At 47.9% G+C, this 72,089-nt stretch overlaps 1 protein-coding gene across 5 annotated transcripts; it reads left to right on the top strand.

The window, feature by feature from the left end:
* The first annotated feature begins 36,120 nt into the window (after nt 1-36,120).
* Nucleotides 36,121-63,398, top strand: LOC125728537 (sprouty-related, EVH1 domain-containing protein 2-like). 5 transcript variants are annotated; one of them, XM_049005438.1, is made up of 6 exons: nt 36,121-36,553; nt 51,256-51,433; nt 52,631-52,799; nt 54,317-54,381; nt 58,460-58,576; nt 60,510-63,398. In XM_049005438.1, exons 1-6 carry the CDS (start codon nt 36,528-36,530, stop codon nt 61,146-61,148), a joined length of 1,194 nt encoding a protein of 397 aa, XP_048861395.1. In that variant the 5' UTR covers nt 36,121-36,527; the 3' UTR covers nt 61,149-63,398. The 5 variants fall into 5 exon arrangements, with proteins under 5 accessions (XP_048861395.1, XP_048861393.1, XP_048861394.1 ...); XM_049005436.1 differs by having other exon boundaries at nt 60,474-63,398; XM_049005437.1 differs by having other exon boundaries at nt 58,427-58,576.
* Nucleotides 63,399-72,089: the final 8,691 nt, after the last annotated feature.

Genomic DNA, 72,089 nt, shown 5'->3' with positions numbered 1-72,089 from the left:
ATAGTGTACATGTATAACTGCAGGGGACTGTGTACATTGTGCATGTGTACATGCAGAGGACTGTGTACAGTGTACATGTGTAACTGCAGGGGACTGTGTACAGTGTGCATGTGTACATGCAGAGGACTGTGTACAGTGTACATGTTTAACTGCAGGGGACTGTGTACAGTGTGCATGTGTACCTGCAGGGGACTGTGTACAGTGTACATGTGTAACTGCAGGAGACTGTGTACAGTGTGCATGTGTACCTGCAGGGGATTGTGTTCTGATTATTCATTAAGTTATAATAGATTTCTGGACACACCAAGAGGGCCTATACCCCACCCCTCCTTGCCCCCTTTGTGGGTTTGACCCACAGCCCCAGCTCTGGTTTTCTGTATGATCTTCTTGTGTTTGTGAGCGTGTCCACTGAGCACATTGTTTTACTCCCACAGTCCAACACAGCAGTTCAGTGAATTCTCTGAGTTGTGTGTGCTTGCATGCCCTTTGATGCATTGGCGTCCCATCTAGACTGTCCCTTACCCCATTCCCCCTCTTCTTGGCACAGGCCCCAGGGTCACTGTGACCCCTCACTGAAAAATGCTAATGGAAGATTGATAGATGGATGGACTTAACCAGGACTGTGTATTTATTACGATAGCACAAGAATAATGTTTATTCCGCTTCTGTGAACGAGTTTTGCCTGAAAGGTTTCTTTCAATCGCATGCGCTGCACAGATCAGGGCACACCTTGATCAGCCCCGCGTGATGAACGATGGCCAACTGGAAAGACAGGGAGGGGGAGTGAGAGATGTGACCTGGGGCGGCCGCGTGCGTCATCGCCCCCATCTCATCAAAGAAGCCCTGAGGTACTCAGCAAAATGAGGGACCTGTTGGCTTTAGAGCCACTGATGTCTATTGATTGGCCAGTTCATAGAGAGTGTCCCCAAATGCTTTGCTTTCATGTCCCCGCTTTGTTCCTGGGGAATATTGCAAATTGATCCGTCTTCCCCTCTGCCATTGTCGAGGATGGACTGCTATCACATTAGGTTCTCCCGAATGTCTGTCCCACCCTCACACTTAAACTCGGGCCCCAAGAGTTTATTAATCTTACCCATGCTCCGCCACCTCTATTCGATGGCTTTGCAGTTTGATGATCTATGCAATAAATGGACACATTTGATTGTTTGACCTCTGACCCCTTGCCCCTCCCCTGTAGCCCCGAGCTGCCTCTTCTGACACTTGTTTAAGCTGCTGTCACGCTCGCAAACAAAAACGTGCCGCCGTCACGGGCAAAAGTGCAGCGAAGAGCTGCACAGGCTGAAGGTCATTGGGAGCCACTGAAGATCTGTAACCCCAATTCGTCCAGTGGAAAACCTGACTGATGAGTTGTATTCATTCATTCTTGAATATTGCCCTCTTAAGGTTACAACCTGCTACTTTATCTGCGGTGCGATTCTGTTTTTTTTTTTTTTTTTTAAACCGGTCTTCTGATCCTAGACTTCAAAGCTTTCAACTTCTTAGCATGGAGCATGTTAGCCTTTTAGCACCTCGTAAAAAGCGCCAAGGCTGAACTGTAGCATTGATAATTAGGACCCCCACGAACTGATGTTACACCGAAGAATCGTAGAAAATTTGCGGCCGGACTTTGGCTCTCAGCTTGTCACTTTGTTTAATAGCTAGATTTCGAGTATTTGTATTTTTTATATTTTATTAGATTTTAGATCCTTTTATCGTCGTTGCATATTAGCGTACAACGGAATCCAGCTTGAAGCAAACCGTTGAACTTCACAGTTAAAAATTTAAAATTAGGCCATGTGAGGTAAAAACAGAGCTAATAAAATGCATATTGTAGCTAATCTTATATTAACTCCCCTTTGTGGCAGGAAGCAACATGTATAGCATTTATGAACAAGCAGAGTCATGCATCTCGTGTTGGACATTTTCATTTTTCGAGTGAGTCCACGCCAAATTTTTCAGGAGGTAATTACAACACAAGCGCCTCCCGCTTAATTACTGTAATTAAGACGGTACCTTGAAGCCTCGTCAGCCAGATTTCGCCGTGTTTGTGGGGAAAGAGGGATCGGCCTCAGGGTGGGCCGGGGGGAGGCGTGCCGTCATCTTGATTCCTGCCTGCTGAAAGATGGCACACCACACAACCGGTGGCAGAGGAATTATTAATAAATATTTAATTTTCTGCTCCTTCATTAGGGTTTAATGCTGTTATATATCATAATTGGTAATTTCCGTTGCAGAGGAAGTACTCTTTCACACAGGAATCCCACCTCAGCTAATAGGGAAGGAGAGGAGCGAGCGCTAACTTCATTAGCATAAAATCGCATTCAGATGCATTTGCCGTTGCCGCGGATACAGGCGGCGCGGGAGAAGGAGTGGTGGTGCCCGTAATCAGCTCTGTTTGCCCTTCGCTCAGATGCCCCTCCCTCCTGACAGTCAATCAGTTAAAGGACATCTTTCTAAAGTACTCCTTCCCACATCCCTGCTTTACGAGATTACCGACACTACAGCCTCTAATTACTCCCTGTAAATTTCATACAGTTTCACTTGGGAGGGGTTTAAGGCACAAAGAAAAATGACAATAATCTAATCAAAATTATTCAGGGGCCCAAGCTGAGGGCCCCAGTTACCGCTTACTCGGTGCCTGAATATCAGAGCGCCCCCCTGTGGTGCCCCCTCCTTCCTCCGCTTTTAGCTCCTTTCACTCTGATTTACCCCTGTCCATGCTGACTTTCACCGCCGTCTGGAGAGCCAGCCCCACCTTGAAACATGGCATCGGAGTCTCGCATTCTCGTAACAGGGGCGTAGCTAGAAGTTCAGAGCCCCCTGACAGGCAAAGGTACATTTTGGGGGCCCTATTAAGTGCGCCCCCCCCCCCCTCGAATCTGCTGGGGTCTATGCCCCTCCAATGCCCCTGCCCGTAAATATCCGGAATTCCTGGCCATGTGGGAGTGAACATGTTAAATGGGAGGGACATCCAAGCAGAGATGGCGGTCTCCCAAGGTTCTAGAGAGTGTGCGTGTGTGTGTGTGTGTGTGTGTGTGTGTGTGTGTGTGTGTGCGTGTGTGACCGTGTGTGGATTACGTTTATATTACAATGTGAGAACCAAATGTCACCTGCAATGTAATAAAAACCTCTTATTTTGATGTGGGGACCATTTTTCAGGTCCCCACAAAGATCTGTGAATGCAGTGAAAATGCCAGAAGTGTTAACGTCGTCATGCTGGGATTAGAGTTTTCCCCATTGAAATGAATGGAGAGTCCCCACAAAGATATAATTACAAACCTGTGTGTGTGTGTGTGGAGGGGGGGTGCTGGTGTGTTTTTCAATACAAGAGGACGGGGCACTATATTGTTTAACACACTGTGTAGACACACAAGTTTGGCTAAAGTAAAGATGCATAGTAAGAATGAGCCGGAACTGAAGGGCAGGTGGGGATGCAGGCGTGTGCAGACCAGGAGACAGTGGTATATTTCTGAGAAATTGGATTTGCGCGTCCCCCATTATCTGTCAGTGAAGACAGATTGCCTCAATAATATATTCACATTAAGGCGGTGGATCAATTTTTAATCAAGCTGAGAATTATGGAGGAAGCGGGCTGAAATGGTCCATAAGGAGCACCCGTAATTCCCCACCCTAGAACTGCCTTTGCCCCCCACACCCCCCCACCAATCAAATGATCGCCCTTCACAATAAACCGCCACCGCGCCTCCGGAAAATTCTGCTTATGCGTGCTGACTAATGGGCCGTGTACCCTATTACTGTACACATGGAGGTCAGAGGGCCACCAACCCACATCTGGACACGCATTTCGGTGACAAAGCGATTAGATATCTCACAAAGTCAAATTGGCATCCAGGAGTCACTGTCTGCAAACCTCTTGGACACTGGCTGCTTCATTTTCATTTTGTCCTTTTAATCTGCACAGAGCAGATTAAAATTCTCAATATTATACCAATATACATGGATAGACCTTAGGAGTATGACGCTAGCAGGACACAGCTCATATTTCCAGCCATTCTTATGAGAGTTCAGAGGTATTACGCTACTATATACTGTATGCAGCAAATCAGATGTTTTAAATGATATATATCCACTATTAAACTAGATCTTTACTCCTGTTCTTATTTCGCATTGTTTACTAGGTATCATTTACTATGTAATCACAAGTAAATGCTGTCTCACAAGCCTGTTAGAATTGAAAGCAAATTTTACAGTATGAAAAGATACTAGTGTTGTGATTTTTTCGGATAAATTTTACAAGACACAACCTTGTTTAAGAAGTCGATAGTCTCTAAAATGCGGAATGTATCGTGCATAATGAAGAACGGAGAGGGAGTAAATGGTTTGTTCATTGCTGACTATTGACTTTAAAAGAGAACCGTTTTGGAAAAACGGTTTAAATGAGAAATTATCAAGTGACGATTTGGTAAAGACTTCATACTTCATTCAGGAAGGTATTTAGGGTTAATAGCAACAGGACTTTAAAACCAGCTTTGCTTCCTATAATAATAACAATTAAAATAGTAATTGTTAATGGTATGATTTTATATAGGGCACAGGGCAAGGGACACGCTTGGACGGGAGGACAGTCCTTCACAGGGCAGGGGACACCCTGGACAGGATGTCAGTCCATCGCAGGGCACAGGGCAGGGGACACTCTGGATGGGAGGACAGTCCTTCACAGGGCAGGGGACACCCTGGACGGGATGCCAGTCCATCGCAGGGCATAGGGCAGGGGCACCCTGGACGGGATGCCAGTCCATCGCAGGGCACTTTCATACACTCGGGGTAGTTCACCTTATGTCACATCACGTACCTGCAGGACACCTGGGAAGAATATGTTGCTTCTTTGTTTTTTATCATAGCATCAAGCTATTCATGTTTAATCATGATTTATTAACTGACACAAAAGCAGATATTCAATTTATCTGATTTTAGATCATGGAATCTACCTGCAAGATTATTGACTATCGGCACTTGTGCATCAAGGGAGTAAATCCTATGTCTTCAGAAATCAAGTCACACTTTATGGTGGTTGGGCTCAGTCTGACTGGGCTGAGATTCTCACACCAAAGTGGATTTTCTCGCTTCCCTAAAAGACTCCACTTATTAGTCCTGGAAATGTAAAGATCAATAAACAGACACTGAAGGACGAAAACAACACCGAGCTTTTGCCAAAAATATTTAAGACGGGGTTGTATTTATTTGCATTAACCAGTTTGATCAAGGGCCAGATTCACAGATATTAATTCTAATGAAAGATTTATTCTGCATGGCGTACAAAAAGAGAATACACGGGAACTAGTTCCTCTGGAATGCAGTCATGGTTCCAAGTAAAGGTCTTTTTCTCACAATGGATTTAGCAAGTAGCTCTTACCTCAACGGGGGCATTAAGGGCAACTTTTAAGAAAAATAACAGGTTTTATGCCTGCATTCCTTTCTGGGGCAGAAAGTTGAGAGAGTGAATACCATGTGAAAGAGCTCAGACCTTCACGCCCAGCACACGAGCAAGGGACACAATCTGTAACCAAAGTGTAAGCACACGAGCTTTAAAAGGTGAAGCCTTTTCCACACTGTAGTAACCCAGTGCCAAGCTATTATCTGGAAATGAACAAATGAAATGGCATGCAAGTAAATCCTCACGGGGCGCACGTGCTGAAACACGCTCGACAAAAACATCACACGTTCATTGTTTTCATTCGTCCACACTGAGCAGAGGAGTGAAATGCAGACAGCCCCCCCCCCCCCCCCAAGTTAAGAACATCCAACATATATTGTATATTCATACTTACGAATGGACTGGCGTAAAGTCTATTGTATAAAATATTTGGATTAAATATGGAACGGGAATGGATCGCACTCAAGATGCCTTCATGAACATCTCTAGCAGCTTGATGCCTCTCTGTTTCTTCTTAGCTTCTTGCTTTGCTGGAAGCTCTTGTGTAGCTCCTGCTCCAAAACTGCTTACGCTTGTACCAGGAAGCCTAGTTATACTTCTGGCTGAATCTACTCCTCAGCAGCACTTGTGTTTACTATGAGCTATTCGCTCACATCTACGTCCCCTTGGACAAATGCGTCTGGTAGGTAAAAGTAAATGTTAATGTTAATGCAAATGTAATTGCTCGGCCAATCGCTTTCCACCACAAGGCGGTTTCTATGAACAGTGCAGATGACAGTCAATCTGCTGAATTAGCAAACCACTTTGCAACAAAAAGGTCAGCTACGAAGCGTGGACCAATGTGACATTCAATGCTGTACAGTTATTAATAATCCGTATGTTTTCATTTTGAATATATATATATCCTAGGAGTTAAGAAGGTTTCCCAAACAGCCTGGCATGTCAGCCACTACTTTCTGAAACAGGGGGAAAAGATTTCCTGGGGTCCCCAAAATTGGACAAATCTGCCTTGATTTATACCAGGGGTCTCCAACTCTGGTCCAGGAGAGCTACTATGCAGCAGGTTTTCTATCCTACCTGGTTTCTGATGAGCCACACCTGTTCCTGGTATTTACCTGAGAGCAGGTGTGGCTCATCAGAAGCCAGCCAGCCATGTTTAATGTAGGTCAGGGAACATGGAATCTGCTATAGCCAGAGAGAATAGGGGGAGGTCTTCTCACCAGGGCCTGGGTGCCTTCGGAGAGCCAAAGGCTGAGCACAAGAACCCAGGGCACATCCTCAAGACGTCCACCTCCATCCTTCAGATTCTCCATCCTTCACAATGCCAAAGAAGACTTCCATTCAATATTAGTTCAAGTGTGTTTATTGAAGCAGTTTACTTTAATCATTGGAACAGGATTGTGGCTTGTCAAATCTGTACATCAGCTCCTGTTTACAGGCACTATATAACCTTGTGGATAGTGGACAACATAAAAATTTGTTGAGCCAATCACGAATCAGAAAAGGCTGTTCTGGGGGTGTGAGCCGCGCAGACTTCCCTAACCAGCCATTTCAAGAGCCATAAGGTCAGGACCAGCTGCTTGATACAAACTCAGAGCCCATTTTACATTTACATATTTAGCAGACGCTTTTATCCAACGCATCATGCAACTGAGAGTGCAGGGTCAGACAGTCCCTGGAGCCCTTGGGGGTTAAGGCCCCGCTTAGGGGCCTAAGGGCGACATCACTCTGCCTGCTTCAGGATGAAACCTGGCTGACCTTCCAGTCACATGCACAGAAACTTAACTGACGCGTTGACTTTATCAGTAACATGGTGGATATGATGAAAGCCAGAGGTGGAAAGTTCGAGTCCAGAAAGTATAAATCTTAAGGTTTTGGTTCAGTCAACCAGTTGAGTGTAAAGAGTCACAGTCACAGAGTACTCGGAGTACTCAACTTCAGTACTCTGTGACTATGACTCTTTATACTCAACTGGTTGGTTGAAACAAAACCTTAGTCTGGATTTGTATCTTAGATGTAGGCTGGGATGTCTATAGAGTTCAGGGGACTAATTCCCTCAGCATAAGATCCCCATGACCCTGTGGATCTATGGGAAGCCTTCAATGAAATGATCTCTGTATAGAGTGGACTGTGATCATGGTTCACAGGAAACAGATAAACAAAGGAACTGGCAAAGAAAACATCACTGCTTTCACAACCTTTCCTTCACAGGCCACTGTCCATCACCAGTGAAGACTAACTTCCTTTTTAAATAAATATATATAATCCTGCCCACCCCCCTCACAGAGGAGAATTTTGTTTTTCATTTCCATTGCAAGTTCAATGCATTAGGTTAAGCCACTCTGCATCTACCCATTAACTAGTCTTCATAACTAGCACAATCCTGTCTTAGTGCCAGCAGATGCAGAACATAACCTCATTCCCACATTTTAGTTAGAATAATAGAATTACTAATATCTTGCCATTAACTATAAGCATCACAATATGCGCAATATGCATTTCTGACAGCAGCATTTTATTTATCTAGCAGATGCTTTTATTCAAACCAACATATATTTCTTCAAAAAGCAGCATCAGCCAATCTCTGGAGAAAAAGGGGGGTTAAGGGCCACTCAGGGGCCAACGGTGACATCACTCTACCAGATCTGAGATTTGAACCAACAACCTTCCCATTACAGACACAACATCAAAACCCACTAAACTACATCGCATACATTTGCATGGGATTGCAAGCTGATTCTCCTGACGTTCCAGGTATACATTTGACATTCAGTAAAACGCTTGTGAAGGATCTTCAGAACATCCTGGCTAGTACCTCTTCCACCTCTGCACTATCCTTTTAACTTTCTTGCACCGTTTCGGGATGTATCATTGCCGACAGTACGTTTGTACAACATTGCCGTTGATCTCTCCTCCTTTCTATTGAAACAAGACAGGGCTGCACAGATTCAATAAAAACTCGAAGCTGAGATCAAACAACCTGAAATTGCCAATTTATAAAGGCAGGGCATGGATGGATGGATGTCTCCTGCTTTAACACAAAGAGGGAAGCTAATTAAGGAGCCGCTCCGTCATGAGACCTGTCGCGACGGATCCGACCCGGCGAGATTTAAGGGGAGCCAGGCAGGATGGACCTGAATGAGGATTCAGACGCAAACAGCTTTGAAACATCAGTCAGCTGGGCTTCTTTCAAACGGCCACCACAGCACACGCGTCCCGAGGACGCCACATCGGATCTGACATCTCTGAATGGTCGGAAAATTGATCCTTATGCTATTGATCCCTCACGCGTTTGTCCACTGGGAGAATAAAAGGAACTGCCTGTTTACGTCTGCAGCTATAAATCAATGTCCCGAAATGAGACACGATTACCGATTTCGGTGACATGTAGCACCCACAGCGTGCAAGGGGGGGGGGGGGGGGCAGGGGAGCGGGGGTGCTACCAAGTACCCCTCTGCACACTTGTGGACACACACTCACTCTCACTTTTTCGCTCAAGCCCTTAAAATATGCATTTTGTTTAAAATCACTTTAGGGCGTGAGAATCAGAGTATCCTGCAGGTGAATGAGTGAAAGGACCAGCCCGGCTTAACTATTGATGTATCTCTCCAACGGCACACCGTATAAAAGCATCAGCCAGCATTTCTGGGCCGGTTTTATATGTGCACCTGTGTCATTAGGTGCTACTCCCAGCCCTACAGCCACTCTGAAAAATAACTTCATAGCTACAAGACGAACACAGCATACCGGTAAACTCACTGTGCGCGGTTGTGCCGCATGTGAAATCCCTGCTTCGTGAAAATGCTTCAGGCATCAGTGACATTACCATGCCAGGATGCCTTCCTGGGGCGGGCATTTGGGTATGTTGTGAGGGCAGTAGTGTTTGAATTGTGTCAAAGGTCTTGGAGAGGGTCTCCTGGTGGGTGAGAGTGAGGGGACGATCTGCTGGGTGGGCAGACAAGCTGTTTCTGTTTTCACGGCCTATCACCTGCCCACGTGTAGCCATGCCTCGGTCCAGTTTTTTTGAGAGTTTTTCCAGAGACGTACCAATATGAGAGGACTCCCAACACAGCTCTCCACCGGGCCCTGCACCCCTCAGGTGGGTGACACAGCCAGGCCACTCACCCCTTTGGCACAGCGTGGTGGCGAGAAGTATCCAAAGTAAATCATCTGAAGAAGCTCACAAGCCCCACTTCACCTACAAAGCGGAAACACGGAACAGAAACACTGAGCAGCAACATGGAGCCAAAATAGGGAACGAAAAAATGGAGCAGGAACATGGAGTGGAAACACCAAGCAGAAACATGGAGCAGAAACACGGAGCAGAAACATGGAATAAAAGCACGGAGTAGGAACATGGAGTGGAAACACCAAGCGGAAACATGGAGCAGAAACACGGAGCAGAAACATGGAGCAGAAACACGGGACAGGAACACAGAGCGGAAACATGAAATGAAAACACCGAGCAGTACCATGGAGCAGAAACACGGTATGGAAACATGGAGCAGAAACACAGAGCAGAAACATGGAATAAAAGCACAGAGTAGGAACATGGAGTGGAAACACTGAGCGGGAACATAGAGCAGAAACACAGAGCAGAAACGTGAAATGAAAACATGGAGCAGGAATATGGAGCAGAAACACAATATGGAAACATGGAGCGGAAACACGGAGCAGAAACATGGAACAGAAACACGGAGCAGAAACATGAAATAAAAGCACAGCGTAGGAACATGGAGTGGAAACACCAAGCGGAAACATGGAACAGAAACACGGAGCAGAAACATGGAGTGGAAACACTGAGCGGGAACATAGAGCAGAAACACAGAGCAGAAACATGGAATGAAAACACGGAGCAGGAATATGGAGCAGAAACACGGTATGGAAACATGGAGCAGAAACACGGGGCAGGAACACAGAGTGGAAGTGCGGAGCAGAAACATGGAACAGAAATGCGAAGCAGAAACACAGAACAGGAACACAGAGAGGAAATACAGAGCTGGAACACAAAGGTTCCACAGAGGCATGTGTGAGTCCTCCAAGCAAGTGAGATGCCTGTTTCAATGCACATCTCACAGGCTGAGAGTCGCCAGGATTCACTGGTAGTCGCTAGGAACCACAGAGCGCAAACTCGTTCTACCAGTTCAGCCAGGGGCCTCTTTTCCCCAGTCCACTCATTGTTTCCTTCAAGCAAAAGCTCGACGGTTTTCTCTGTGAATACCACTGCGTTGCTGATTCAGACAGGTGTAGTTCAGACCGAAAGATTATAAAACTTTACAGAAACAACTTCCAACGCGAAGGAGCCCGTACTTCAGTCTGCCTTGGAAGAACCCCAAGACGATCATTTATGTGCTTCGGTTCTGACCTCTAGATCCCATTCCACCCTTCACCCCCCCTCCGCCCTTGGGCCAAGCTCACGGTACAACAAGCAAAGGCCTGTGGCAAAGCCCCTGGCAGGAATTCGTGGACTGCGGCTATGTACCGGTGAAGTTGGTGCAAATTATCTAACAATACCGAATGCATCTCAGGTGCTGCTGCCCATCCTGCCCCCTGCCCCATCACCACCTCATTTGCCCTCAGGGCTTCAGATGCAGGAAAGTGACCTCTATGGTTCTACCGTGTTCAGTCACATGTCTTCCCGCTCTCCACACATCCTCGACGCAGCCAGTAAGGGCGTCGCACTGTCACACCTCCTGCTGGTGACCTCCGAGCCTTTCAGCCGGTTTGCATTTCCCTCAGCTTCCCTGAACCCCGACGAGTGTTTGGTTTAGTCGTAAGATGACACCAGTTGACACTTGCTGACCAGGTCCTTCATGAAGATTAGGGGGTATCAGTGACAGCAGCAAGAGCCTCTGTGAGAAGTGTTTAAATCAGCCAGGTGGTGGGTGATCTATAGACCTGATTACCCCCCCCCCCATTATCCTTTATGTAACATTAGTTTGGGACATGCTGTGATCAGTACAGGGACATTACATCACACACTTCATCTTATTACCAAGCAGAGCAGAACAGAGTCTTTAAAAGCTTATCCATAAGCAGAGGATGCAGCGAATCGTAATGATCGTTAATTCATTAAGGCTGCGGCAATACAGAGTGGTTGCTGGTATTGTCTGCGTAAGTTCTTCTCGACGATGGCTAAGTTTGGAATATCAATACATTTGGTTAAATAGATGTTTGTGACGAAAACTGTTTTCTTTTCAAGTGTGTAGTTATCTGATCAGCGAAACAGCAGAGAGGTACATGAGCTGCCTCGATGCATATTTTGACACGAATCGTAAGACGAAACTCAGCTAGCGTTTAAAGCAGCAGTGTTAAGTATAGATGTCGGTATCCTGGGTCACCAGACTTTACAATGCCACCCCCCCCCCTACTCAGCAGGCCTTCTTTTCTTTTCAGCATGCTGCTTAGCTACACCCACCTTCAGGGTGATACTGCCATCTAGTGGTAAGCTAAAGTAAAGCAAGTCACAGAGCACCATGGTAGTTCGTCAAACTGAAAGTCTTATATTTTACATCCAGAGGACACAAAGTGTATATGCAAATCCTTATGCTTAGACTGCAGTTATATAACAGACATTAGAATGTCTTTTGCATTCATTTGTGATGCCATAAAAGATGAGATAACTTCTAACCAATAATTTACTGCCTTTTTTAATTCCAAACAGGAAAGCAGGTCATCAGATCGGCCCCCTGGTCCCCTGTCTCCACGGCCTGACTCTGCGCCAACTTATAACTTTCCGAAAGGTGCAGATAACAGTGTTCTTTGGCACCCGCATATTTTTTTTTTCCAGCCAGCTACACAAACGCTGAGCGCACTGTGTAAATACGCGCTGTTTTCCTTCTCCACTCTCTTTACGCTCTCTGTGTCTCGACAAGCCCTCGGTTCAGCGTGAAACCCAATCCGGCTGCTCCGCAATCCCGCCACTGCCAGCGGCGCTCTCTGTCCGCCCCGCTAAAGACCCCCTGTTTTCAAAGCGGCACGAGAAGCCCAGTCTGAGGGTCATGGGTCTTGTTTGATTGTTTAGCATCTTCGTGCACTGTGCCCGGCCTCTCGCTTTCCGGGCTACTTTACGGCCGTTTACGATCGCAGGAGGTACTTTGGAGGAACACGGGGAGGAAAAGTGTGGCATGGTACCAAAGCGCTGGCACGGATCGTGCGGGGGTGGGAGTGGGGGGGGGGGGGGGGGGGGCATACCTCTGAGAAGCTCTTCCCTCCACTTCAGACTCATAGCGAGACAACAGTTTAAGCCTCAGTGACATCAAGCAATGTAGGGAATATTTCTTCACCCCTGCCATGCACCCCCCCCCCCCCCCCCCCCCCGCCAGCGCCTCCGGCAAGCACACGGAACGCGGGGACCAATGAAAAACGGCATTCTTTACCACCATTACAAGCCAGCCTGCAAGTAGGAGCGTCTCTTGGGACTAAAAGGACACAATGAGAGAGGGCTGCAGACCCCAGGGGATTATGGGAAGGCCCACATCAACACGGGGCTAAAAAGGAGGCGAGCAAACCCTGGCGGGTTGGAGGGGGGCTGCCACACGTGTGACTCTCAGGAGCAGGGGGCGTGACCACGGTGTGCTGTGTCATGTGGGGGAGATCCTACTGCTGCATTAATATGTGTTTAACGTCAGATTCAGTCACAAAATATACGGAGGTAATTTAATAAACGAACCTCCCGTTGGGATTAAGGCAGTAACGGAAACGGTGTCGATATTTTGAACCAAGTAGCTTCTAAGAGCTGTGCTTGGTAGTGAATTCAAATCTTACCCAGCAATAAATATTATGGGGTGTCCGGCCCTCCAACTACCCTACCGACAGGTAGGGATCCCGCTAAAGAGTTTGGGTCCTTTGAATGTATACTGGGCCCCCAATCCAGACCAAACCAACTGGTAGATTTTGCCGACTGGGGGGTTCAAACTAATTTCGGGGAGAGGTTAGAACCCATAATTTTACTACTTGTCAACATGCCTGCAAAATATCCCATAATGAACACTTCGTCCAGCTTGCTAATTTTCTCTGCAGACTGGCAGCTCACAAATGCAGTTGAACACAATCCTATGCAACCTTTTCCGCATCCCATGGCAATTTAGGAAACAGAAGAGAGAAATTGCTTTAGCTAAAATCTGCATAATAGTAACGTACTTTTAAATCGTTCACCAACATTTAACGAGCAGCTACATGAAAGTAAGCAGCGATGTCACGCTTAGGAATCCATACGTCACAGCCGGCTAGCTAAGCTAATTAAATAAAGCTTAACCAACAAGATTTGTCTCGTCGCCTTAATCCATCTAGCTAGATTTACAATTTAGCGACAATTTATATCGCTAATCACGTGTTAGGTAGTAGAGTGAAAAAAGCAGGCTACGATCATTAGAAACGACAGAATCCATGTCTCTGCGAATTCGCCATAAGCCCATTGGCTGTGAGCATTTATTGTATATAACATGCACAGTTATTAAGTCGTTATATGTTTTACTGACAGGCACACTTATGGAGAAGTTTACTTCATGGAGAATAATTTCGGTTATGTACGAAGGGAAGCTACCGTAAAGATGGTGATGATGGGAAATGAGAAAGGACCACGCTGACACAGGTGGACAGACCAGGGAGGATGCTCAGTTGGGGGTATTTAATTTTGCCTCTGAGAGTGACGCCCAGTGGCAGTGCCCGTGAATTTGACCCACTGTAGGACTCGGGTATGTATCAGAATGAAAAGGGCATGCTTTTTCAGGAAACCAGGAGTGCCACAATCCTGCATTTGGATACAATAAAACTTCCTCTAGATACACTTTTTGGAAATAAAGTGAATATTATTTTTGGGTGAAATTTTCCTCTAATTTTTAGTTTAGCATGTAGTGTGGAGCTGGATTAAGTCTATATTTTTGCAAACGTACTCTAAAATTGTCTCAAAGGTAGCTTGGGCTGTTCTTACGAAACAAAATGCGCGGCGTGTAATTCCCCGTCCTGTGACCCGTAATACAGACATGATAAACAAATTACACAACAAATAAATGGGAAATTTAAATGAACGCATGTTTAAAAAGAGAGAGAGAGTCAAAGACAGAGTGCGGCGGAATGAAATGCGTGAGTTATGGTGCAGGTGTGAATGCTGCACGAATCGACAATGCGGCATCGCATTCGGCTGCCTGTTCCGCTGTGTCACACAGATTGCGGGCGAGGGGAGCCTGTAGGGCGACGGGCCTTATTGCTGGGGGGGGAAATCTCATTAGCACGTGCTATGCCAGTAAACAGGATGGAGAATAAACGATTCAGAAGTGCGAATATAATGTGAGGAGCTGTCCATAAGACGAAAATCGGCGTGACACGGATCGGGGCCCCAGTAAACAGAGCCCGCGGACTGGGCCGTGAGAGGGAGAGGAGCAGAGACTAAGCCGTTTGGAGAAAGAATGAAACAAAAATAGAGGTCTGAAGAGGATGCGTTTTGGGAACGGAGATAAAGGGGGGGAGAAAAGGCGCGGTTTGGTGCATTAGGAGAAAACGAAGGGGATTTTTCTTAAAAGGAAGATAAATACACTTTAGGAAAGTTGTGTCTTTGATCTGCTTCCCTTTATCAAACAAAACAGGCCAGGCTGAGTGTAGCAGTGTGACAGTAATCAGACTGTGCTGCCAGCCAGGAAAAAACAGGGGTCAGTTCTTCCGGAGTTCTGCGGGAAAACAGCGGCCTAAGTGCCAGCTGGAGGGAGCGAATCCGGCCTGTATTCTGTGTTAATCTGGCCCCCGCCAGGTCACTACGGCCCTCAGAGACGCACATGAAGGAGGAATGGCCCTCCACCTAGACACAAGCTCTTCGTTGACACGGCGGACAAACATCGATTGGATCTAAAGCTGCCACCCATTGCATACATTACGGGATCGTCCCATATTGAACGATACGTCGTGTCCCGTTTTTGAACCATGTTTCGCTCGCCCTCTGCAAATTTTATGATGAGGGATCAGCAAACTTGATCAGCAAACTTTTCCGCGGGGTAAACTTTTCCTATTCTCTGTGAGGACGGCGAGGAGCCGGATGATGGTCCAACCCGAGATCACGCGCAACAGAATCGGCTGCGCTAATTAGACGCTTCGTCTCTCAGGCGGCACACGGCCTCGGTAATCACCGACGCAGCCAATCACAGCCCATTCCTGTTTCAGTTCATGAGCTGACTCTTTAACTAGGTAGTGAACTTTCCTATGTGTTTTATTTAGCTGTTAATTGTGCTGTCAGCAGGGCCAATCAGGCTCAGCACAGTCATCCTTTTAGTGGCTAACAAAGAAGACATCCATTCCTTCTTTAATTGTACTCTGAATTTTAATTACTACATCAGTCTTGTTTTGGCTGGGGAACGCCCGGCAGATATTTAACAAGGTAGATAGACAATCTTTGCTGCTGTTACTTCATTTCGAAGATGTAGTAATTACCTTGTTCGCAAAGGCCTCGATTTAATAGCATCATCCCCTATTTTTTGTGTTGGGGAGTAACAAAGCGTTCATTATCCCGTAGCAGAGCCCACATTAACCAAACACAGCAGCCATTCTGCCATCACCCTTTGACCCTGGCTTGTTATCAGGATCTGAGAATCATTACCTGGATGTTCTGGACCAAAGGCAGGAACCTATTGAGTCTTAACCAGAAATACCGTCGTCTAGGACACACTCTGGGCTCATCATGCTGGGTGTTTTGTTTATATTCCAGATACTGGAAGGTGGGCATGTTATTTATAATCATATTTATTTTGAGTTTCAGTTTTTACTGCAGTTCATCCAACTGCAGGGACAGGGGGATTCTGGAACGCATCCCGGAATGCGCAGGGCAGGGGGACACCCCACACAGGGGGGGCAGCTCAGCGCAAGGCACATGGTCACACCCTGCGGTCAGTTTAGTGATACTAATTAGCCTAACTGCATGTCTTTGGGCTGTAGGAGGAAACTAGAATGCCCAAAGGAAACCCAGAAGGGCATACAATCCACCCCCCGCCCCCCCCCCCCCCCCCACACACACACACACACACACACACACACATATGTATTCATATCTTTGTAGGGACTGTTCATTGATTTCTATGGGCAAAACTCTAATCCCAACAATGACGACCTTAACCCCTACCCAGTATTAACCATAAGTAACCCAACAAAATACTACCTTTTGGCATTTTTAGATTTTTGATTGCAGTCACAGATTTTTATAAAATTGAATTTCCTGAACTGAAATAATGGACTGAAATAATGGTCAAAATAACACGTTTTTATCACATTGTGGGGTAATGGTAGGCATTTGATGCCCACAATGTAATGTATACATGGACCACTTATAAAAAATGCAAGTTTTTCAAGTGTGCATTGTAGCCTTTTCAGATCCTCTTGCTATGAAGTAGGGCTGCATGTTTTACTGCATGTCTTCCGCAGTAAGAAGCACCAGCGCTTCCAAACCCGTGAGCTGGACCATCAGAAAAGATCATGCACTCCTGCAGGCACCATTGCCCTCTCTGCACCGTGTATGCGCTCCAGCCTGGGGCGGGCGTTCAGGCAGGAGTGCAGCGAGAGCGCAGGGCAGCAATGCAGCGTGGGAGGGCACAGCAAGGGGCTATCAGTAGCTGAGAGATCCAGACAACCCCCCCCCCCCCCACCCCACCCACATCCAAACTATTTCCGACCAGCACCTCAGCTCAGCAGGAGACAAACAGGCTGTGCTAGGAGACCAAATATATCAACGTGGTGGGGGGGGCATGTGTTTCCTCTTCTCAAAGACCAGCTATAATTAAACAAGACTGATTCCTGCCTCCGCCTCCCCATGCTGACCGCAGCGTGACTCTTCCCATCAAAGTACCAAAATTACCGGCTTCTGTTTTCAGACGGCTGCATCTCTAAGAACCAGGCAGCCGCTAACTCGTGAAGGAAATGGCTCTGTATTGTAAACGGAGGGCATGTTTTTCCTCAATGGCGGGTCGATTACTATGTTTAACGTGGAATCCACGCCCCTCCCCCTCCCACGGACCCCGTGTGAACGTTCTACTTACGTTTCATGTTTGAATTATATGCTACAGCGGTAAATCAGAGCTCCACTGCAGTGTCTCGCTGAATAGCGCCAGGTGATGTCACATCTTAGCATCCTCACTTACTAAACTGTGGGAAATCAGGTGCTACTAATGTATTCTCAACAATATGCTGTTACTCTGCTTCTACGCATTTCGAACCTTCCATTTCTCCCTTACATGGGTTTCATCGTCCACCTTCTAAATGGACTGAATGGTTTAATTCGTGTTTTTTGGTCGCTGCCAAGCGTTATTAGCTTTTCCAGTTTTAAAACAGGCTAACAGCATTTTTCGTAAAAAGTCACAGAGGATTCATGAAATCATAAGTGACTCGGCCTGACTTTCCTTGTGGCCTGTGAGATGTTCCAGAAACGACGGTATCGCTATTTGGTTTGGCTGACTGGCATTTTTTTTGTTTAGCGTCGGAGTGAAGCGCTAAGGATCGGCCTCTGGAGCTTGGCATCTCGGACCTGAACACACGGCTGACCTGACGGTGTTCAGGGCTCCCCATTGCAGCTTCGCCGCCTCATTCGCTGGGCTCTGTTATTCTAATGACATCTCTCCCTCTGCTCCCCACCCCCCCCTCGGATGGGCCCCTCTCCCTGTGAAATTGGGCCCTTTTGTCACCACAGGAAGGGCAACCGCATCTTTAAATCCCGCCGGCAGAACTGACGCTGCTGCTTTTGTCGCGACGAGAAAAAAAGCCAGAGCGGCTGAATCTATTAGCTACTCACTTCCCCGCATCTGAGCGTGACCAAAGAGGAGAAGGCGGCCTGCTCGCAAAGCAGAGGACGCAGGTATTGCGGTAAAATGATCGAGAAAAAGATTCTGATTCGCAGCAACGTCGGCGAACGGGCGACCTTTTAAATGAGGCTAGAGAAAACTAGTGGCTCCTACTCTCAGCTTCTGGCTAACCTTAAGGTAGCAAGGAAAAGTCCTTTGTAATCAGTCTCACGGGAGTCTTCCTTTTGTACTTTTTCATTGGTTAATACATTGCTAAGCTTGCAAGTTACATTTCAGGGTGGTTTCTTTGTCATTAGCACAAACACACCCTGCATTGTGGAGAAGTCCCCATTTAAAGGAGTTATAGCTTTTAGAAAGGCAGGGGGAAACCCACGCAACACGAGCACGGAAACTCCGTACCTGCAACTGGCAGGAACGTGATTTAAACCCTCCTGTCCTGAATACAGGAGGCAACAGCGCTGACTACTGGGCCACCATGCGGTCTGGGTCTGTAAAGAGGCCAGCGGATTAACCCCAGGCTCACACACACTGCACACACCTGAGAGCCACAGCAATGACCCACTGCTCAGGGATTTCATTAATCTGTGTCCCCAGTCGAGGACTTCTGCCGTGGTGACTGCGACAGGCACATCTGAGCGATCTCACCCTGTCAATCTGGGGTCTAACTTGCGATCCGGAGCCGCGTTCCTCACGGCGATGGAGGAAAGACAACCAAGCCACCTGGCTCAACTTCCCCAAAAACTCCATTACAAAGTCAGCCCAGAGCTGCCTTAAATTCATCCCTTTCTGTATGGTGAAGAACTGGGTGGGAACAGTGGGGGAGATTCTCACATATTTCCTCCCCCACCCCAAATTCAGGAATGCCTTCCGAAGGAGGTGGCCTGGTTGTACTGGGTGTAGGACTTCTGCATGTCCATGGCCAAGCGCCTGAACACTTTTTAACACGCTAGTTATTTCACTCTAATTATTTCACATGCTAAAGGTCACAGTCATGGGCTTGATCAAGCTTCCAACCAAAACCTTCGACAAAAAGGTCATGTGATCACTGCGAGGCACTCTTAAAGCGACACGTCCTATTATAACGTTCGTATATTAGTTTGCGTTATGCATTCTCGAAATCGCGGCTAACAGTGTAGGAGGAGTTTGTGATTGGCTTTACCTCATGGGGGGGTTGGGGGGGAGGAGTTAAGGCTGGCGTGTCACAGACTGGGGAGTCTCCGGCTACCCCAGACCACAGCGCCCCACATAAATCATAGCCTGGGCGGAAGGCTGGAGTCCATGGCTGTTCAGGGGAGCCCCGCAGACTAAACAAAGCTGACCCCCCCTCCCCCCCCCCCCGACCCAGGGGGTATGTCCCTCTACACCATGATCTGCCCCCCCAGTGCCCCAGGTTTTCCCAGCCCTGGTAGGGGGGCATTATAGGAGACCATCGCTGCCACTGGTTTGGCCATGCCGTGCTGTTTGTATACAAGACAGACTTCCTGCCGCATTAAGGGAAAATGTGATCCACCCTCTTTCATGTTTGACGGCTTGCCCCCCCCCCACCCCCTTGAATACAGAATGGGCAGATAATCTACCCCCCGCTTCGCTGACCCCGCCATTCCCTCCAAGGTGCATTACCTTTCCTAGCCCCCCCAGGACACGCCATTAGCAAGGGCACTTGGTGACCCCTCAGCCAGCAAATACATCCCTCCCAGCCCCCGGCACTTGAGAGCCCAGTGCTGCTTTGGCTTTTAAGTACTTCACCTCTCTGTGGCAGCCACTGGGGGCCTGACCCTAACTCACACCGGGGCCTGACCCTCACTTAGACCAGCAGGCCTACCCTCACTGACTCCAGGGGCCTACCCTCATTAACACTCTGGCTGATCTGACCATATCTCTCACTCACACTGGGGACTAGACCCTCACATACACCAAGGACCCTACCCTTACTGAAACTGCAGCTCTGACCCTCACTCAGACTGTGAGATCAACTCACACTCACACTAGGGACACAACTCTAACTCACGCTGGAAGCCTGACCCACACCCCCACTGCTAACCAACCCTCACTTCTATCAAGGGCCTGACCCTCAATAACAAGGGAGGCCAGACCCTTACTCACACTGGGGCCTTGACCCTCACAGAAAGCACAGCCCTGACCCTCACTCACATGGGGATCTGATCCACACCGAAAGCACAGCACTGACCATCACTCACATTGGGGGTTTGACCCTCACTCACACTGGGGTTCTGACCCTCACAGAAAGCACAGCCCTGACCCTTACTCACACTGAGGGTCTGACTCTCACTCACTGGGGCCCTGACCCTCACTCACACTGAGGGTCTGACCCTCACTCACACTGGGGTCCCGACCCTCACAGAAAGCATAGCCCTGACCCTTACTCACACTGGGGACTTGATCCTCACTCACACTGGGGCCCTGTCCCTCACTCACATGGGGGGCCTGACCCTTATTCACACAGCCAGGCAGCTGTTTATATCACACGACATCTTACTGTCACCTTCTCTTTTTTTTGTTTTACTGTCGTCTTTTTGTTTCTGACAAATATTTCTCCCTACATCCAATCGTTTACCATAATGCCATATCCTGGGGCCTGTATCATGAAGCCAGTTTTCTTGCTAAACCAGATAACTTCTAGGATAAGTAGAGGTACCTCGGGCTTTCCAATATCACAACATTGGTTTACTTCATACGGATACGGATACTTCGCCACGGTAACTCATGCTACAGGGTAACCGGCAGAAATCGGTACACTATCTGACAAAACAAACGGACCTTCCGAAACTCTCGAAACGGCTTGTCAATAAGAATCCTGTGACCGCAAAGTTAGCTGCATATTCAGTCTTCTGGCTGTAATATCTTTCAACAAGCAAGTCCTGAATCACAGACCTTTCATATCCACAGTCAGAGACGCACATCAACCATTTTTGCATTTCGAGGTCTTTTACCATGTGTGCTAAATCTTCTTAACAGCCATGAAATGTGGCGATCTCTGCTATAAGAAGGTATTGGTCCAACATTTTGAATTGATATGAAATAGTGATTTTTTCCATATCATTGTACGGGTCAATTTTAATTGATATTTTAATTGATAATTGAATGGTCACATATGCGCTCCGTGTTCAATAGCAGTTGCTTGCTAACAGTCACTGGTGGTGAATGGACACAGTGCAATTATTAACAGAGTGTATAGAAATACATAAAAAGAAAATCAAGCCGCGTACGTTGTTCCCCATCAAATACTGCTTAAACACTGTCATCTCATTTAGTTTTATAGATATTAGTCTACCTATTCTATCTTTTACACTTTGAATGGTGTAATTATAAATGAACATGGGCGTTTCGCTCCTAAAATATGTCGGCATCTTGTCACCTTTCTGGCCACCCATCCACCCTGTGTGTGCGATGGATGTAGGAATAGTGAATGTGTTCTCAAGGGTGCATGTTAATGTAATACCAAATAATAGAAAAATAAATGAATATGAATAAAAGAATAATTGGTAACGCTTTACATTAACTCCATTCATAGAACATTCATAAGCAGGAAGTATGTATACCGTAACATCCTAACATACCTTTAATATACATTAATAACAAACATTATATGATAATAACAAGTATCATAATCAAATAATGTTTGTTATCAAAGTATAAGCAGTTAAATTATATTAGGATGTTAATGTATATTTACATGCTGCTTATGAATGTATTATTAAGGTCCACTGAATGTAAAGCATTACTGAATAATTACTGAGAATACCCAAGAAAACCACACAGCACATGCTTGGCAATTAAGATACTTACTGTCATTTTCTTAACAACAATCAAACTGGGCATGTGCATAACGCTTTTCCGCATGCATTTGCAGTGGCTGCCGTTGTGTCGGTCTTCGGCGTCACTTCATCTCAGGCACATGCAGGGGAGGGCTGCGGGGGGGCATATGCAGTAAGAGTGCCCCCCCCCCCTTTGGTGCTTTTTGCTTTTGAGCGCCAATGGCCACCAGCTTAGCGAACCGCTAACACAACACCGCTAACACAACACCACTAACACAACACCCCATTAACAACTACTACCTGCCAAGCACCTGCTTGAAAAAATTTCTGCGCGGCCCTGCTTCGTATTTTACCACAATAATTCTCTGTTCCATTGCAGGGAATTACCCAGCCCTTCTGCAATCGCTGCACAGGCCTGCGTGATTGGCTGATCCTATGTAACTGTCATTTCATTAACTGCCATTTGCAGCACCGTCCACAGGAAGGTGACATAAACAGGGGTCAAAGGTTAAATGATGAAGACTCAAATTTGATATAATGTCACTTTTGATAAACACTCCATGGGGAGTGGGGGGGTGGGCACCATACAAGAAACCACCTCCCCTTCCTGTTTAAAATCAGAGCTAAATGAAAACAAACAAAATAAAGTGGGGATGTTCAGTGGATTAAACTTTAAAGTATCGCTTATTGAAGGGGGGATAGTGGCTTTAATAAAGGGGAGCGATAAGCCTTTAACAAACTGGATGCCTTCCCCCCCCCCACATCAGGCGGACAGCCTCACATATCGATTTTTGTATCACAGCACGCCTCCACGATCAAGTGCTCAAACGCTACATTAAAAACCGCCACTGGCCCTTTAAACCTCCCAAATATCAAATAAATAAGGATTCTGTGGGGGGGGGGGGGGCATGTCCTCACAGTGTGGACCCGCCCTGCCCAGGTCCGGCCCACATGTACCACGTTTTGCGGCGGTCCGCACGCTGGTGCCGCTTGCCCACCCAGCTGAGCCTCTCGCCTTTGCGAAGGGAAATTCCGGCCCATATTTCCATAAGGGGCTGAATGCCAAACTCTGCCACTTCCTGTTTCTGTGTGACTCCTAGAAATGTGAATATGCGGTATATCACATATCAAAAAGCAGTTAGGGACAAAGAAGGCCTTGGAAATAAAGATTAATTTACCTTTTTATAGTGTCGTGTACAGTAAGAGGGTGGAGCAGTGGCTCAGCAGGCAGCACTGTAGCCTGGATTTGGGAGGTGAATCCTGCCTCTGCACTGTATGCAGCTGGATTTGGGGGTGAATCCTGCCTCTGCACTGTATGCAGCTGGATTTGGGGGTGAATCCTGCCTCTGCACTGTATGCAGCTGGATTTGGGGGTGAATCCTGCCTCTGCACTGTATGAAGCTGGATTTGGGGGTGAATCCTGCCTCTGCACTGTATGCAGCTGGATTTGGGGGTGAATCCTGCCTCTGCACTGTATGCAGCTGGATTTGGGGGTGAATCCTGCTTCTGAACTGCATGCAGCTGGATTTGGGGGTGAATCCTGCTTCTGAACTGTATGCAGCTGGATTGTATCCATACTGTTGTCTGCTCTCTCCTCCAGCAGTCCAAAGACATGGGCCCTGAAGCCCTGTGCCGTATCTGACAGACTCAGGATAAGCAGCTGGAAGCTGGATGGATGGATGGATGGATGGATGGATGGATGGATGGATGGATGGCCATCCATCCATTGTCATGACCACATATCCAGCATGGAGATAGATAGATAGATAGATAGATAGATAGATAGATAGATAGATAGATAGATAGATAGATAGATAGATAGATAGATAGATAGATAGATAGATAGATTTAAAAATATGCATATAAAATGCCTAGATCTGCTTCAAACACCAGCCGCCCCCTTGTAAAATAACCAGCCAGGTCTCAGCTGTGTACATGTCCTCCATCGCCAGCTCTGTGGCCTTTTGTGGAGCTGCGCTGCCTCCTGCTGTAGATCCCCGGTAGTGGCAGCCTCAGTCAGGCCTGATTGCTCTGTAAACAGGCCGTAATTTGTTGACGCTCGCGTCAAATTAGCTTCAGAGCAGTGACGCCCCCCCACCCCCCCCGGCCCGCTTGATTGGGTCTGCACGGACTTTCACAAACACAATGCAGCTTGTGTTTAAGGCGGCCCCCATGCGTTTTAGCTTTGACCTGCCGTTTCTACCTCATTATTAGAAACAGCCGTTTTAAAAAGAAAAAAAAAAAAAAAACTGCAGGACCCACAGACAGATAGATAAGCGTCTAAGGGGAGCCACCAGGGGGCGACCTGCCTAAAGTCACCACCTGAGAACTGACCCGGGGTGAGAGGCATCGTAGGAGGGGAGGGGAAGACTCAACATATGCCCATGGCGCCCCCCGGAGAAAAACGAGAGTACTGCATGGATTTACGAAAGGAAAATCGTATCACTATCCGACACACATCGCTAGTAGTTAAGCCTCGCGCGTCTGACGGAGTCACAGTGGCATAAAGACTCAGAGAAATGGTGTGTAAACAGACGAGAATATACCTGAGTGTGCCCAAAGCCTTTTACGTAACTGCAGGGTATCAGTAAGGACATGCTATGAATTCCAGTTAATGTGGTTTGTTTAATATGTTTGTTTTGTTTTTTTTACCATGGAAAGGTCACGGTACTTCAAAACACAAAGTAATACAGTACTCAGCACATAAAAGCGTTAAATAAATGTGAATATGAATATTGAAGAGCTTCCACTTATATATGGATTCAAACTGAACATTTACTACACTTATATTTCAAAATATGCCACAACAGTACTGTGCGTACAATAAAATCATACAAAAGAAACAAAACTAAAGTTAAGGTTCGCTTTATTGACCAGTTTTGCCCCCATGCTCACTTTGCGGGCAGTGTATCGTTTAAGGTCTGGCCAATATTTGACATCCCAGAGGTCACATTTTTGCTCCATGTTAGAATCGAGGAAATGGAAGGACAATGTAGGTTAAGCCCCTAGAGATACAGGCATCATATGGGAATTTCTGAGCGTTTTTAACATGCTCCCCTCAATAACATACAAATATGTAATGAAAACTGAAATGTTTATCGAAGAAGGGCGTCATCTCAGCCCAATACTGCGTCTCTCATGGGGTCATGGATCAAATGAAGAGCAAGTTTCCAAAACTCACTCAGTCCATTCTTTGTTATTTTCAGATGAGACAATCAGTGACCCAAAGTCAGGCCGTCTCACCATATGTTACCGTATCGGGAACCAAAACTCACTGAGTCCTCTTTTCATCCAGCGAAGATCTTTCTTTAAATTCCGTTGCCTCTTATACCATCTTCCGTCTAAAAAAAAAAAGAATACCAGCATTCAAGCATGTTGCTTGAATACCAGCATTTAAGCACCGTGTTGGCTCTCTGACATGGCTGACAGAGACAGAGCGCAGTGTTAGACGCCGTTTGCTATTCGGTGGCTGGAAGGCAGGGGGTTGAGTCACCGTATGGTGCAGTAAAGTCAGCTGAAGGGGCCACTAATTCATTTCATTTGGGTCCTATTATCAGTCCTGTAAAAATGGGATTCTCCCTCAGCCCTAACGGTCCATGGCCCCAGAACCTGCCGCCCGATCCGGGACCCCTGTGGTGCCCTTTTCAGCACCCCAACACCTCCGTCTTTTTCCCCTATGATTCCCCGTGTGCTGAATAAGCCTCGCCTGGTATTCCTTGCACTCCTGTTAAACCCGAGCCCTCTCCCTTACCCTTATAAAGTTTCTGTTCCTTCCTCCCTCGTCACATGATCCTGTTCATGAACGATCTAGAACAGCACACTGTTTAAGAGCTGACTGTGGTTATAAATTACCAACTCACTGCATGGAGCAAAGCAGGACTACTGTTAAAATAAAAAGAGGTTCATAAATATGAAATAAATCACAGTACACACCATATGTGGGCCAGTGGGATATGGAGTGAGACACAGAGTGTACATAGCTGAGAAATGGGTTTGCTGATCTCGGCTTATACCCCCATATCCACCGCAATCTAACCAATAGCCGAGCCACAAGATTTCAATCTTAAAATCTGCAGGTGCTATGCCGCAAAGTGAAAGAAGAATGGATGGATGGATGGATGGATGGATGATAGCACCAGGCACACTGTAATGGGTAAAGTATTGTTATTTATTTACACAGCCCAGTGGTGTGTGGTATCATTCTTTATTCACCATGTATATAGCCCTTGTATATAGCCCATGTATATAGCCCTTGTATATAGCCCTTGTATATAGCCCTTGTATATAGCCCATGTATATAGCCCTTGTATATAGCCCATGTATATAGCCCTTGTATATAGCCCATGTATATAGCCCTTGTATATAGCCCTTGTATATAGCCCATGTATATAGCCCTTGTATATAGCCCATGTATATAGCCCTTGTATATAGCCCTTGTATATAGCCCTTGGATATAGCCCTTGTATATAGCCCTTGTATATAGCCCATGTATATAGCCCTTGTATATAGCCCATGTATATAGCCCTTGTATATAGCCCTTGGATATAGCCCTTGTATATAGCCCTTGTATATAGCCCATGTATATAGCCCTTGTATATAGCCCATGTATATAGCCCTTGTATATAGCTCTTGCTGTAAGTAGTTGCATGTATTGCTTAGTGTGAATATTTCTTCTCCTGAGTATCGCGTGCACCCATATCTGTGTTGTATGCGCAATCCTGACATGCTCTACAGTTACATAATGACCTACCGTGTGTGAGCCTGTGGTCTGACGAATCAGTATTTCAAGTTCTATTTGGAAATCATGGACGCCCCCATGCTCTGGAGTAAAGAGGAGAGGGACTATCCAGCTTTGTATCAGTGGACAGTTCAAAAGCCAGCATCCGTGATGGTTTTGGGGTGCATTAGTACCCATGGCTTGGGTAGCTTGCACATCTGGGAAGGCACCATTAATGCCAAATCACATTCTGCATGTATTACAACTGCATGGCTCCGAAGTGGAAGCAACAAAGCAACAGGACTTTAAAGCACGAGGCACTGGAACACATGACTAATCTGCAGCATGCAGGGGCTGCAGGGAAAGACGCAAGGAACAGCATGCCGCATGGGTTTACGTGCTGATGTCAAATTAAACTAGATGCAGAGCAAATCAATCACAAGCTCTTGTTGTATGACTGTTTACCACATGAATGTTATTGCAGCTTCTATTCCTGATATTGTGATTGAAGCCTGTTTGTTCTTGTAATAATAATTCCTTAGAACCATCCACAAAACAATGTGCTTAGCATCTGCAATGTTACTTTTAAAGAGTATTTTTTTTCTAAGTAGTCTTTGGCGCCCTCTACTGGCCCAGTTTAAAGACTTTTTAAGACCGTTCTGCTGCGGTTGGGTAAAATGGGTAGACATTTCCATTTAATTTTAGGTTTAATCTAACGTTTTTACTGACCTAATTTGCAAAAACAGCAGGCTAATATACGTGAGGCTAGCATCTTAAAGTTTGGTAACTTTATGGTAGAAACAAATGCGCAGTGAAATCTAACCAGAACGGTATCGGAGGCCGAGACACCGTAACCGCAGGTAATAAGGAACAGGAGTGTGTGACTCTTCCTGATCTGACTCGTTTGTCTTGTACATGGAGCTGATCAGAGATGGGAAAGCTGTTACAGCTCCACTTTGGGTATTCTGCATTCACTGTGTTTGGCTTTTATGTATTTGGGCATTGTGTATTCACTGTGTTTGGGTTTATTGTGTTTACTCTGATTGGGTTTTGTGTTGATGTTTTTGATCATTAAATTTTTACTGTGTTTGGTTCCAGTATAGGGGCGGCATCGCCTCATACCTCTGGGACCCAGGTTCGAGTCTCCGCCTGGGTTACATGTGTGCGGAGTTTGCATGTTCTCCCCATGTCGTCGTGGGGTTTCCTCTGGGTACTCCGGTTTCCCCCCCACAGTCCAAAGACATGCTGAGGCTAATTGAAGTTGCTAAATTGCCCATAGGTGTGCATGTGTGAGTGAATGGTGTGTGAGTGTGCCCTGCGGTGGGCTGGCCCCCCATCCTGGGTTGTTCCCTGCCTCGTGCCCATTGCTTCCGGGATAGGCTCCGGACCCCCTGCAACCCAGTAGGATAAGCGGTTTGGAAAATGGATGGATGGTTTCAGTATACGTACTGTCTTTGGGCATTGTGCATTGACTGTGTTTGGGTTTCATATATTATTTTTGGACATTATATGTTTACTGAGGTTTGGGTTTAATGTATGCACTATATACGGACTTCCATGTACCAAAATGAATGTACATGTTCCTTCTGGTAATTATTTTGTGACCTTATGCTGGGACTTGCGCAACTGGCTCTCTCTCTCTCTCAGCCAGAGAACAGTATTGATATGAATGAAACCAGCTACAAGAAATTCCAATGGAATGCTGTGCCTAAAACAGACAGGAGGTGGTACTCATGCGAATCCCAGAGGAAAGCAAACTGAGAGCAGAACAGCTCAACGCCATGTTGTTTTGGTCCAACTTCATATGAATGCAGGGTCCTCAAGTCACAAGCAGTTTCACCCCTAATGCAACCTCACTACAAACTACTGCTGAAACTTGTGAATGACAGTGTCATAAAAGAACTGTCGCCCACACATGTACTCACCCAAATTAAACATTCGCTGTTCCCTTCATCAGAGGGCCTTAAATTTCCCCAGAGACACCTGTCGCTGTTATCGTTAGGGCAGGAGAAACTGTTGGTTATCATGAACCAGATAACAACTGTCCCAACCAAGCAAATCTGAGGGCGGAGCCCAGTGATACTGGCGACAAGTATATTCTGCATTAGGATCGTACTCTGACTCCTGAGAGCAGTGATTCCCAATCTGGTCCTCAGGGGCTCACTGTCGGTCCATGTCTTTACTCCCTCCCAAAGTCTGCAAAAACCTGAAATCTCCTTACTTTTGTAGACATTTTTCAGGTCCTCACTTGAATGCTGGAGAGGGATTAAAGGTGCTGTGATTGGGATTAGGGTTTATACCACAGAAATCAATGGAAGGTACCCATTTAGATAGGTATGCTAACATAATGTTTGGTTTCTTATTGTTAAGGTTAGGGCTGGGTAGGGTTTATGGTTATCATTGTAAGGATTAAAGTTTTCCTTATAGAAATGGATGGAGAGTCCCCACAAAGATATCGTTTATAAATCTTTGTGTGTGGAAGGAAAATGGAAGATATCAATAAATACTCTATATTGACAAAAGTATTGAAAACACGCCTCTTAGTTACTGAATTCAGGTGTTTCATTCAGAACCATTGTCACAGTGTATAAAATCAAGCACCGAGTCATGCAGTTATGTTAACAAATATTTGTGAAAGAATGGGTCCTTCTGAGGAGCCCAGTAAATTCAAGCATGGTTCTGTCATAGGATGCAACTTCTGCAATAAGTCAATTTGTGAAATTTCTTCCCGGCTAGATATTCCACAGTCAGCTAAAAGTGGTATCATTCCGAGATGAAAGAATTTAGTAACAACGGAAACTCAACCACGAAGTGTCAGACGGTCATCCGAGTCACCGGTGCTCTTTTGATTTCATAACTGCAGACTTCCGCACTTCCTCTGCCATTAACCTCAGCACAAAAACTATACTCCAGGATCTTCGTGGAATGGGCTTCCGTGGTCGAGTGGCTGCATGCAAGCCTCACATCACCAAGCTCAGTGCTAAGTGTCGGATGGAGTGGTGTGAAGCACACTGCCACTGGACTCTGCAGCAGTGGAAGCATGTTCTGTGGAGTGATGAATCCCGGTTCTCTGCCTGACAGTCTGATGGACGAGTCTGGGTTTGGCAGATGCCAGGAGAACGGTACCTGCCTGATTGCATTGTGCCAACTGTAAAGTTTGGTGGAGGAGGGATAATGGATTGGGGGTGTTTTTCAGGGGTTGGGCTGGACCCCTTAGTTCCAGTAAAGGGAACTCTTAATGCTTCAGCAGACCAATTTTGGACAATTCTATGCTTCCAACTTTGTGGGAACAGTTTGGGGAAGGAAGGCCCTTTTCTGTTCCAGCATGACCGTGCCCCATTGCACAAAGCAAGGTCCATAAAGACATGGTTGGGTGAGTTTCCTGTGGAAGATCTTGACTGGCCCACACAGAACCCTGACCTCAACCCCAAAAAACACCTTTGGGATGAACTAGAATGGAGATTGCGAGCCAAGCCTTCACATCCAACATCAGTGCCTGACCTCACAAATGCTCTTCTGGATGAATGGGCAAAAAATCCCAGAGACAGACTCTAAAATCCTGTAGAAAGTCTTCCCAGAAGAGTGACAGCTGTTATAGCTGCACCGGGGGGCAACTCCATATTAATGCCTACGGATTTAGAATGGGATGTCATAAAAGTTCCTGTAGATGTCATGACCAGGTGTCCCAATATCTTTGTCCACACAGTGTATGCATAAAAGAAGCTACAGGATCTGACACTACAGCATGCTGGACTTTTGGAGTCAATTCCTTGAATGTAACAGACATTTCAGAAACCAAACACAGAATCTATAAACAAGAGGATGCCACAGTTTTCAGCGTAGGATACTTATCAGGACTTAACTCCATAAGTTATCCGGTCAGTCGAATAATATCGCAGAAAAATAATTTTGCTAATTACACGTCTTGCGTCTTGCTTACCCAAGGCTTAATGCGACATATAACAAACACATGAATGGCGACAGTAATATAACCATTACAAAAGGAATGTTTAACCCGCATCCATCCATGCATCCTCCAGCCGCTTGAACTAGTCGGAGTAGTGAAAGAATATTTAGCATGCATGAGTAAAACAGGCACGAAGTAAAATATTTCCCTGACACCTGTTTCTAACTTCCTACATTACCCATGATTCCTTGTAAAAGGCTAAGCGTGGCGTGCGTGCCGCAAGGCTCATTGGGAATTGTATGAAAGCGTACACTGCTGAGCGCAGCCGCCAGTAGGACCGGGAAATAGAATGATGAAGATGCTTTTCACAGTGCTAAATGTAAGCATGAGTACGTATCCATACCCGCCTGCGCCTTTTTTGAATCCGACTGCGAACGCGATCGTGTCCTCTTCTCTTCACCACCCTGCCAGTTCTGTAATAAATTCTGGTATATGGCCTGTCTCTGTTTAAAACTGAACCATATTTGTAAATGTATGAGAAGTGTTTGAAAAAGTGACCCGACGAGAAAAAAGCTCAACGCGGAAAATGACTTTTGATCATTAAGATAGTAGACTCCTAAAACAAAACTTTCAGCGGAAACGTTACATATAATCAAGAAAATTACGCCATCCTTAAACGGTGGAAGGAAAGTCAATCATTGAATATTTTAAAAGCAGGCGCTGTTGCAGAATCGCTTGCTTTGGGCTTTATGCCGTATGCTGTTATCGGTTTGTTTAAAAGGAGCTGCAACCTAGTGATTGGTTGCCATGGGGACCATAGCACAAAGAGCATGTGGCAATTTGTTCTATTTCTGTAATTATGTATTTTTCTTCCATTTACAGAGAAATGTATGTCGGTACTTGGAAGATTAGAGGCTGAGAAACTTTGCTTTGTAGATTCAGCCAATAAACACCTGTCGTGGTATTTCTTCATTGCTGAATAAGGTAAAAATTGGCACGAGCTTCAGAATCGGAAAAGCAGTTTTTCTGTCCAGTTATATTTATTTTAAACCTCATTCAATGCCAACTTTTACCTTATTCGGCAATGAAGATAAGTGTGTTAGGGCTACACGCAGTTATTTGACTGTTTGTCATAGATTTTACCCTGGCAATCCCTTCATGTATATGTGTTGTCAGGTGTGAAACACTTGGCTCACTTTTTGGAGTTAAAGCAGGTAGTTATACAGTCCTCACATCATATACTGTTATACTATCCTGCATGCTGGCTCAGAGATGGTGGGGAATAGCTCCAAGGCAATGAAGCAGCCATGGCCTACACTGGAAAGTGCTGCATTTGCCGGAATAATTAAAGCATAGCGGGGGCGGGGGTGTTTTTTGACGGCAGCTGCTCTCACAGGACTCCGTGGAAAGAAGAGTGGGCTACAAGGAAGGAAGGCTGAGCATCTGGGAGAGAAGAGAGTGTGACTGGGAATGAAGGAGAGGTTACAGGGATGGAAATGAGGGTTACAGCGAAGGAAGGCAGGGCTACAAGGAGAGACCAGAACGTTACGTGGAATGAAGGCGGGTCTACCAGGAGAGAAGTGAGGGCTACAGGGAAGGAAATGGGAGGCTACGGGGAAAGAGGAAAATGTTACATAGAATGAAGGTGCGTCTACAGGGAGAGAATAAAAGGCTACAGGGAAGGAAAGGGGAGGCTGCAGGGAGAGAGGAAAATGTTACGTAGAATGAAGGTGCATCTACAGGGAGAGAAGAAACAGCTACAGGGAAGGAAGGGAATGCTATAGCTTCCTGTCAAGCAGTACATAAACACAGGAACATCTACACTATATGGACAAAAGAATTGAGACACCAGGCCAATACACTTACAGAAAAGTTTTTGACATCCCATTTTAAATCCATAGACATTAATATGGAGTTGGTCCCCCCTTTGCAGCTATAACAGCTGCAGCTCTTTCCACAAGTTTATGTAGTGTGTCTGTGGGAAGTTTTGCCCAATCATCCAGAAGAGCGTTTGTGAGGTCAGGCACTGAAGTTGGACGTGAATCTCCATTCTAGTTCATCCCAAAGATGTTTGATGGGGTTGACGTCAGGTGCTCTGTGCAGCCCATTCAAGTTCTTCCACACCGAACTCACCCAACCATGTCTTTATGGAACTTATGTTTTGCACTGGGACACATTCATGCCCCAGATTGTTCCCACAAACTCACTATCTTGGTCCTAAAATCTTAACTGGAGTGCCCTGACCTCAGCCACTTCTAACAGCTTTGGGATGAACTTTTGTCTAAACTGTCTATGTGTTTGGATTTAAGTACTCAGGTCTGTGTCAGCATGAGGGGTGTCAATTGCTTGTGACACACAGACGGTTGAGAGTTTCCTCCTTTGACATCCCTCACGTGGAGTCATTTTTCCAAGACTGCTGTGCATTGCTGTGCTGTCCAGCTCCACTACACAAAGAGCTTTCTCTTTGCATATTAAACTGTATGTACACTACACAGCATAACATCGGAGACTGGAAAGAGCAGTTTTACAGGTCTGTGTCATTTGCCATTAGCTCCATCCTGCTGCATTAATGAGCTTATATCCATGAGGTGGAAGGAGTTTTTATAAAGAGACGATGATTCATGGGCACACAGAGAACAGGCATTATTAGGTTTGAAACCTAATTTTGAGGATTTGATTCACAGTAGATATAGTCACCTGAAAAGGCACATCAAATAAGTACAGTACCAGTCAATAGGCTGGACACGCCAAACGGCATGCAAAGGAGAGTGATAATGTCGCATCACATGACCTGGTCACCTGACCTAAACACAGTAGAAATGGTTTTGGAGGCGTTTGACCAGAGAGTCAATGGGTGCTCAACATATGTGGGATCTCCTTTAGGACAGCATCCCAGGAGGCCACCTCATGGAACTGGCGTAAAGGAGACAGTAGGGTCAGCCAGTCCCTGGATCAATTGGGGTTAAGGGCCTCGCTCAAGGGTCCAATGGTGGGATCACTTTGCAGACCCAGCGATTTGAATCAGCAACCTTCTGAGCCCCAACCCAGTGAGCTGCCCCCAACAATTTTTGTTTGTTTAATACTTTTTTGGTGCATGACTAATCTATTTGTTATTTTATAGTTTTGATTCTTTTATTGTAAAATGTGGAGAATACACTAATCCCCCACTAAATCGTGGTTCCGCCATCGCGCCCCCGCTATATCGCGGTTCAGCCATCGCGCCCCCGCTATATCGCGGATTTTTCCCCGACCCGTCACAGTTCTCTGCGTATCGCGTACCTTGCTTGTGGTCCGATTGCTTTCGTTTTGTTTAAAGCCCAACGATGGCTCCCAAGCGTCCTGCATCTTCTAAGCCTTCTGGTAGTATTGAGTGTAAGCGCCAGCGCCATTCAGGAGAAGGTAAAACTCCGGGGTATGCTTCGGGAAGGAAAGCGTTACGCAGACGTCGCTCGCCATTATTAAAATGCTCTTATTTTTACATATTGCATTACATATACAGAGAGAGAGATGTGCATGTGCATACACACACACACTACATATTATTATTATTATTCTAGTCGCTTGAATAGTACAGCATTTCTTTTAAATCCCTTAGATGGCATAGCATAAATTTGCCACTAGATGGCAATAGAGACCATTGCTGATTCGGACAATGCCTTATCAACTTGGGGTTTGCTTTGTTTTGTGATAGTTTGCATCAGAGAGAACGTCCACAAGGTCCATAAAACTGACGTATTTTCCTAAGGCCGAAAATTGATATTCATGAGATTAAACATTTTGTTTGTGGTGTCTTTAACACTTCATTTTGCTATGATAAGTTTTAAAGACTTCTAATGTAATCAAAACTAAATTTTAAATATTGTTACTTTTTTGTCTCAACATTTTACAGTTCAAATATTGCATATTTGGCACGTTAAGAGAACCCTCAGCTTTTACGCTTTTATAAACTAACACTAAGAAAATATCTTTTGCATAATACTTAGGGAACAATGACATCGGGTGATAGTATTATGTAGGCCTGCAGGAAAAACGCACAATTGGTTTAAAACAAATGTTTAAAGAAATAGATGAAGGTATACTGAATGTCCTGCATAATTACAAAAACTGAAATTATTATTAAACAATATTTTTTACATCGTAAAAGGAAACAGACTAGAGGAAACAAAATATCCCATGACCTGACATCATTCTTAAAGTCTAAATGAAGGATATTTCCAGATTCTGTCACTTCCAGTTAACATCCTGCCACCAGGAGTGTTTCCTTGTTTTTTGCTTGTTTTTGAGACGGGATATTTCTCCTCGATTCTTACATACCTTCCATTCATTTGATTTACTGAACAAAAGCTTGCGCCTCATGTTTTTACTAAATATTTCCGAGCCATTGAACCAAAATAACTCAAACACTGTTGTGTTATAAAAATTTGATGAAGGCCATTGCGTTTTAGGAGTGATAAATTCAAATGTACTCCCGGAAGCACTTAGAATTTTCTTTAAAAAAAATTAAGGCTTCTGCTGGGCTAAAGGGGGGAAGCATTCTACACATCTGACAATCAGCATTGCGTTTGTCCTCTCTGCGCGTCGAGGACAAACAGGGGTTTGAGCATAGCAGGAGAAATTGCATAGATTAGAGGTTACAAGCCATAAATTACTTGTGCCGTAAGCATCTGACTTACAGTTTACTGCCCCATTGATTCGTACCATCTGCGTAGGATTTATACCGTATTGTCTGCAGATAAATTCTTGGTGGTAGTATAACGTCATCTGTCACAGCTGGAGTTTACACGCACTAGAACAACACATGTGACTTGTAAGAATAGTCGTTTAGTTAAACTTAGTATTCATTGCATTAAATGCATATTATTCATTGGAGTTTTTAAACATCTATCGTCTTGATATTTAGCTGTCTTGTCCTTGGAACTATTGATTAGTAAGGTTTGGGTTGGGGATCAGACACGTACATAATAATAATTTAGCATTTTCATTTCTTTATATTGGACTAGTTGACCAAATGTGAAGTAATTTGTAATGTAAATGGGAATTTTATGGAAATGCTGTTTTCGGGATCCATCTGCCAAGTGCTGTTTTACATAAGCTACCTGAATTTACTATTGGTAATATGGAAGGCAAAACCACATGTTTTGAATCTAGATGTTTCTACTTTCCAAGGGAAATCGAATACTTAGGACAATAACCTTTAATAACATCATCGCTGAACAGTTCAGGAATTCAGCCAAAACAAAGAAGAAAATGGTAAAACTTAGTCGAATAACCGTAACGTATTTGAATAATGTACCTTAAAAACGGAAAATTGTTCATATTAAGCTCCTGAAGTGGTTTGAATATGTAATAGTTGTATAACGTGTAGTCAGAGCGTTCTTGTATAGTGTTTTTACATTAGAAGAGAAATGCGCAGGTAAAGTTGATCCATTGCCATCTTGTCAGAGGTCTTCACTTCCACACGGGCCTCGACGTCATCGCTTCCGTCCCGCCTCCATATGCAGCTCCGCCCACTGACCCGCCCACCGACCCGCCCCCTTTCGCTCCTACTCCTCTCCGCCTCTCCTGTGTCGGCGGTGCTGGCTGCTGCCCTGCAGAATCCAACATGGAGTAACAGGAGATGGGGCTCTTTCGGGGCCACCCTCGGTGAAATCGGCGCACACTCACAAACACGGCACTCAGGTGATCCTGCGAGGAATGTAGAGCAAAGTAAACGACTGGACGTTCGCCGGAGGGGGGGGGGGTTGCTTTTTCGATGGATGAGCAGTGGCACAAAAGGGGAAAACGAGACCAGCAACGAGACTGAGGAAGGTGGAGAACAAAACGGTGCGAAAAAAAGCTGCAGGAAGCCAGTGTTACACTATGTGGAGGAGAGGGAGAGTAGAAGAAGGTGGCGACGAAAATGCCGAGCGCAAAGTGTGTGCCCGCTGTGGGGAATTGCTGTAGGTGAAACTGGGGGAAAATGACCGAAGAAACACATCCCGACGAGTAAGTACACTTAAAAAAACTGTTTGTTTTGTGTATGGCGGTGTAGAAGTTGTGGTTGCGGCTGCTGATGTTATTTGTGAGCTCAGTATGAAGTTTGGCACGGGTCGAGTTGATCAACTGTTTTGGAGTTGGAGACGCTTTGTTGCATTGTGTGCAATGACAGTGGATGGCAAAGGGGGTGATCGGAGCCCCCTCCTCGCTCCGCGGATCCAGTCTTGAGGAGGAAGGGACGAGGAGTGGGGGTGGATCGGAAACATTTTGTAAATGGATGCACACTCAGTAGATAAAACTGTATTACTTGAATGCGCGCTCCGCTGCGATTTTAAATAATAAACCGTGTACTTTTTCTGCATTAATATGAGCACGGTGGGTGTATATGGGTACCTTAGGTGTCATTTTGCCCACAAATGGTGAAGAAAGTCTTTGTTTTGTGGACATGAATCAAGTGATATGTAATATCCGCCATTTCTTCTCTTCAATCGCCCCGATTTGCATAATGCACTTCATTCATAAAAACAGCGCCGGGGGAAGCTGTGCCGCCCGGCCGCTCACGTAGCGGAACCCGTTTGTTAAAAAGCGCAGGTGGCGGCTGTCACTCTTTGTTCGGAGCCGCTTTTAATGCCCCCCATCGCCCGATCATTTGTCATCTCTTTTGGTTTAAGAAAAAAAAAGAAAGTCCCCTTCGGCCGAGCGTATGTCGCGCATCTTCACGGCTCAGGACACCAAGGCCAACACAGCATGGTGTGTTCGCGCACCTTGCGATAATATGTGACGGTCAGATTCAGCATTAACACTCTGTCAGCGAAGATATGACATATACGGTTTGGTTTAGCTTACAGCAAATTCTGAATTTTGTCTTGTTGTGAATGGTTAATGCGCAAACGACTGCCAGTTAATAAATACCCATAACCTTCGACGCGGTCCATTCATGACTGCGCTGCAGATCATTTGGGAGGGAGGATGTTGCCGTAACCCCGCATGACGATCGGTGTTACAAGCGGATCTGGGGTTACAAAGGTTTGTTTGTACAGATTGATACCGATGGCACTAAGAATCGCATATCAATGGTAATCTTTTTTGGCGTGAAACAAGACAGTTACCTTGGATGGATTAATATTTGACTTATCGGCTTTTGAAATGATGATTTTGAAATAATGCGCGCATTGGTTTTAATCGGACTTAATATAGGTATTTGTGTGGTGTACGGGTGCCTATCAAAGCACAGGGATAAGGCAAGACGTGACCTAATATTAGTTCTTTGGTATATGGCGTTTATCGCGCCCTACTGGGAACACAAATGAGTCAAACGGAGCATGAAATGCGGTAATATAATATGTTTAAAGTTGCGAAATATTTACTTTAAATGAAAGCGGGAGGGATGCTGGCACATTTGCTGACTTTTCAGGGATGAAACGGTTTGCGAAAAGCCTTGATTAGGTGGTGTTAGCCTACAGTCAAGCCAAGTTTCAGAAATGGTCATTGAGGGTATCCCTGCACTTTAGCCAACCTTAAGACAAGGTTTACGTCAATGTCACATTATTTCCACGTTTTACATTTTAACAAAGCACGAAAAAATTTCACGAACACCCTTTTAATGCAGTTATTGTTGGAAAATATTGTTTTGTAACAGCATTTTATGAATGTTCATGCTGTGAACATGCCGTCCAGCCTTGAACTCATGACCTTCCACGTGTAAACCGACAGTGTTACCCGCTGTCCTGCCATGCCCTCCGTTTGTTTCGGCGTTATTACTCTGTTGTAATAGTAGTTGTACCAGTGGAATAATGTTCTGAGTAGCTCAGGAAAACTGGATACTTTGCACGTTTCCATAACGTGATCGTAACTTTCGGTAAATAAATGTTGCTAGAACAAGAAATTGTTAGCCTGGATGCTTGTAAAGGGTATTCTGCCGGATACTGCACACAAGTCTGAAGAAAGGTCTTCTTGGCTGAGTTTAAAAATATCGAAGGATTTATTCGAGGTATAAAATAAGCTTTTCAGTAGGAGTAAAACACAGTATGGATGTGTTCCTTTAAAAGTTAAATAGAATACTTAAATGTATATTTATGTTTGTTTATTTGTATGAAGTCTAGAGTGTCTCTAGTGTTGGGTTGTCATCTTTTAGGTGGACCCTTAGCACAGAAATTCCGATAAACTTGGTCACATGCTCTACCGCTCAACTCATTGTCTTGTTAAAACTTCTCTGCCTGTGACCCACAAGCCTTACAGGAAGCACACCTAATTCTTACAGCACCCCCGTGGTACCTTGCTGGCAATTTCAGAAGTCCTTCACCCATGTCTTGGGGATGTAGCCCAGCAAAGCTGTACTGCGGGGCTCTCCTGAAGGGCTGGCAGCTGCCAACCTGGCCAGAGGTTCGATCTGAACGACGACGGCTCTGGCCAGTTCGGTCGATTGAACCCCAAAGCTCGTGGTGACTGTCCCCATGTCCCCAGCGTGTCTGTCAGAGGATCGATGTCTCCCCGGCTCGCTGTGGTAATCTGTTGAACAGTTGTTATAACCGAGGGAGGATTGCCAAGGAGGTACCACCTAGCTGGTGATGTATCCTAGAGACATGTATCCTGAAAACTTTTGGGGAGGTGGTATGTTATTATACAGATATTATGTTTGTTGTATTTTGTGGGGTATTGATGAATCCCCCCTATAGGTGATGAACTTTCTCACCACCCGATATTTTGGCCTGGGTAAGGGGTGGGAGAACAAATGGCCGAGGGAGGCAAGATCTGAGGCTTGGGGATCGAAACGTAGCCGCAAGCACCTTCACGGGGGGGCAGGGGCTTTAAGGAGTCCGCAGATGTCCACGTCTGAGAAGTTCTGCCAGAAAGGCACTGTGACGGAAGTGATCATCAGGCTTGGCGCACAGCTGGGGGGCCTCCCCCCCCAACACCCCCGATCATGCATCTATTACTCCATCTGCGCAGAGTTGCGCAGACCTGCTCTGCCAGGTGCCCCCGAGGAGTCCAGCTGATTCCCACAATGTCATTATGTGCAGCTGTGGGGAAAAAAAATCCAAACAACATAAACCAATAAGTATGTACAGATACACCTTTAGGTTTCAGTTGCGGATTTCAAAACACTGCACTTCAGTTTTGTCTAATAATTTTTAACGTTGCCTGTTTTAATCTTTTTAAGAGGATGTCCTGTTTTGTTTAAAGCTTTTCCCCTTGACTTTCTGTTTCCAATAAGAGCTTACACTAATCGGCTTAAACGCAACGTGGGCCATATGTCCTTCTCTCCTGAAACAAAGGTTCTAATCGTGACCCTGGGCACTTTTCCAGAGCCGAGTCTCTCTCCGCTACATGTGTAGCATAGCAAGCCTGGCGCCCAGCCTCGGATCTGGGTTGTGTAGAGTTGAGCCGAACCGCAGCGCTACTCGGCTAATGGAAGATAGATTTCCTTTGCGTTGGCTCAATAGCGCCATCGACTTGTCCGCCCCGGTATCAGCCCACGGGTCCGGATTGCCACGCGGTTCAGATTTCTGTCAATGGCAGCCTGAGAGCCTGTACTGTGCGAGATTGGGAAACGTGCTCTGTGCATCCGTTCGCAAACAGATTGGAGGAAATACAGATGGAAGCTTGCGCAAGGCATGCATGTGCAGATAACGACAGAAAGGAAGAGCCCAAGGTGGCTTTGATCCGGTATTGAGAACAGGACAAAAAGCACAGTGGGAATCCATGTGGGAACTCGGGCGATAACCTAGTTAACATCCGTGCAAGTAAAATAATATGGATACATTTTGTATAATATCAGAGGTGACCCAAGACCGCATGGGCTACATCCTAGCAATTGGATGTCTAGTAGTTTGATGTTGTTTATGTGTCTCAACCCTGTGTGTGAGGTTCACAAGGCTGGAATAGCAACGCGATCCTCACTAGGAATTCAGAATCCTAAGAAGTATGTTAGGATAGGAGGATGTATCTATGTAGAGCTGTCCTTGAACGTTCTCGAGTGGCAAAAAAAATACAGGAGCCTTCTGGCTGAGAACACAAAATGCCGCTGTCACCATGGACCACAAAGCTCTTATGCGTTCCTTGACGTTTTAGCTCTTTGTAGACCATTATTCTGTGTGTGTGTATGTGTGTGTGTGTGGGTTGGGTTTGGTGGGGAGGAGGGGCATTGTTTTTACCTCATTGTGAGGACCAAATGTCCCCACAATGTGGTAAAACCACTTTTTACCTTGGGGGGACATTTTTTCAGCCCCACAATACAAACCTCATTTTGATAATCTGTGAGTGCAATCAATCAAAAACTAGAAATGTCAACAGTCTTGTATTTCGTTTGCTTACTTATGGTTAAGGTTAGGGCAGTCAGAGGTAGATTAGGGGTTATGATTGGAGTGTGTGCGTGTGTGTGAGAGAGAGAGAGAGAGAGACAGAGAACCAGTTTTAAAACAATCCAGCAAACGATCCTGCAGTTCATCTTCCTTTCTCTCAGAAATGCATCCTGGGAAAATGAGTGTGTTGGCATTCAGAACACATTTTTCTTGTTATGTTTTAGAAGCTTTGGGGTCTTTACTCTACTTATAAAGATTAAGTAAGACAATGTGTTTATATTTTGGGCTCCTTGAATGCTTTGCTTTGACTTTATTTCATGTCAAAGTTTAAAACTCTCAAATGCAGGCTTTATTTGCCCAAGACACCTTTGGCTAATATACTGGGCTGAACAAGAAAAATCTTGTTGCCTCTCATTACACGATTGCAGGTATAGATTTTCCCCTCCTGGCGGAGATCACAATACGCTGTGGGACTTTGGTCAGTGGTCAGACTGCCGAGGAGGAGCCTGTTCTCGAGGTGTATCACTGTTTCAGTTACAGGTTGTGTTTCTAATCACCAGCTGGAAGGTAACGTGCGGTTCTATTTAGTGGTTAAACCCCTGGTTTTTGGCATCTGAATCATCCATTGTGGCGCAGCTAAATACCCCCCATGCGTGTTACATTATAGGTGCATTTTTGGCTTATTAAGGGGCCGGGAGAATTTTCCGAGATGAGTATCTCCGAATTGGTCTGGAAATGCTGGCGTCTTTTGTAAAAATAACAGCGAGATACAGCACGCGTCGCGTTTCACAGTTCAAAGATGGGTATAGGGTTAGGGTTTAGCGTGTCTTAAAATCTGAGTCTGGTCTGTTTATCGGCGCTTGCTTTAGCCTCTCTTCTCATACAACGCCCTGTTTCTGTGGCTAAATATACAAAAAGTTTTTCTCGGAATTGCCTTCCTCCAGTGTCGAGTTGCGCGGTCCTACCAGAAAAAGCCCAGGACTTCACAAGTGGAGTCTTTGCAAATTTTAATCTGTCCCTCTAAGACAATGGAAGGGGGTCGCTGAGGGGGGGCTGGAGGCTGGAATGCGGGGGAGGTGGTGTCCGAGTAAATGTGGGTGCTCTATATTTGTACAGAGGATGCAGGCTCTCCCGGTTCAAGTGACAGGAACGCTGGCGGGCTGATGACGCTCTAGCACCTAAACATCCTGGTATATCTCCTCTTTTTAATTGCTGTTCCAAATGTAATGAAGAAAACACTTCCTGTTTACAGATGTACAGAGCCAGCAGTATGACCCTGGCGTGGATTCTGTGTGTTGACCTGTGTTTCTGGGTTTGGGTTTGTGAAGGTGCTGGGGATGTGCTGTGTGTGAGATCTGTGAGTGTGTCCACGTCTAAGATTCTGTATGTATGAAGTTCTGTGAGTGTGCGGGTCTGTTTTCTGAGGTTCTGTGTGTGAGCAGGTCTTCATCTGAGGTACTTCAAATTTTCCAAACTACTTTAAAACTGAAAGGCTCCTATTCTTGGCTGAAAAGTTCAGTTCTTGCGCTTTGACTGGTTTGTTTCCTTGATTGAGAGACTCATCCAGCTGTTTCACATTAACATTAGTGACACATGCATGATTATAGGAGACTGACCAATCAGCACACAGCAACATCTCAGCGCTAAAGTGAAACCCAGGTCCTTTTAATTGAAATGGTAGTTTACAGATCCTGTCCTCGCTTAAAGCACCTTCTCAGACATGGACTATCCGGTCGCCCTATTTAGTTATCTAACATGAATACCTGTTTCGATATGCCTTCATTAAATATACTCTGGGGCATCAGCAGATTATCTTTAGAAATGGCATCTATTTATTTCACAGTTCAAAGTGTAACCGTTAATTATAGCACCCCCTTTAGCGCATGTATTGGCAGTGTGTCCTCTTCTGAAAGTGATTGGTGCGCGTGTGCCTGTGAGATTGTTTTAGGAATCACATGACCCGGGCCCCCCCATGCGGGATCACAGGTCACCGGGCCGACCACGAGCACGCGGGCCCTCTGCGCCCGCCTGGAGTGTGCGATAACCAAAGACATGGCTGCCTCCTCCTGCCCTTTTCCTTTTTTTTTACTTGTTTGTCTGCTTGCTTGTTTTCCATGACAGACAATCTAGCACCTTCTTTTTGTCATAGCATTTTGCTGTATAAAGGGAGCGAGCATTTGAAATGTCCATATGACCGACCTTCTGTTTCCTGTGATTGATATTTGTGAGAATCGGAATGCCATATAATGGTATATGGTATATAAAATGGTACTATGCAACTTTTATTTACTCCTTAACTGTATAAAAAGCAGGACATTATGCAGTACTGCTTTATCCATCTATCTGGCCACCCATCGGTCACTGCTTATCCAGTGCAATCCTTCCCAGATTAAATGCTGAATGCCATGGATATTCATTGCAGTTTGTAAACACGATCCCACTGGTAGGGGAGGCATGGTGGTGCAGTGGTTAGCACTGTTGCCTCACACCTCTGGGACCCGGGTTCGAGTCTCCGCCTGGGTCACATGTGTGCGGAGTTTGCATGTTCTCCCCATGTCGTCGTGGGGTTTCCTCCGGGTACTCCGGTTTCCCCCCACAGATGGGTCCCACTACACATCACGGTATGGATTGATTGGACAGATGTACTGAATGGGAGAATTCTTTCAGAATTCTGTTGTATTGTTGTATGCAGCTATGGCTATCCTTCAGTCCAGCACTTACCCCCCCCCCCCCCCCCCCAGTGATGTGTCACCGAGGCTGTGTGACTGTGGAGTCATGGATGTGTGCATCAGTGAACGCTACACTTGGAGACGCGCTGGGATCTGATTCAAATGAGGGAGACCTGGGGTTGCGAATCTGCTGCTGCTGTGTCGGGAGGAGAGCCGTCACAGGAAACGCGAAAGTCCAGTGTTCCCAGTCTGTCCGTACCACGGCCAGTAGAATTGCATGTCACCTTGCTGACTTTCCAAAGATGTTCCCATCTGAATCCCACTCACCTGCTCCCTTAAAATGGAAAACGCCTCGCTGACTGACCCTGCGGGTTCATATAAACAATTGGCCATATACATGATGATATGCTTCGCTTTTAGTTTTCTCTTCCTGCTGACAGGATATGGCCATATAAGGTTTAAGGCCACGTTACAGTTTGCTGCTTGTGCTTATAGATTAAAATCTTTTTATGGCAGCAGTGCTCTGTGCCATATGGGGGCCGTGTGTGGCTCAGTGGGGTAGGATTTTGGGCCTGTAACACTGCCGGTTTGAATCCTGTTGGGCCCCCTGCGCGAGTCCCTTAACCCTCCCAGCCTCCAGGGGGCGCTGTACGCTGGCTGACTCTACACTAGGAACCCCAAACTTGCTCTCACTTGCATATGTGTCTGACCAAACAAATGCCGAAATGCACGTACAAACACACATAAAAGCCACTCGCTGCATAATCACTGTCATAGATGTGCATGACTCCTTTGGGTTACCACAGCCACCAGTGTGAATCTACACAAGTACTGTTAACCGTGTTTAAAAGAAGGCATTGAGTACTGCTGTGTTTAAAGTCTGGATGGTTAGATTTTATGTAAGTGCTTACTTTTTCAGACATAAAGGATCCATCAGGTAATTCCTTATCTCATAGAAGGTAACTTGGACACTTGTGGTGATGAAGGCGTTTCCTGTTAAATCATCTTGGTTGGTGTGAGAACTTCCACAAGCAATCAGTTCGTTAATAAGCATTTGTTGCTGTATGAGTCTTTGTGGATCTTTAAAATGTTTTTCAGTAGTTACTGGCACAAAACCTATGAATACAGCAAACACACCATCCGTAAACATTAAGTTATAATGACACACGGTCAAAATTTACTCCATATCTAAATGCAACAATGTTCCGTTTACAGTTAAATTTTAATAATAACCTTTTTGCACATTTTCTTGTTTCTTACTGTTGGATCATTGATTCATAAGCTCTGTCGTCGGTTTAATCAGTAATGGTGGCTACTTCCATGGGTCCCTCCAACAACGTCCACCCAGGGACGGATTATGGGTTGTGTGGGCCCCTGGGCAAAACGTTCGCGAGGGCCCCCCCCCCCCCCACCACCAGCACCACCACCACAACCACCACAATTCAAGGGCCCTTGGCAGCCAAACGCCCTCCCTATAGGGTCAGGGGCCCTTGTAGGCAGAGGATCAAAGAATGTAGGCCCTCTAAAATAGACAAACGAAAATACATTGTTGATAAGCGTTGCAAATTGTTTTTGGGCTAGGGGCCCCACGGGCCCCCTGCACCCCAAGGGCCCCTGGGCAGCGGCCCCGTTGGCCCGGTCCATAATCCGTCCCTGCGTCCACCAGAAACCATTCAGTTCACTCTGACAGAATAGTTGTTCATATTTCCTGGTCAGTCTTCAGGGCTTTTAAACACAGTGGTTTGGTTGTGCCAGGTGACCACATTACTCATGTGTTCACTTCTCTTTGCAGTTGAAAGTTTCTTTTTCTGTTTAAAGAAATGAAAAATAATGTGTGTTTCCCATAAAGCGACACAGTCACTTGGGGTTTCTGAGAAGACACCCGGGAATTCCCCTGGTCGGGTAGATTATGCATTTATTATTTGTTTTTATTTTTTTATTGCTTTGGTTGTAAGAAAGATGGGAGTAAGTCTGGCTCTCTCCATCTCACCCTCCCTCTCTCCATCCTCTCCTCCCCTTGACTGGTTTTCTTTACCAAAACCCTCCTGACTCCCCAATCACGTGCTCGTCAATAATGACGGCGTTCTTAACGGGGCTGGAAGCGATTAAGACTCGCGGCTGTGGAAAAAACAATCTGTGCGTCTCCTGGCTTGCCCATCCGTTCAGATGCAGAACAAGGACTTTAAAGTGTTCCTGAGAAGGAAAACCAGTAACAGGGCAGATAAAATCACACATCCTCTAAGTGGGGTCACAGGCGTGCTGGGATAGCGGATGCGATGCCAGTCCATCACTGGGGACAGACATTTTCTGTGAGCAAGTTGGTTGGATTAAGCACATGTCTTTTGGACTGTGGGAGGAAAGCCACGTGACATGGGAATAGTATGCAAACTCCACACGTACAGAACCATTGGCAGGATGCAAAGCCTGGTGGAAGTCGTGGATGTAAAAAAAAAAAAACTGCAGAGAAACACCTACTGCTGCAGTAAATACTTTTTTCCATGTAATCCATGCAGTGAGTGTATAGGAAGATATTCTGTATAGCAGTGTTTCCCGATCTGGTCCTTGGAGACCCACAGATCCAGTAGGGTGCTAGGAGGGAGCAAAAATGTGGACCGTCCGCAGGTCCCTGAGGATCTGGATTGGGAAACACTTCTGTATCGGAATACATAATGGGCTGAACGGCCCTCTGAAGACCTGACTGGCCAGCCCATTGGCCAGCCCGGCACCATTCATGACATTATTTCACTGTAAATTCCAGGCTCATAGTAACCCATTTACAAGCCATTGTAACACCACCTCTCTGAAACTTGTGGAGTTCCTGTATCAGGCAAGTATGCGTTTTGTAGTGTCAGTCAGAGTGGCTATCGAGATGCATTTCCCAGAAACCTAAGGCATTCTCACTGAACCCCCCCCAGGCCGTCAGAGGAAGTGATGTACTGCACAGCAACATTTCTCTGAAATTCTCTTGGGAAATTCTGCTGACATGCCGGCAGGTGCGTTTTTGTTTTGTAGACGACCATTGATAACTTACTGGCATGGGGGGGGGGGGCACTGACCGCTTTGCGCTTCTCTGGACGTGAGCATCGCCGTCGTTATTAATGTCACATCAGGTGTCATAGCCCAATATATTCCCACAATTACACAATATTACGCACTTTCCCATAAAGTCACCGTGCCTGTGAATTCTGTAGGGAGGTGCATCTTCCATGGGGAGGGTCGCATATCGATCCTGCTGGTATAAGACAGGCTAAGGCTATGGAAACCTGCTATACAATGCCACGCATCATACAATCCCGCCACCCTCTGCTTCATATTTCCCTTTAAGAAAACATTAGCGTTTCTTTTGATACACCTGTGCATGTGATTGGTTGGCATGGGGGTGGGCGTTGTCACTGACAGTTCCTGGATGGGTGGCACACATTTCGGACCGCCTACCACAGACACCACTCGCCCGCCCACCGCTGAGGAGGGAGTTGGGGCAGTGGGGGCGCGTGTGGAATGGGAGCCTGTCGATGACTCATACTTCAGCACGCCATGGAACCTGAATCATAAGCAGGGAAGCTTTCAGAGGGAGAGGGAGAGAGAGAGAGAGAGACCGACCCACGGAGATGGCCGGGTCACCCCCCCAGCCCCAACGTCCGCACAGCCGCATCCTTGCCCAAAAGGTCCCCCAGCTCTCGTGACAGACTGGGTGGGGGGGTGTGTGTGGAGAGATGTCGGCTTCTGGAAGGTAAGCACAGCGCTTTGGAGGATCGACTCGACATGGACCCCTCTCCTCCGCCGTGTTTCGTTTTGGGAAGCGAGTTGGGGCTCCGGAGGCGAGGCTGCCGCGGCGGCGGGCGCAGACAAGCGGATGAAGCGGCCATGACGTTTTCCTGGCGGAGGATGTGTGGGGCTCACATGGTGCCAGATTTTTTGGGGTTCCAGAAGGGGGTGCTGGATCGAGGGGTGAGAGACTGTCAGATCATGTAAGCCCAGCCTCTTGTGCATAATGCCCCCCCCATCTGATTCGCAGGGGAGCTCATCTTTGATGTTTTTTTTGACTGCCTTGGGGGTGGGGAGCTTTAATCCAGTTTATCGCTGAACGGGGGAGTGGGGGATAATTGGTAATTAATCAGCTGATTCGCAGTTCCCGTGAGCGTGCGTGACGACGAATGGGTGACCTCTGTGCCATCAGATGGCGAGACCTTCAGAGGGGGTGGGGGAGCGGCACTCGGGCATTGTGGGGGGCAGGCAGCTTGGCAAACGCTCCCGTGGCAGCACTGATCTCCGTGTGTCCTACAAACCTATGCTGTGCCGATTATGTAAGAATCTCTATACAGCGGCATCTGGAGAAACATGTCCCGACTGATGGCCCGCACGCTCTAGACCACCCGCCTCTCTCATCTTTTGTACTCTTTCCTTTTCTGTGGGGACCGTTACAGTAAATCTGCATTTTTTTTCTCGGTTCCTCCCCACACCAAGGCTCCATACTCCTCCCCATGTTATGAGACGCTGAAAGAAAACAAACGTAAACATGACAAATGTATATAGCACCTGCTTGTTTTCGCAAGATCCGTCCCGGTATGTTGGCATCGAGCCCGACACCGGGTTTATATCTCAGCTGGACTGTTGGAGATGGCACTCGTGACAGTCATGTAAGCAAAGAGTTAAATTATTTTGGGAATAGTGAGAAGGGGCACTTTATCACAAGTATGCAGTCGGCTGTAATCCGTTACGGGGATGTTCTGTGCCAAATGGAAGGTGCCGGATTGCCTGGCGCCTCGTTAAACAGGAACATGAGTGTGTGTAGTTGCAGTTTTCTGAAGGAGATTGGACTCTCGGGTATTCTCTGGATCTGGGGTTAAAAGGGCCAAATGGATGTCATGTGATCGGGGTCGGAGGTCAGATGCCGCTATACCATATACATGCCAGGTCTGTCTTATGTCCTGTCTGACCCACGCTCAGGTCCCGGTTAGAGACTCGCGTGCACGGCAACCCAGAAGGTCCGCGGGCCGTAAACAGCCAGAAAGCAGTCGCTTCCTCATTTCGCCGTCTGGGTGTCGGGCCCTGAGAGGAACTGTGAGCCGGGCTCATGCCAGCGGAGGTCTGGGGACAAGTGACACGGCTTAGAAATGCGTCCTCGTTTCCCCCCCATCGTTGCTGACTGTGGTTGGCCGCTTGTGTCTTGTTTTACCGCCGGTCAGCTTTGTGTCACCTGTCCCATCGCTCTTCCCTGTGCACATTTACCTCCTGCTAATGGAAATCTAAATGTACAAATGTGGTCATTTTGAGTAGCCAGGCTCCCAGTATTTCCAAACATCTTTTCATGGAGGTTGTCTAATCCCAGAATCCACTTCTTCCCCGTTGACTGGAAGGTTGACTGAAGGGGGTGGGATGCAAGGTAAAGTGTTGGGGGGCATTTGGATGGGGATATTCCTCAGAGGGATTTAGGATGTTCTGCATACTCTGTAACTCTGTGGTGTGTGTGTGTGTGTGTGTGTGTGTGTGGGTGGGAGGGATGTCTGGATATTAAAAAGGTGTAATGAGGCCTGTTTCGGCGTAGGAGCAGATTCAGCATGCTATGTCTCGCCAGGGAACTCCGTGTACCCAACGGACGTGGTGGTGGTACACGGTGCGGTGGCAGCATGTAGGTGCTGTGCCACTTGGTGCTGGGTGCGTGTCGGGGGAGGGGGTATCTGTTAAGCCTCCTCTGGCTGCTTGGGACACAAATAATCAGGGTGACGGGAAGTGGGCCTTCCGGCACGTAGGACTCTGTGTGACTCCCGCACGGCCTCCATTCTGCTCCTGCACTTGTAATGATACCCCGCACCCCCCTTGCTGGGGCCACACTTAACCTGCTGTAAAACTCCACTCAGTGGGCCCGTCTGGACATGCCAGAGTCACGCCATGCAACTCGCTGAATTCCTCCATAAGTAGCGGACGGTGTTCCGGAACAATCTGATGGCAACTGTGATATTCTGCTTAGTCGCTTGTATCTGTTTAGTCTGGTGTGTCCAGCCTTGTAGTTTTGGCAATAAATGTTAAAGGCAATGAACATGATTTCTTCAGTGTGTCAAACCTGGCCATAGCTTGTGACTGTGTGCCCTGTGAAGGACTGGCATTCCACCCAGGTGGGACCACTGCCTTGTGCTCTGTGCATTTTGGGGTAGGCTCCAGGCTCCCTGCGGTCCTATACTGAATAATATCACTTCTCACTGCCACAAGGGCGGCACCACTGAGCCATTTGGAACCTCACCGAACGTGTCTCGCTGTCGTCTCTCCCTGACCGTATCTGCAGACAGCAGAAGGTGAGGGGGAGAGTGTTTCTCAAGATGAAGAGGAGCAAATTGTGCCTCCTTGTGCCGCAGATGGGCGGAATGAGTCACTCAAAGAGATTTGCCTTAAAGGGGAAGAAACGCGAGGCGTTTGGGCAACTCGCCTTCCCGGCTGATGGCGTTCCTGATTGGTCAGAGAGTGGCCAGGCCGGTGCCCACACTCCGGCCGTCAGGTGCCGTTACTTAATGTCCTTGGCGTGAGGCACAGTTGTTTGATACAGTCCAATTTACTCATGTCGGTTTGGAGTCTGTCGGTTTAGCTGATATGTGAAGTTTTGGGGGGTCTCACACTGTCTCCTATTGGTCCTGGAAGAACAAGCCTGTACAGGCTCTCCTGCCTGGCCCTTTCCTATCCTTCCCCTGTCTAGGTCTTGCTCAGGTGGGTTTTATCTGTGTTCAGAGGGCAGAACAAAAAAATGATTGGTTCACGGAGAGAACCAGTCAGATTGTAGAGGAGGTGAGTCCAAGGAACCAGAGCAGCCAGGACCAAGACATCTGATTGGTTGGTCCCACCTCTTTCTCCCCTTAGAAAATTTTTGTATAAATGAAACTCCCATGAGGCTAACCCTTAACCCCTGTGTGACATCCATTTTGAATCACATGGTCTGTTTAATTGCAGCATTTGTTTCGCATACATGCCCAACGCCAGCCGTTCATTTCCAGTAGAATAGCTCCCCCTGTGATTAGTGTGCAGGCCACAGTCTGTCTTCCTTTCTCGTCCATCACTGCAGCCGTCTTCACGAGGCTGTGAACAGTGTCGAGTCGTTTCCTATAGAAACCGGACGTGCTAGGAGCGCCCACTTGGGAAGTGTGGCATAAGTTGTGGTTGAGGATGACTGTGCGTGGCTTTTCACGTCAACCGTAAGAGCGTAGTGTGCTTTTGTTTTTGTCCCCGGGGGCCACGTTGGGCCCTTCTCTGATGCCCACGCTGGTTTTGATTTAGGACCTGCTAAGCTTTCGGCGCCCCCCTTAGCGCCTCACCTCACCTTGGTCAATTATTTACCCAGATAATGAGCACACACGCCAACTTCCTGCTCATTGGGTGGGGTGGGGGGTGAAATTTATTAAGCAGGCTGATAACTTGACCTTACCTACCTTCATATTTCTGCACACGGTTCTTACAAAGGCACGTATTTCAGTGAATTGCCATTTCCTGTATATTTATGTTTAAGTGTTGGCTACACAGAATGTTTGGTGGTTTGGCGGGGGGTGGTCCCAGATGAGCCCCACTCGATTGACCAATAGGACAGGTTTGTGGGATTGAACGTGCTGAAGCTGGTTTTGTTTGGGGGAGGTCAGGGTTCAGGGTCTTGGTGGGGGAGGGTGGTTCCCTAACAGAACTCTTTGTTGTATGTTTTATTTGTTAATGCCATTATTCCATTGTTCCTCCCCACCTGCCATTTCTTCCCCTCCTCCATGTGCAGTGACAGCTACATCGTGCGCGTTAAGGCAGTGGTCATGACCCGGGACGACTCCAGTGGTGGCTGGCTTGCCCTGGAAGGGGGTGGTCTCAGCCGGGTGGGGGTCTGCAAGGTGCTGCCCTCCGAGCTGATGGGCCGCAGCGACTTCCTCATCCTCGGCGAGCGGCTCAAGGACAAACAGGTGAGAATGCCACGGCCAGGACGGCGCCCCCCGCAGGCGGAAGCGTGCGCGCATGTGCCACTGACCCCAGCTCGTCACGCACAAGGCGTCCTTGTCATGCAGGCAGAACGGCGTTTCACTGCCCGTCCACTGGCGACGGAGCAAGGATACTCTCCGGATCCTTCCGAGGTGAACACGTGATCGCCGGAGCTTGACACGGCCACAGAAAACTGGGTGGACTCTGACGGAAAGACAATAACCCCAAACACCTCTTTCCCCTTGTGCCGTCTGGGCAGTTGTGTATCCCTTGTTTATCATCATTATTTTTGTTTGTGTTGGTGGTTCATGGAGGCCCAACTACCATCACAGGCCCAACCCTAACCCCGGGAAGTACATCATTATCGTGTTTATTTTTGAATCCCGTCGACTGATTTACCCTGAATGGCTTTCGTCACACGCCGCAGTACGAGTCTCCTCTCTTTCTATTTTCGCCATCGGTCTCATTTCCGTTTCACTCGTTGAACGGGCCAGATAATTAACCGGCTTTGTTTTACGTAAATGGATTAAATAATCCATCCATTCATCCGTTTTCCCACCACTTATCGCGGACAGGATCGTGGAGGAGGAGGAGGAGGCTGGGGCCCGTCCCAGGCAGCGTAGGGCATGGGGGTGGGGTATTTTCTGGGCAGGATGCCAATCCATCACAGGGCACGCACACTCACACACTACAGCTAATTCACCAGTTAGCTTAACTGAATGTCTTTGGACTTCAGAAAGAAACTTCCAAAACAGAAAATCACGCAAACACCACACACACACACACACACCGCAGAGCAGAGGCAGGATTCAAACCCCCAACCCCGAAGGTGTGAAGTCGCTACACCACTCTACTTTAAATAATAGTGTTGGAGAAAGTGGTTCTCACTGTCTATTGTTCCAGGCATTATAATTTAGCAGCTAGGAGATCTGGTTTCTCCTGCAATGGTGGCTTTCCGTTCTCAGCTGGCGCCTCCCTTGTCAGCAGCCCCGTCAGGTTCTGCGGGGCTCTTGCCCATCTCACCGGAAGGGCGTGACTTTAACGTGCGTTATGACGCCCAGGGCCGCCCGTTAGGTGGACCGGAGGTTGTAGGTTTGAGATCTGTTTGATGGATGCAGGTGTTTTGTCATATGATGGTGCCTCTGTGACATGTAACCCTCCCCTCCCCCCAACTGCGATAGGTTATTCTGGAGTTTTTCCTCAAGAAGGACCTGATCTACACCAAGGCCACGCCCACTTTTCACCACTGGAAAGTCGACAACAGGAAGTGCGGTCTGACCTTCCAGAGCCCCGCGGATGCCCGTGCCTTTGACAGGGGCGTGAGGAAGGCCGTCGCCGACCTCACCGAGGGTAACGCTGTGCTTTTGTATCCTCTGTCCCCCACAGACTAGCTGCCTCGGCGTGCTCAGCCTTGTATTTCGGCGTTTAGCGTCTGCCCACTGAACCCTCACACGGTGTCTGTATCGCCGCTGTGCATGGGGTGATGGAAGCCATCTCTTAAATGTCTGGTTTTAATCTTTAATAATTTAAACCCCCTCCCCCCATGTGTGTGTTATGTATGGGTACACGTTTCGTCACCTTAGAGCCATTAGTGGATTTAAGCTTCAATACGACCCCCTCTCTTCAGGCCCTTATGAGCTAGTCTGCTGCCAATGACACCGCCCCCCCCCCCCCCAAGCTTGCCCCCCTCCCCCAGTCCTCATTTGGCATGGCTTGCTATGCCCCGCCGTGATCAAGCCTCCCCCTAAGTGGAAACATACGGCCTTCAAACACAATGTGAGAGCTGAAAGATGGGGGGGGGTTTGCACTTCCCAGTCAGGGGTCCCCCTTGTTAGGAGGTGCTATCGGGACCCGTCCCTGACCCCCCCTAATGTCCACCCACGCTTGAGCTTGTGACTGATTCCGCATTAATTAGCAAAGCAAGATTTATTTTAGCTGCTGATGCGTACGTTTGCAGGCCTTTGAGAGGTATTAACCCATTTCTTCAGCTGAAATTAATTTTAAAAGTGAACATTTTGTGGTTCAGAACGCTTGTGTGAGTCGCAGCGGGCTGATGCCGGCATCTGTGACACTGTGGCGTAGTGTCGCACGGCGGCTAATTAAAGGGGCCCTTTAATGATCCCGAAAAGCCCGCTGTTCCTAACCGCCTTGATCAGGCCCCCCGAAATGATTTGATTGTGCTTTGTGGCAGTAGAGACCCAATCTCATTTGGCCTACTTGTTTTTGGATGATCCTGCTTGTTGGGGAAAATGTGAGCGTTGCTCCCTGTTGGGTCTGTAGGTCTGCCGGTCAAAGGCCGCTGGCTGTTTGACCCGGGTCTGGCTCACGTGCTAAGAAAGGCAGCCCAGTCCCATAAGGAGGTGGTGATGAATCAGGTCCGTGACATCATCCCGCACTTTGGACCCCAGTGCTTCCGTGGTGTTTGGTTCAAAGTGCAGTTATCAGCCGGGTACGCCCTCTGGAAACACCCCTCCCAGACCGTCTCCATGAACAGTCCTGTAAAGGTGTAAGATAGTAATGTCACTAGTGAACATGAAAAAGAATGAGAACATACTATTCATACTAGTGTATATTTATTGGGACATGACTCTTCACCCCCAGCTCCGCTCACCTAAAGAGAGCAAGTTAGGAGAGACGTAAGAACAATCTTAGTCAAAGTATCAATCAATCATTTGGGGGGGGGGGGGGGGTGGTATCATTCTCATGATATTTTCTACGCTTGTCTCTGGTAAGCAAAACAAAAACATCATTTCCTATTTCAGGGTTTTTAAACCATGTTGATAGGTTTCCTGTACTAATGGTACAGCTTTAATAGCAAGAACAATAATAATAATCATAATCATTTCCCTTTCCTCCCGCCTTTCCAGGGTCCACGACATCATCCTCAACGATCCAGAATGAGGCTGAGTTGGGCGATGACGACGTGTTCACTGTGAGTCTGCTCTCTGTATGTGTGTGCACAAACCCCCTTGGGTTGCCACTCTTGTGACAGGAAGGTCAGCTGACGTGTGTGAGCGCAGTGCTGGTCTCTGTGAGGCGTCTTCAGGACGCTCTGTGAACTTAGTGCCGGTCTCTGTGAGGCATCTTCAGGATGCACTGTGAACGCTGTGCCGGTCTCTGTGGGGTATCTTCAGGACGCTCTGTGAATTCAGTGCCGGTCTCTGTGAGGCGTCTTCAGGACGCTCTGTGAACGCAGTGCCGGTCTCTGTGAGGCGTCTTCAGGATGCACTGTGAACGCTGTGCCGGTCTCTGTGAGGCGTCTTCAGGACGCTCTGTGAACGCAGTGCCGGTCTCTGTGAGGCGTCTTCAGGATGCACTGTGAACGCTATGCCGGTCTCTGTGAGGCATCTTCAGGACGCTCTGTGAACGCAGTGCCGGTCTCTGTGAGGCGTCTTCAGGACGCTCTGTGAACACAGTGCAGGTCTCTGTGAGGCGTGTTCAGGACGCACTGTGAACGCAGTGCAGGTCTCTGTGAGGCGTGTTCAGGACGCACTGTGAACGCAGTGCATGTCTCTGTGAGGCGTCTTCAGGACGCTCTGTGAACTTAGTGCCGGTCTCTGTGAGGCGTCTTCAGGATGCACTGTGAACGCTGTGCCGGTCTCTGCGAGGCGTGTTCAGGACGTTCTGTGAACGCAGTGCCGGTCTCTGCGAGGCGTGTTCAGGACGCTCTGTGAACGCAGTGCCGGTCTCTGCGAGGCGTGTTCAGGACGCACTGTGCGGCTCATGTTCATATTTCATTTCCTGTTTTTATCCTTTTGAAATGTAAGTAAATATGCCCCCCCCCCCCAGCTAGCAGACAGCTGGCAGTTGTTTGTTTGGCTGTCGGTGTTGTGGAAACGCCAGTCTTTTGTTTTGCAGAGATGACCGGCTGTGGGGGTGGGGGTGTTGTGACCGAGGGCCATGAAGAGCTTGTCTCTCGGTGTGCTGGCGGGAGGTGAGGTCGCGAGGTCACTTCCTGATCTCGCCAGTAAAGCTATCATTAGTCACTTCCTAGCTAACTGCCATGGTGATTTACTGCCCCGAGTGGGGGGGGGGCGGGAATCTCAGCTCTTCCTCCCCTTTAAACAGCCGAGAGACTTGGCAGCTCAGCAGGTCCATCCCACGCTACCCCCCCCCCCCCACAAGCCACATTTATCTCAGGGTAGGGTGCCGCAGATCCTGCACTGCAGAGCTCCTGTGTCCGGTTCAGAGCTGAGTACCGGGCCTGCTGGGTCCAGGCCGGGCTTGCTGGTGCTGACAGACCCGGGTGACAGTGGGCAGACTGGCATGGCCGCTCACTGAACTGATTTGCGTGAGGACAATGAGCCATATGCATGCAGTCCAGATCCAGGAAGGTTTTTGGGGTGAAGGGGTGTCGCCTACTAGGAGTAATTATGTTACATAAGTATGTCAGTATTGACCAAAATAATCGTGATTATGATCGTATTCAGTCATGTGACGTCCAGGCAATCTCTCGCAGGAGGACATGGTCCACTGTCTGCACTCTGCCAATGTAACCCTGCAGGGGGGGGGTCCATGCTGCAGGACTGGCGCCACTCCTTCAGCTGGGGTGGGGGTGGGGGGGGGGAACATAGTTAGGCTGGTTCTGCCCCTGTGCTGAGGCACCAATGGTTTCCTGCCACATCACCATCATCATTATCACAGTTGTCATCATCACCACTATTAGCATCCTCATTCCTGTCCTCATCATCATCATCATCACCACTTTCACCCTCATCAACATCATTATCACCATCGGCATTGAGACTGGAATACGCTTTAACTGACCAAAGAATACCTCCTGCCTCCTCGCTCGGTGTGCACCCATCAGACACCTCTTTCTGAGAGGAGACGCTGGGTGCCAAGTGGTGCTGTGGGTTGGGGGATTGATGAGGAGCTTGGGGGATCGCAGGCCTGGAGCGCAAATCTCAGCCTGCAGCATCCTGGCTGGCCTGTCCACCATGGGGACTAGGGAAAAGCGGATCGCTGCTGTAGGCTGTCTCTCACTCAACTTGTAGGGGACCTAGGGGATTAGGATGGAGTTGGGCATGGTGCAATCTGGATGAAGATGGAGCTGGGGATACTGCAGTCTGTATTGGCATGGAGTTGAGATGGAGATATAGGAATTGGGGTGGAGTTGGGGGAGCTGCGATCTGGATTCGGGTGGAGTTGGGGGAGCTGCGATCTGGATTCGGGTGGAGTTGGGGGAGCTGCGATCTGGATTGGGGTGGAGTTGGGGATGCAGGGTGTTTGGCCCCTCCTGCTGCAGTCAGGCTCACTTTAAGAGCTGGGGGCCGGAGTATTAGCAGTCAGGCCAAACTGGCCCCGGCCAACCCCCCCAGTGTAATCCGAGTCCCTTTGGCTTTGGGTGGAGGGGAGTGGAGGCCTCTGGCTTCCCCTGGGTCGGCCGTGTGTGTGTGCGTGGGGGTGTGTACACGCGTGCCCGCAGATCAGCCGCTGCATCCTCTTGCCACTGACTCCATTGTCGGCAGGTTGGCGTCAGCAGACGTTCCTGACACTGGCCTCTGCTCCCAGCAGCCGGCAAATAGATTAAACATTTGATCCCTGTAGAACAACGGCTGCTTTGACCATTAACAACAGACAGATCCATCTGAAGAAGAGCTCTGAATGAGGCAGGCGCCTTGATGATTGCGCTGCTGTAGGGCTGGCCGAAGACTGACAAAGATGGGCTTCTCCTCCCATCCCTCTCCTGGACGTCGACGCCGGGAATGCAGAACATCCTTCAGTGTGCGCGTTGTGACGTATGAGTAATCAGTAGGTCTTTGCTGATCGAGCACATTTGGAATTACTAAGTTCCTTTCCCAAACATATGAGTCACTCATGTTAGGACATGGACAAGATGCATTCAGGCGTGTCCATGGGCTCTGGTGAGGGCAGGAGTGTCATCGTGTAGAAGCACGGCACCGAGAGATGGCCCTTATTCTACTGTTGTTATATCGGGTCTCCTCTACAGGGCCCTGCCCTCACCTTTCATTGATGGAATGGATCACCATAGCGACAGAGAGGAACGAATGAGATGCACAGAGGGATGAGAATGTTCCCTGTGTTCAGGTGGCTCCAATGACAGGTCCCCAGCATGACCCAGGTCATTCCCAATTACTCAGGTCACACAGAGGGGTGACGTGAACTTCCTCATGAACGTGAAGAAGCATTTCTGAAAAAGCCTAATCCTCAGCTTCGTACCCACATGCCTTAGACAGGCCTCCATCTTTAATCATGATCTGGCTGTGCCGCGTTTCTGAAATCGCCGATCACGAGATGAGCAGCAAATGCGTTTTTGTGACATTGTGGTGGCATGGTTGCGCAGTTGCCTGCGTGTGTACTCCTGGCCCCTCCCCTTTACGTGACTTGCCGCCGGGAGGGTGTGGTTTCAAAGTAAGCAGAAAACTTAGACCAGTCAAGCCAACAAGCTGCTAGCTCGCCGCATTACATGCACCACGACTGCCTGACTGCTGATGTCACCCGCTGCTTTTCCGGCTTCTCTGTTCCCCCCGCCAGTTTTAAGTCATGCTGGCTTAATATAACCAGCGCCCCCCCCCCCCCCCCCCACCTCCAACTCCCTCCTAATAACAGGGGGACTTCAGAACAGCCTTAGAAATCGGAGCGTTTTTAATTATGCACAGGAGGTGGGAGGGGGGTACCATCCTGCTTCCTGTCATTCGAGGGGGGGTTTTGAGGGGGGGGTGGGGGCGGCTCTTCATAAATCATGCCTGTGCGGGGGCTGTGTTAATGGAGAAATATCGGCTTTGTCACATCCCTACCGGGGGGGGGGGCATAGTGACTCTGCCTTCACATGGAGGGTTTAAACGGCCCCCTACCCATGTAGTGTGTGCTTGGTGATCCTGAGATCGACTGCCCCCCCCCCCCACACACACACCATTTTCACCTCTCCTCTCCCTGCATGCGTTCTCTTCAGAAGCCGGCCCCTGTGTTCTCCCCCTTCCTCAGTGAGTTTTATGTCCCCCCCCCCACCCCAGACTGCCACTGACAGTTCCTCCAACTCCTCCCAGAAGAAGGAGCACTTCACACAGGCCCTGAGCTCACCCGCCTTCTACGAGCCCCGGCTGCCCCCCTGCACCCACCACCACCACCAACACAGAGGGTTGGAGCGCTGCTTCCCGGAGCAGGTGGGTGCCGGCCGTCCGCCTCTCTGCGTGCACGTGACCTAACCTGTATGAACAGTGCCAGAATTAGAGATGTTTATACAGAGCGACACACATTTTTTAGAGTAATAGATGGTTAAGCACATTGGTTAGGGGCCCAACAGTAAAATCACTCAGCCTTGGGATTTGAACCAGCAACCTTCTGACCACAAGCCCAACATCCTAACCTGCGGACTTGCACACAGGCTCATGTGCAGTAATCCTTAACTATGAAAATACACCTCCTTAGGAATATGACTTTCATGCGATGGGCACATGTTCGATTACAATTCCAGCCTCAAGACAATTTAAAAACATTCGGAAGGAAAACTACTGATGCGTAGCACATAATTTGATTAATCGAACAATGTCAGCACAGTGAAGCTGTAGTTTTGTTGGTCTATGAGTTTATCAGTGTTTTCCAAAACACTGATAATACAATTAAAAAATATGTATTTTTTAATTGTATTACCTCAGCAGATATATGTATTTAAGAAGTTGCTCTTGCTTTTGAATCAGCGTTTCGGTGTTATTGAGGTGACCAGCGCCTTACATTTCCTGGAATATAGTGAGCGAGGTGGCAATTACGTAATTGCTTTACGTAGCACTGATCCATCTTTCGCGAAGCCACTTAAACGGAAGGATTTACATATAAATCGCTTTTACTGTTTACGTGCCCCTGCGCTGACGTTTGGTTTTGGTACACCAGAAAGCGAAAAAGAGGATGTCCGGGTCATGGCGTCGGCGAATGTGCGCTCAGCCCGGCTTTGCGCGTCAGAAGGTTTAGAGAGTGATGCAAGTAGTTTCACTCCCACCACTCTGTCGGCCGCGCAGAAATACCGCGGTGGTGGCCATTTGGTTAGCGTGTATTACGGATTATTACGAATGCGAACGATTCGTGACGGAGGTTTAGCTGAATTGGGAATCTTGCCGAGTTGTGTTTAGCCCAGTATAATGACTGAAAGGTGGCTTTGGGTAGATTAAATTGTGGTGAGATGGAGAGATTTTATGAAAAATAGCAAATTTCAATGGAAGTCTTTCCATTACAGGCTTACATGTGTGGCTGTTGAGGTCTGTTGCATGTTTGTGTAGCAGCACTGATGAGTTGCACTGAAATCCCACCCCAAGTCTTCCTGGGACGGGTTTAGAGCACCAGTCAGCATGGACTCGAGGGAAAGTTCTGGCACAGCGGCACACCCGGCCCTCGCAGGATCACACCCTCCCCCGGGGACAGGCGAAGATAGCTGGACCGGCAGTGTGCAGGCAGCACCTTGAAATCATCCGGCACTGGGCGTGTTTACCATGTATCTTTAGTCAGCCGGCCAGATGATCAGGGGGGGGGTTGGGGGGGCAGGGCAGGTGATTGGGTGAAAGGTCAGCAATGTTTACTGCTTCCATTGTATTCAAGAACACAAATTGCATTCAAAGTTCAGTATATTCCAGGGCTGTTTGCTGAGGTGCCGAACGCTGACAGATAACACAAACAATCGGCACATCCTGTCCCTGGAGTGCATTGTGTCGTCCCGCCATCAAAGACCGCGATCTACCCTAATTATTTGGCACCGATTTTTGCTTGCCACAAATCTGCTTCCAGGAGCCACTTTCTGCTTTCAAGATATATTCAGGTTTGATTCTGTTAGTCATCGTCCAGTGTTGTGCGAGTCCAGTTAAGCGAGCGTGGGCTATGCGGGGCGTGTCCCCCTCGGGTATCAGAAGCTACTGTGCCCCCTGCCTCACTCTGAAATTCGTGCCCTTTTATGTTTCTAGTGTTAATTTTGCTTTTCGTTACTTATTAGTAAACAGCTTCCCATCCAGTAACTCCCGGGGAGCCTCCTTTCTGGAACATTCCGCCCACACCCTTGTGCTCTTCCTTTCTTTCTAGCCGATGCCTAAATTCGGCCGTCATGTCACCTTCCAGGACGAGGACGAGGAGATTGTGCGCATCAATCCACGGGAGCGGGCATGGCTGACGGGCTACGAGGACTACCGGCACGCCGGCGACCGCGGAAGGTTCTTCCGGGCCAACGACGGCGACTCCTACGTGCACTTTGCCAAAAGCGAGCCGTCCAAGCACGACTACAACTACCCCTATGTCCCCGACCGAGACTTCTGCCTCCACGACCATAAGGGCAGGGTCATGGGGAGGGGGGTGGGCGTGGTCAGCACACAGCCCCACCCCCTACAGGTCAAACGGAATGGGCAGAAGGAGGGGGAGCGGTCGCGGTGCGTTTACTGCCGGGACATGTTTAACCACGAGGAGAACGGGCGTGGGCACTGCCAGGATGCCCCGGACCCCATCCGGACCTGCATACACCGGGTCAGCTTCATGTGGTGTGCCGACAGTTTGCTGTACCACTGTCTGTCAGACCCCGAGGGCGACTACTCGGACCCGTGCTCGTGCGACGTGGGCGACGAGCGCTTCTGCCTGCGCTGGCTGGCCCTGCTGGCTCTCTCGCTGGTGGCACCCTGCATGTGCTGCTATATGCCACTCCGCGTGTGCCATCGCTGCGGCGTGGCGTGTCACTGCTGCGGGGGCAAACACAAGGCGGCAGGCTGAGTGGGAGGGGGCACCGGGCAGCCAGGAGGTCAGAGGCTGGAAGGCGATTCGTTCTCTGTCCTCCATTCAGAATTTTGGCCTAGCGAGGCCCTCGCATTATAAAGACTGACTGACTATTCATTTATGTATAACTGGTACTTTATATATTTTTTACACTGATTTTGTTTTAAGAACTTGAATTTAATTTCCCCTGTGTGTGTGTGTGTGCGTGTGTGTGTGTGTGTGTGTGTGTCCCTCCCGCTCTGTTAATTTGCCAATGCTTGCCAATCAACGATGCAGCCGGTTCCTTCCTGTACACAGAGGCACTTAAATGGACCATCACGCCCCATCCAAAACATTAACCCCCCCCCACAGACACACACTGGGCTATTACACAAGAGGAAGTAAAACACTGATTCACCTGAGACACTTACTCTATGGTCATGTGGACTGTGTGTGTGAGGATGATGCTTATATAACATTGTGGGGACCAGATGTTCCCCACAATGTAATAAAAACTGTTGTTTTGATGTTGTGGGGACCATTTTTCAGGTCCCCACAAGGATCTGTGAATGCTATCAAAAAACTAAAAATGCCAAAAGTCTCGCATTTTGTTTGGTTACTTATGGTTAAGGTTAGGGCTCGGTAGGGGTTACGGTCGTCATGTTATGATTAGAGTTTTCCCCATAGAAATGAATGGAGAGTCCCCACAAAGATATAATTTCAAACCTGTGTGTGTAGGGTGGGAGGGGTGTGATCTGTCAGTGTGTGCTTGTCAGGACCGTTTGAGTAAAGGAAGCAAGGTGCCAGCATAATCTGGCTGCATAGAACTGTTGTCACTGTATCTAAGCCAAAATGATTACGAGCTGCGGATATCCATCATCTAAGTTGTTCCGTTGTGATCTCTTATTTGCAAACAGCCTTTGCTGTAATAATGGTAAACTTCTATTAAGTTGTAGTGTCTAATATCCAAAGGTGTAATTCTGTTTTTTATGTGTCTGTCCCCCCCCCCCCCCCCCCCCCCCCTGCTTCTTACTTAAAGCTGAAACACATTGCGAAGGGACTGAGGGAAGTGCTCCCCCTGGTGGCTGCACAGCGGCAGGCGGACTTCTCACTCAGGGAGCTTCAGTCTATCACGGGGTTGTGTGAGAAGGTGCTCCATCAATGGCTATCCTGCCAAATTGCTGAATCATGGTCTGGCCCTCCATAAATGTTCCCTCTATTGAGATCGCATGTCCTTTTGAGTTTTAATTAATACATCCCAAAGGGAAAATATCAAATGTAAATGTCTGTGTTCAGTGCTTCAAATCACTGGAGGAAGGGGGAGGGGGTTTCTAGAATTTTTCAGGAGGTGTCAGTAGGAATGATCGGTTTTGCCTCAAATGTTTCCAGACTTAATGTAGTGCGGTTATAGATAATGGCGTTGTACAATCAATGAATCAGCCCCCATCCCCCAGGTCTCAGTGGGGGTGGGTGGGCATCCACTCTGGGCGATTGGTCGACTATCAGCTGCCCCTAGTTGTGGTTACCTGACTATGCTTCTAGATGCTGATCAGAATCAGTCAACAATGTCACTGTCCAGAAGGTGTGTTAATTGGCTCAGGTTCAGCAGTGAAAGACAGTTAGCCAATCAGCAGTCTGCCAGGGCGGCCAGTATACTCTGCCAGTAGTGTACCGTGTGTACACACGTATGCTATTCTGGAGTGCAGACACATGCGTGCTTGCAGCCCGAGTAAATACGAATTAGGCTCAGATTATAAGAATCCCACAAATAGTATGTATCGAAGAAACGAAAAGCACTTCAAAAGCACTACTGTGAAATGTGACCGACAGTGTCCCAAATAGATACTGGTATCTATACCATATATATGGTTTTCTAAACACAGCTGTCCTGGTGTGAGGGGAGTGAGACCCGATGGGCCGTTTTCCACAAGGCAGGTGGGCTAGCAGGTGACCACCTCGTGGCAATGGAGGGTCAAGGGTCAGAGGTCATGGGTCACATGCAGTCCGCTCCTCACCCTCCGAAGCTCTGCACTTACTGGACCCCGTTGTCCTCTAAGCAAATACCGGCCTTTTGTTTGTCGTTCGGTCGACCAAATCTCATTTTTGTTCCTGCAGTGATGAGTTAACCAAAAGCGTTCAGTCTGTGTAGTGCTCGGTCTCTCCTGCACACATTGAACTATTGAAAAGTGCCTCAAGCATGCCTGAATTCATCTGTCTCCTTGTATATATAGAATAATGAAATAAACCTTGTATTGATTCTTTTTTTAATACGATAAGCATTCTTACCTCTGTAAAAAAAAAAGCGTGCGTATGTATGTGTATAATTGTGTGTGTATATGCGTGTTATGTAATTGTTTCTCAAGTGTATGACACACGGCTTGTGGAGGAAGTGGAGAGTTGTGTCAATACCCATGGTTCTTATCAAAAAACCCCCGAAAAGGGGGGTACACCCCCTCACCACGTCTTTCCAGGCCACTCGCATCCACTTCCTGCTTCCACTGTGTAACAGACCAGCAGAGGCCCCAATAAACATGGGAGTTTCCTCAGATCAGTGCTTGGGTGGTCCTGAGGCTCATGGAGCAGCTGGAGATAGGGGTCTGTGACACTGCCCCTCCCCCCCCCCGCGCCCAGGCCCATCTCCGGCTCCTAAGTGGGTGACAGAAGACAATCACTTCACCTCTGAACATGTCCCTGTCCGGTATGTGAGAACCCAGACCACCAGGGCACAGCTAGAAATTCTGCCCAATCTTATATGTAATTTTACATAATCATGGGCCCCTGTAAAGTGTTGGGCTCCCTAAATCTGTGTCCGTGCTGCTACCGTGTCTGGAATGGGGGTGGGGGTGAATGTTTCGGTGTTTGTCAAGGTCAGACCGTCCTGTGTGTGATGCCAGGGTGTCGCTGGGTCACCATACGCAGGAGAACGGGCAGGTCAGGCCCCGCAGCCAAGCCAACTCGCTTTCCGCTCTGATTCAGCTGCAGCTTTGGCTGCTTCTCCCTCAACCCCCCGCTCCTCCCCCCCCCCCCCCCCCCCCCCCCCACTCTCCTCAGCCTGAACATGTGAAAGCTATAGGAGATGTTAAGCTGTTTCGCTTAGTGGGTTTCAGGAAACGCATCTGGAAGATTATCTGGGAAAGAGGGCGTCCCTTAAGGCCTGGCCTCGCTCTGCCTCTCGGCGACTGCAAATAGTATCAAACGACACATGTGCAAACATTTAAGGCATACTTTCCTCTAATGAGGTCACTGTTACCCCCCCTCCTCCCCCCCTCCATCCTCAAGCTTGACTGAAATGAAAGCAGTGCACTTTGTTTCGGCCCAGACGGTGCGTTTGCTTTCAGTGGCCCTCTTTTCCCGAAACTCAATTTTTCAGTTCATCTTAATGTTTTTGGATCCCTTGCTGTTGCCCTCCGAGCCTGGAGGTGGCACTCTTCAGCCCCAGAGAAGGTGCTGGCTAGTGGGGTAGCATGCCTACATGAGAAAAGAGCCAAGTCAGTCAAAATGTCTTTGTTTTGCAACTTGGATTTGAAGAGGTGGTTTACTGTCAGTAGAGAACCTTCCTGATTCGATTCCGTCTTCACCGGCAAACTCATGGTGAGTAGTTAGGCGTGGGTGAGATGTGATTCATCCAGGCTTTCATTGGTCACACAAGGATGATGCTATGGTGGTTAGATAGAATCGACACTCCATGTCTTAGGAAAGAAAGGAAACATGCATCATCCTTAGGGATCTGAACATCAGAGCCTTTTCCCTGAGTAGCTGTGTCCTCTTACCTTGAAAACAATGGGTAAGTGATCTTGCCGTGCTTATCTTTGATGGGGAAGGTTCCAGCTGCTCTACAAGACATGCTGGTCGGCGACCACATCCTCATCTGCCTCGCATACTTGGTTTTGTTACCCCCCGAAAGATCCCTCAGAAGATCTCCCACTCGTTGCACCAACATGGCTGGTGGTGGTATATGCGCCTTGAAGGCTCTGCCGCTGGCCTCAGCCTCGATGATGACGCGTCTCTCTAAATCATGGTTTGCGGCCATGTTCTGCCAGACCCTATAGGCACTGTCGAGGGCGTCCACCATCTTCCCATCGACGTCAACTGTCTCGCAATCATCCCGCAGCCCCCGAATTGTCCGAAGCCTCGTTGTCATAAGCGACTCGGACGTGCAAAATTTAGTCTGACATTATATGATTGTGCACAGAGAAAAGTAACAAGTCTGTAGTGTGGGGGGAGAGAGCAGCGACTTGATCTCTGGTGGGAGAAAACTCAATAACAAGCTAGTGAGGTCGTTTTGCTCTGGATCTGGGCGGAGATGATGTCATGAGGGAGCAGCCTCACTCGAGACGGAGATCCACCGCCTGTCCTCCACCCGCCGGCCCACCCCGCCCCGGGATGTTCCTCTTTGAGATCAACAGCCGCTCGGCGCCAAAACGACAAACACGTCTCCCATTCCCTGGTAGCCCCCGGCAGTCCCAGCCCCCCCCCCCCCCCCCCCCCCGGCCTGTGATTATTCTCTTGTCCCTGTTTCCGCTTCCCTGCGAGCACAGTGGCGGGTGCCCCAGGATGTTATTGTGCACAGATAATGGAAAATAAATAATAAATATGCAGAGAGTCTCCACATACTCTGAAGAAACAGCCGGCTGAGACTCTTTCCCACGGCACATGGCGGGGTGGGGGCCGGCATTGTTTGGTTATCGATGTCCGTTATCTGCTTTGCAGCATCGGTTTTCTCGAGAACATCTGAGGCTGCCAGCTTGGGCCGTACCAGTCACATGATGAGCCCAGGCAGCTAGGAGCCAGCAGGGGGCGCTGAGTGCCGGGTGCATTCAGGCCCCACTAACAGCTGTTTTTCTACACCGCGAGTCTCCGGGATGATCGACACCCCATCTGGCCTGAGGTGGATCGACGGCTTTCTCGTCAAATCTTGTCCTGCAAGTTTGAATTTGAGAGCCTTTAGCATTCTTTAGCATGGCCAGCTGCAGCTACCTGTCATATATAAAATGGTGTCAAAGTGCTCCAACCTTCACCCGGACTTTCCCAGCGAATCACAGCACGAATCTCCTCCCAGATCAGGCGTGGGTGGGTATGAAGGTGCATCACGGATACTGACCAAAATTGCTCACCGTAGGTTTAAGGGATGTGGTATCACATGACCTGGCCTCCCTCTTATTGTAGAGCTTTCCTCAACACTTCACTACGTCTGTCATCCAGTGTGAACCAGAAGGAAGAACAAGGAACCAATCACGGGTGGGATTTGTTGTGGGTGGGACTTGGCAAGACCCAGGCCTTCATTTAGGGGGCGTGACCCCTTGTGGCAGACCTCTGCAGTCAGGGGTTAACTTCCTGTCCACGGAGTAGAGCATGCTGGGATCTGCGGGGTCCTGCTCATCTCTAATTGGCAACTTTGAAACACTCTTTAGCTTCCCCTTACAAAAACAGGTGTCTCTCTCATCCCCCATAAGATGACTGAAAGACTGTGATGGCCTGCCATGTCCACACGGCTCATCAGGCTGTCCTCACCCATTTCTGTCCAGCCCGGTATCCTTCCGTGTTTCATCAGACATGCGGCGTTTGACTCTTACTTCCTGTTCCTCCCCCCCCACCACCGCCATCCTTTGGTTGCTTTCTGGAGGAGATGACATCCTAAATCACCGGGACGAAAGCAAGCTGGCCCCTCTTTCACCATATGGTTGGAGGCTGTTATGCAACACGGCGACATATCAGAGTCCAGTGCGGGATACAGCCGGTCCACTACTCAGGCACTTAAGCAGGCCTTTTAATGGGGCCCGGTAGAACGTCTCCTCCCAGCAACTAACCTGAAGTATCAGGCTCCGGCTCCCTGTCTATTACTCCATTCGGTGCCAACATTAGAAAGCTGGTGTTCTGATCACTCCATCCTTCAATCCGGCCCATTATTCAGTGTAGTATCCATCACAGATTAAGCATTTTGCACTGCATTTAATATGCAATATTTTAATGTTAAAGCTGCCTTATTACGGTTTGTCGTAATTATTTTAGATTACATTTTATAGTTTTAATGTGCTGTAGTATATTTGTAAATATTCAGCAATACACAGTAACAATAATACTCCAAAGTATGCAGACTGATGGGGGGGTCAGGAAGGGCTGCAGCCCCCGAACTCCACCCCACCCCCCCTTAACCCAGTGCTATATTTCCCTACTTCCTGCTATCCTTCTGCAGTCGGCCTTCAACTACCCCCCCCCAATTCACTGTGGCCTTGTCTGTTTATCCTCCAAAAAAGTACTTCCTTCCTTGCCCATAAATAGGGCCCCCCCCCCCCCCCGAACACGTGTTTGGGAGGCGCGGGGCACCGTGCTGATCTTCCGTGGCCTTCAGCTCTGCACACGTGGGAAGCCTGTCTCCCCTGGGGGAACTGAGGGCCAGCCACATGCGTCTGCAAACTGCAGGGCGGCCACATGCGTCTGCAAACTGCAGGGCGGCGACACAACGCTGCCTTAAAACACTAAGCACAGAGACGCTATAGAAAATAACCTTCGGAAGTAGAGCCCCTCAGAGTCTGCATGCCATGAAGAAGGCTGGTTGACGGCCACGTCAGCAATGGGCCTCCTCAGAGGCTGTATGTCCTTGGCGCTTGGGATCGGACTCGTTGCGTGAGGCAGAAATACAGGAAGCGTCTTTGTTTCATTTCGGTGTCCCGTGTGTGTGTTTTTGCGAAGGCCTGAGGAGGAAATGGGAGCGACTGGGGGTCGTGTCATTTCAGCCCTCCTTAATGCTTTGTATCGCCTGAAACTTCGCTGTTATTTTTGTGCCGATTATCGGCGTCATAAACAAACCATGGATCCGTCGTGAATCACTCAAGGGGCCCAGTACCCACTAACACCCACGGCCTGATGCTGCCGGCACTAGCATCCAGCCAGAGACACAGCCCTGTGGGGGGGGTGCTCTTGGACAGGCACAGTACTGCATTATATGGTGAAGCACTGTTGCAGTAGTTGCTTTGCTGCACACTTTCTTAGATTATATGTATATATGGTAATCGTTTGATTTATATATCTCACATAAAATATAATTTATCCCCATAAATTAAAGCAGGAAAGGCAAACTGCCACCTTCTGCTCGCTTTTCTAACCATCGCAGAGGATCGGATCTGGTCTAATTTGCTTAGCAAATCAATGCATATTCTGCAGTTAGGCCATTTGCTAAAACCGCTCAGGTTAATTATCCTGCTCTTGGCACAACGGACCCAGCCCTGGCATCGAACCCAGGCGAGATTTTGTTCACGGTTTGTTGCAGATGGGAGTAAATGGGGGAGTATTTCCCTCCCCGCGTGGGTGTGAAGTGAAATGAATGAATGGAGGAGCCCAGTCTGGGCAGCTGGAGGCGTCTTTAAAGCGCGCAGGTGCGTCGCAGCTAAAAGGCTCAGGGAGGAAGCGTGACGCACCACGGTAACGCGGGCCGTTGCGAACGCGCTGGGGTGCAGCGCGGCCCTCTGGGCTTCATTTCCTTGTCAAAGGGTATGGGGAGGGACAGAGGCCCCCCCCCCCCCCCAGCAGTCAAACATCACGCCTTTAGAGTACGAAATGCAAGGCCGGCTCCCACAATGGGGCCCCCAAAGTGCCCCCCACCCAGCACGCCCCGTGGTGTTCAAAGGCTCCCTCCGCAGCCGCGCAGCCCAAGCACGTCGCTCTGCTCCGCCTACTTCTCACCTCGTTCCGCTCCACAGAAGAGAGTCCTCGACACGGATGGGAAAACGTGAATCACTGACACCCCCCATGCATGCATCAAAGACCTCAGGATCAAGAGACATGACTCTCTAACCCCCAAAAAAAAAAAAAAACATTTCTTCAATCTACATGCTTGATTCCTCGCCATGGATACCAGTCGGGAATTTAGGTCTCGCGTCATCCGGTGAGGCACATCCATGCAGTAATTCGTCAGGCCCCCCGATGACACGGATTATCCATGTCGCCTGATGAATCACTGCACAAACCCACGAGGAGTCTAGCGCCCCCTCTCTGCAAATGGACCCGGTGAAGAATACGGTTCTTCTGAACCGGCATGTTTGGTCTGACAAATACCGCAAAATCGGACCATTTCATGTAATATTCATGATGTGCGAGTGGCTAATTTAATCAAACTTAGATGTATACAAATCTGCAGTTTATTAATAAGAACATAAGAAATTTACAAATGAGAGGAGGCCATTCAACCCATCGAGCTCGTTTGGGGAGAACTTAACTAATAGCTCAGAGTTGTTAAAATCATATCTAGCTCCGATTTAAAGGAACCCAGGGCTTTAGCTTGCGCTACACTAGCAGAAAGACTATTCCATACTCTAACTACACGCTGTGTAAAGAAGTGCTTCCTCAAATTCATTGTAAAATGTTCTCCCGCTAATTTCCACTTATGGCCATGAGTTCTAGTATTTAAACTAATACTGAAATAGCCATTTGGCTGAACAGCATCCAGACCTATTAGAAACTTATATACCTGGATCATGTCCCCCCTTAGTCTCCTTTGCTCGAGGCTAAACCGGATGAATAGTTAGCCTCTTCACTAGCTATAGCCAACAACTGCATCGTGAGCCATTCCGGTATCATTCAGAAGCAAGACTCGAAACCACGGCTTCTCTCAGAGGAAATACGAGACTTCTACGCACCTACGGTGAATATTATAACATTTAAGTTGCTTTACCACAGCAACACGCAGGCAATCCAGTCGGCGTCGCTGCACTCGTCGTTTCAGAGCCTGACGTCACGCTGGGAAACCAGTCATCCTGAAGGAAGTTCTATCCCCAGATCAGGATTTGAGGTGGTCTGCAGATCCACGCAGACAAGCCAAATAAGCATTCACACTTATTAAAGCAATCCGTCGCGGTGCGTCGTGGGCCAGACTGCGGACCCGGGGGGGGGGGGGGGGGGGGGGGGGGGGGGGATGGGGGGGGGGGCAGAGCAGTTTCTCACTGCCCACACACACGGATGTGATTATCCCGAGACTCCAGAGACAAATCCGGCCATTACAAATTCTTTCAATGAACTGGCGGCACACGTTATCTATAAATCACTTTGCTTTATTTAAATCAGCGTTAGGCAGTTATGCTATGAACAAAACGGAAAATAAAAACAAAATAAAAGAACAAAAGACCCAGTTACAATAACTGCAGTTGGCACTGGATGAACCTTTATGGAGAAGAAAAAAAAATTATATATAGACTGAACGTGACGTGCGTCCAATATAAAGGAGTCGAACAAGGTAAACACCAGCTTCCAACATCTTGGTGTTGAGTCAAACCCAATTTGTTTTATCATCATCATCATTATTATTATTAATAATATTATTATTAACACCCCCTGCCCCCCCCCCCCCCAAAACAGCACAGTGAGTCAAAATAACCCCCGATCCCTTCATTCATTTTATTGGACCGTGTAAGAAAGACGGGATGTACTCGTTTTTAGAGAGGAATGAAAGGAAAGACCCCAGAAAGAGCAACTCTGATCCTGTGAACTCTCTCGCCCCAAGGAAAGGAAGGTGAGGAGGGGCCGCTGCCGCCGCGTTTTAATAGAGGAGAGCAGAGGCGAGAGCTCGCTCCATCAGGAACGCCCCACCCGCTTCAGGGTGCAGGGTGGGGGTGTCCGAAAAGGCCTCGGACGAGGCAGACACAACGACAAAACCCCTCCACCCAAATTCCCTTTCATGGGCAACAAGCCCAACCTCCGGAGTGCCCCAGTGGGTGGGACAAAACGGGTAGAGTCTTGCGAGAGGGGGCAGCAGACAATAAGAACACTGATTGCAAGCAGTTTCGCCTGGACCAGGCCCCCATGGAGGCACTGATGCGGCCCGGCGCTTGCCAGCCAGACCGAGGGGAGCGAAAAATGTGAAAGTGTGTCTGTATGTATATATATATATATATATCCAAAGGTGGTTAGGAATGCTTCAAGTCTTCCACCAGTCATGTGAATCCGATCCCTGCCCCCCCACCCAACAAACACTTGCCCACCCCCCCTCCCACCCAGACACGAGTGCATATGAGGAATAACTAGCAAAACAAAAAGAGGTGGTGGAAGAGAGATATATGAATATATATATATATATATATATATATCGTGGGTGCAGTGGGGGAGGGTGCTTTATCTGACGGTCACCCCCAGCTTCTCCAGCACCCGCACGCCCTTCTCCTGGTACTCCTCCCGCGTCAGCCAGAAGTTCTCCTTGTCCTTCATGATGTCAGCCAGCACGGCTCCGCCCAAGAACACCATGTGCTTGCGTCGAGGGGGGTCCTCGATCCGGATCTTAAATTTCTACGAAGAGAATGGTGGAGGGGTGGGTAAAAAGGGCGAAATGTAGTAACAGGTTTATGTGCATGTTTGTTTTATGGAATCCTATCCAACCACGCAAATAGCCAGTATGAGTTTATCCAGCCAGAATGGTGCACACACACCCGAACAGCGCCTCCTAGTGGATGGAAATGCAAATGGTGTTCAAACCCCAAAATTTAGAGGTCAACCGCCGAGACACCAGTGCTTCCCTAATGAAGCCTCTGCCCCCCCCCCTGCCCACCCCCCTCCAGGATCATCAAGATTAAAGCATTTGGGTGTAATTAGATTTCGGTCCTACCCATTTCAACGCATACTGAACAAGGAAACTCAACAAAAAGTTACACTTTGTAGTCTAATAAAAAAGAAAAATCATCTAAATCACACATTTGAAAAGGCTGAGTGGCTCAGGGTGCTTCAAGCTGGCGATTATTGAAAGTGTCCGTTCTTCTACACAGGAAGCTAGAAAAATGCCTACAGTCCAAACCGTGTCTGTTTCATGTGGAACTGACTAACTGTATAAATACGCAGCCATGAAAGGCAGACTTCAGCAGAGAGTCCCAGAGACAGATCGTAAATAATGCCCAGGGGTTGAGATCTGAAACAACCACTTGTCACCGTGCGATTGGCCGACCCTGTCTTGACTGCATTAGGAGAAGTCAGAGGGTGCGC

The sequence above is a fragment of the Brienomyrus brachyistius genome, unplaced genomic scaffold (genome assembly GCF_023856365.1).
Source record: "Brienomyrus brachyistius isolate T26 unplaced genomic scaffold, BBRACH_0.4 scaffold295, whole genome shotgun sequence".
Lineage (NCBI taxonomy): Eukaryota > Metazoa > Chordata > Actinopteri > Osteoglossiformes > Mormyridae > Brienomyrus > Brienomyrus brachyistius.
This window is presented reverse-complemented; position numbering and strand designations above follow the sequence as displayed.

Bases quoted from the DNA above. Each gene is read 5' to 3' on its own strand.
- LOC125728537 (XM_049005434.1), top strand. From the start codon at position 36,528: ATGACCGAAGAAACACATCCCGACGA. The intron at 51,434-52,630 runs GTGAGAATGCCA...CAACTGCGATAG, and splicing joins AGCGGCTCAAGGACAAACAG to GTTATTCTGGAGTTTTTCCT. The intron at 58,577-60,473 runs GTGGGTGCCGGC...CTTTCTTTCTAG, and splicing joins AGCGCTGCTTCCCGGAGCAG to CCGATGCCTAAATTCGGCCG.